At 44.1% G+C, this 66,481-nt stretch overlaps 19 protein-coding genes across 19 annotated transcripts; 10 read left to right on the top strand and 9 right to left on the bottom strand.

Annotated features, from left to right (window-relative positions):
• Positions 1 to 7,673: 7,673 nt before the first annotated feature.
• Positions 7,674 to 9,323, bottom strand: K441DRAFT_551251 (uncharacterized protein; the record flags this gene model as incomplete). The annotated part of the gene is made up of 4 exons (XM_067643091.1): positions 7,674 to 8,055; positions 8,218 to 8,660; positions 8,709 to 8,997; positions 9,064 to 9,323. The coding sequence occupies 4 exons, from the start codon at positions 9,321 to 9,323 to the stop codon at positions 7,674 to 7,676; spliced, it is 1,374 nt and encodes a 457-aa protein (XP_067506203.1).
• A 9,196-nt stretch (positions 9,324 to 18,519) lies between these two features.
• Positions 18,520 to 19,088, top strand: K441DRAFT_713393 (uncharacterized protein; the record flags this gene model as incomplete). Its single annotated transcript, XM_067653939.1, has 2 exons — positions 18,520 to 18,982; positions 19,060 to 19,088. The coding sequence occupies 2 exons, from the start codon at positions 18,523 to 18,525 to the stop codon at positions 19,086 to 19,088; spliced, it is 489 nt and encodes a 162-aa protein (XP_067506204.1).
• Positions 19,089 to 19,359: 271 nt separating this feature from the next.
• Positions 19,360 to 20,348, bottom strand: K441DRAFT_694765 (uncharacterized protein; the record flags this gene model as incomplete). The annotated part of the gene is made up of 2 exons (XM_067652747.1): positions 19,360 to 20,180; positions 20,282 to 20,348. 2 exons carry the CDS (start codon positions 20,346 to 20,348, stop codon positions 19,360 to 19,362), a joined length of 888 nt encoding a protein of 295 aa, XP_067506205.1.
• Positions 20,349 to 20,665: 317 nt separating this feature from the next.
• K441DRAFT_632272 (uncharacterized protein) lies at positions 20,666 to 21,423 on the top strand (the record flags this gene model as incomplete). Its single annotated transcript, XM_067646339.1, has 5 exons — positions 20,666 to 20,737; positions 20,794 to 20,851; positions 20,905 to 20,987; positions 21,038 to 21,061; positions 21,125 to 21,423. The coding sequence occupies 5 exons, from the start codon at positions 20,666 to 20,668 to the stop codon at positions 21,185 to 21,187; spliced, it is 300 nt and encodes a 99-aa protein (XP_067506206.1). The 3' UTR covers positions 21,188 to 21,423.
• Positions 21,424 to 22,396: 973 nt separating this feature from the next.
• K441DRAFT_694766 (uncharacterized protein) lies at positions 22,397 to 24,506 on the top strand. Its single transcript, XM_067652748.1, has 2 exons — positions 22,397 to 22,513; positions 22,606 to 24,506. Exons 1-2 carry the CDS (start codon positions 22,466 to 22,468, stop codon positions 24,208 to 24,210), a joined length of 1,653 nt encoding a protein of 550 aa, XP_067506207.1. The 5' UTR covers positions 22,397 to 22,465; the 3' UTR covers positions 24,211 to 24,506.
• Positions 24,507 to 24,814: 308 nt separating this feature from the next.
• K441DRAFT_550312 (uncharacterized protein) lies at positions 24,815 to 25,283 on the bottom strand (the record flags this gene model as incomplete). Its single annotated transcript, XM_067643050.1, has 2 exons — positions 24,815 to 25,111; positions 25,152 to 25,283. 2 exons carry the CDS (start codon positions 25,281 to 25,283, stop codon positions 24,815 to 24,817), a joined length of 429 nt encoding a protein of 142 aa, XP_067506208.1.
• A 1,464-nt stretch (positions 25,284 to 26,747) lies between these two features.
• K441DRAFT_632277 (nucleotide-binding domain-containing protein) lies at positions 26,748 to 29,517 on the bottom strand. The gene is made up of 2 exons (XM_067646340.1): positions 28,030 to 29,517; positions 26,748 to 27,907 (listed from the first exon to the last, which is right to left on the bottom strand). The coding sequence occupies exons 1-2, from the start codon at positions 29,323 to 29,325 to the stop codon at positions 26,819 to 26,821; spliced, it is 2,385 nt and encodes a 794-aa protein (XP_067506209.1). The 5' UTR covers positions 29,326 to 29,517; the 3' UTR covers positions 26,748 to 26,818.
• Positions 29,518 to 29,678: 161 nt separating this feature from the next.
• On the bottom strand, positions 29,679 to 32,005 carry K441DRAFT_656697 (uncharacterized protein). The gene is made up of 2 exons (XM_067648045.1): positions 31,304 to 32,005; positions 29,679 to 31,230 (listed from the first exon to the last, which is right to left on the bottom strand). The coding sequence occupies exons 1-2, from the start codon at positions 31,796 to 31,798 to the stop codon at positions 30,043 to 30,045; spliced, it is 1,683 nt and encodes a 560-aa protein (XP_067506210.1). The 5' UTR covers positions 31,799 to 32,005; the 3' UTR covers positions 29,679 to 30,042.
• Positions 32,006 to 32,430: 425 nt separating this feature from the next.
• K441DRAFT_685796 (uncharacterized protein) lies at positions 32,431 to 33,240 on the top strand (the record flags this gene model as incomplete). Its single annotated transcript, XM_067651924.1, has 2 exons — positions 32,431 to 32,687; positions 32,769 to 33,240. The coding sequence occupies 2 exons, from the start codon at positions 32,431 to 32,433 to the stop codon at positions 33,238 to 33,240; spliced, it is 729 nt and encodes a 242-aa protein (XP_067506211.1).
• Positions 33,241 to 33,960: 720 nt separating this feature from the next.
• Positions 33,961 to 34,991, top strand: K441DRAFT_38750 (uncharacterized protein). The gene is made up of 3 exons (XM_067641490.1): positions 33,961 to 34,083; positions 34,135 to 34,479; positions 34,529 to 34,991. Exons 2-3 carry the CDS (start codon positions 34,312 to 34,314, stop codon positions 34,952 to 34,954), a joined length of 594 nt encoding a protein of 197 aa, XP_067506212.1. The 5' UTR covers positions 33,961 to 34,083; positions 34,135 to 34,311; the 3' UTR covers positions 34,955 to 34,991.
• A 127-nt stretch (positions 34,992 to 35,118) lies between these two features.
• Positions 35,119 to 37,477, top strand: K441DRAFT_694770 (uncharacterized protein). Its single transcript, XM_067652749.1, has 2 exons — positions 35,119 to 35,797; positions 35,860 to 37,477. The coding sequence occupies exons 1-2, from the start codon at positions 35,268 to 35,270 to the stop codon at positions 37,082 to 37,084; spliced, it is 1,755 nt and encodes a 584-aa protein (XP_067506213.1). The 5' UTR covers positions 35,119 to 35,267; the 3' UTR covers positions 37,085 to 37,477.
• Positions 37,478 to 37,488: 11 nt separating this feature from the next.
• Positions 37,489 to 39,310, bottom strand: K441DRAFT_607045 (uncharacterized protein; the record flags this gene model as incomplete). The annotated part of the gene is made up of 6 exons (XM_067645426.1): positions 37,489 to 38,253; positions 38,349 to 38,725; positions 38,786 to 38,853; positions 38,909 to 38,945; positions 38,997 to 39,039; positions 39,147 to 39,310. The coding sequence occupies 6 exons, from the start codon at positions 39,305 to 39,307 to the stop codon at positions 37,752 to 37,754; spliced, it is 1,188 nt and encodes a 395-aa protein (XP_067506214.1). The 3' UTR covers positions 37,489 to 37,751.
• A 2,108-nt stretch (positions 39,311 to 41,418) lies between these two features.
• On the top strand, positions 41,419 to 43,926 carry K441DRAFT_656704 (FAD/NAD(P)-binding domain-containing protein). The gene is made up of 7 exons (XM_067648046.1): positions 41,419 to 41,794; positions 41,851 to 41,864; positions 41,917 to 42,166; positions 42,215 to 42,283; positions 42,336 to 42,593; positions 42,663 to 43,196; positions 43,265 to 43,926. Exons 1-7 carry the CDS (start codon positions 41,514 to 41,516, stop codon positions 43,560 to 43,562), a joined length of 1,704 nt encoding a protein of 567 aa, XP_067506215.1. The 5' UTR covers positions 41,419 to 41,513; the 3' UTR covers positions 43,563 to 43,926.
• Positions 43,927 to 45,042: 1,116 nt separating this feature from the next.
• Positions 45,043 to 47,074, top strand: K441DRAFT_550712 (cytochrome P450; the record flags this gene model as incomplete). The annotated part of the gene is made up of 5 exons (XM_067643060.1): positions 45,043 to 45,229; positions 45,338 to 45,555; positions 45,675 to 45,861; positions 45,949 to 46,946; positions 47,003 to 47,074. The coding sequence occupies 5 exons, from the start codon at positions 45,043 to 45,045 to the stop codon at positions 47,072 to 47,074; spliced, it is 1,662 nt and encodes a 553-aa protein (XP_067506216.1).
• Positions 47,075 to 47,171: 97 nt separating this feature from the next.
• K441DRAFT_656708 (uncharacterized protein) lies at positions 47,172 to 48,721 on the bottom strand. Its single transcript, XM_067648047.1, has 3 exons — positions 48,612 to 48,721; positions 47,324 to 48,558; positions 47,172 to 47,236 (listed from the first exon to the last, which is right to left on the bottom strand). The coding sequence occupies exon 2, from the start codon at positions 48,529 to 48,531 to the stop codon at positions 47,332 to 47,334; it is 1,200 nt and encodes a 399-aa protein (XP_067506217.1). The 5' UTR covers positions 48,532 to 48,558; positions 48,612 to 48,721; the 3' UTR covers positions 47,172 to 47,236; positions 47,324 to 47,331.
• Positions 48,722 to 49,055: 334 nt separating this feature from the next.
• On the top strand, positions 49,056 to 49,721 carry K441DRAFT_675662 (uncharacterized protein; the record flags this gene model as incomplete). The annotated part of the gene is made up of 1 exon (XM_067650873.1): positions 49,056 to 49,721. The coding sequence occupies one exon, from the start codon at positions 49,056 to 49,058 to the stop codon at positions 49,719 to 49,721; it is 666 nt and encodes a 221-aa protein (XP_067506218.1).
• A 335-nt stretch (positions 49,722 to 50,056) lies between these two features.
• K441DRAFT_685801 (diacylglycerol O-acyltransferase 2A) lies at positions 50,057 to 51,611 on the bottom strand (the record flags this gene model as incomplete). Its single annotated transcript, XM_067651925.1, has 2 exons — positions 50,057 to 51,071; positions 51,124 to 51,611. 2 exons carry the CDS (start codon positions 51,609 to 51,611, stop codon positions 50,057 to 50,059), a joined length of 1,503 nt encoding a protein of 500 aa, XP_067506219.1.
• Positions 51,612 to 51,797: 186 nt separating this feature from the next.
• On the top strand, positions 51,798 to 53,663 carry K441DRAFT_607061 (uncharacterized protein). Its single transcript, XM_067645427.1, has 2 exons — positions 51,798 to 52,710; positions 52,766 to 53,663. The coding sequence occupies exons 1-2, from the start codon at positions 52,137 to 52,139 to the stop codon at positions 53,392 to 53,394; spliced, it is 1,203 nt and encodes a 400-aa protein (XP_067506220.1). The 5' UTR covers positions 51,798 to 52,136; the 3' UTR covers positions 53,395 to 53,663.
• Positions 53,664 to 56,249: 2,586 nt separating this feature from the next.
• On the bottom strand, positions 56,250 to 59,198 carry K441DRAFT_675665 (uncharacterized protein; the record flags this gene model as incomplete). Its single annotated transcript, XM_067650874.1, has 2 exons — positions 56,250 to 59,113; positions 59,177 to 59,198. 2 exons carry the CDS (start codon positions 59,196 to 59,198, stop codon positions 56,250 to 56,252), a joined length of 2,886 nt encoding a protein of 961 aa, XP_067506221.1.
• Positions 59,199 to 66,481: the final 7,283 nt, after the last annotated feature.

Consider the following 66,481-nt stretch of genomic DNA (forward strand, 5'->3'; position numbering starts at 1 on the left):
AGCAGGCAGGCAGGTAGGTAGGCAGGTAGGCAGGTAGGCAGGCAGGTAGGTAGGCTGGCAGGCAGGCAGGTAGGCAGGCAGGCAGGCAGGCAGGTAGGTAGATAGGTAGATAATTTAGAGCCTCTGCGAAAGGCTTCCCCCTTGACGCCTAAAGTAGATAGCTCTACATTTTATATAGTTATAATATAAATATATTTAAAAGTATATTATAGAAATCTATGGGAATATATGATAATTTAGTTATTATATAATATAATTATAATTTATAGTTACAATTTGTACAGTTTTTACAATTCGTACAGTTTATATAATTCGTACGGTTTATATAATTCGTACGGTTTATATAATTCGTACAGTTTATACAATTTATATAGTTTTTATACTTTGTATAGTTTGCGCGCTATTTATTTATAGGGTAGCGTTTTGCTATAATTTATTTATAGGGGTAGCATTTTGCCGCAATTTGCTATTAGGTGCTGCGATTTTGTTGTAAAACGTGCGTTTTGCGCAAATTGCTATCAACTATATCCACCTGCCGCAGCCGTACGGTTTGCGGCAATTTGCCGCAAACCGCAATAACGAGCCCTAAAAAAAATTTCCTAATGTAGCAGTTTTGCTAGTACCTAGCACTTAAATCTGCTAAGGATTTGCCCTAAAGCGGTTAGATATCCCTAAGAAAAGCTCCTACGCCTAATAAGACATTACTGTATTCTGCTATATTCTGCTATATTATTATATTCTGCCAAATTCTGCTATATTATTGCATTCTGCCAAATTCTGCCATATTATCGCATTCTGCTAAATTCTACCATATTATCGCATTCTGCCAAATTCTGCCACATTATCGTTGTTATAGTACGTGTAGACTGTTAAGGTACGATGTACAAGGTGACTGTATATGATTGACAAACGATGTCGTGTGAGGAGCTATGTAGGAGGTGAGGCGGTATATATACGTGTCGCTTAGGGGTCAGGTCCGTGCTTATGCATACGCGTACACGAGCCATAACAACGCGTCAGGTCAGTGCCGTGATAATTATATTCTGCTAAATTCTACTATATTATCGTATTCTGCTATATTCTATAGACCCTAAGTTATAAGCTAACTAATTAGGATTTTCCATGCCCGGTATAGAAAATCACTATTAGCTCGCTTACTACTAGCGCCTTAGCGGCCGTTTTAATATCTTAACCTACTATATAGTAATCCTTACGCTAAGAGCAGTATACTACGCTAGAAGTAAGAGTTAAGGTAATAAAGGTTAGTGGTTTTAGTTTTAATATATAGGCGAAAGGCTTCTAATAACTACCGATATAGCTGCTAAATTTACTAATATAAATACCCTAAATCTTTAGCGAACTGGGCAGCGCCCTAGTAGAAGGAGTAGTTTAAGTAGCTATTTAGGTTAATTTTAGCAGCTACTAAATAGGAGGAAAGGATCTTATAAACCCCTAGAGAGGTAAAAGGTTTACTATTAAGACTAAATAAGGGAGAGTTAAGGGGTTAAGGGTCCCTATTAAATAGCTTTATTATAGTAGTAACTAGGTATAATAGGCTACCTACCGCTATAATAGCAATATTAACGCCCTAGTATTGCTTATTAGCTTTGCTCTATTTAAGGTGGAATATTATCCCACTAGGCGTAAAGGTAATATTATATTAGGTGGCCTTTTTTACTAAAAAGGTTGTTTAGTTCTTAAGCTCCGCTATAGTATATATAATCTCCCCTATTTATAGAAATCTGGCAAATATAAGGGTAAATATAGCATTAGTGTTAATATCTAGTAGTAATAGGCCGTATATTACTACCTAAGCTAAAATATCCCTAGTAATAGGTTACTTATTCTTTTTTACTAAGGGGGAGATAACGGCTGCTTTAGTAAGTAATTGGTGTACTATAGGATCCTTAAATACTATAGTTAAGATACTATAATCTATATAGCGTAAGCAAATTGCGGAGATATAGGCTTATAGGGTTTCGGCCTTAAGCCTATTTATCTATAGCTAGGAGGTACTAAACGCGTAGTAGGTAATCTATTTACCTAGTTTACGCGGCTTAGCTAGGTAAGGGGAGACTCCTTTAAATACGTAGTATAACTCCTAGCTGTTAATTACTAAGGAATAGTTCCTATAGGTTGCTAGCGTAAGGCTATGCTAAAGAAGGAGCGTATAGAGGTTGGATAGCGCGTTAATATTATCTTTAAAGTTTATAGGCGGTTATAAGTAGTCTATTAGGTTTATAGTACCTATAAAAAACTTATTAGCTTTAGTAGTAATAAATTAAAGACCTAGTGTGGGCAGAACTAATAAATAGCCGCGGCCTAAAATTAAGATAGTATATTAGCTAAGCTATTTAAATTATCTAAGATCTACTTTGCGGATATTATAATATTATAAGCTATAGTAGCTAGCATAATCTTACGGAGCGATTTATTTACTACACTATAGATAATAGTCTTTTTAATACCCTGGTAAACCACTTTACTATTAGTGTAAATAAATAGCGCGCTATATTGCTAGTTAGTAGACTATAGATTAAATGCGTAAGCAATAATATGTATCTCTTTTAGATTAATATAATAATAATAATTCATTGCTTAACGTCCGATTCGGATCCCTATTAAGCCTACGCGGACTACTCCTTATATATATATAGGAAGAAAACTCTATATAAGAAAACCCCGTAATCTATCTCCCTACCTTTTAAGGCTTGCCTATAAGGCGCCTGCGAGTTACCTATAGTGCTCCTACTACCTTACTTTTTGACCTCTTTAGGAACTACTGCTGCCGTAATAAGCCTACGGACGCGCTAGTATTATAAACTTTACTCTACTACTATAGAGTTATTAGGGGGCGCCCGTTGCTCGCCNCCCNNCCCTNTATTACTATTTCCCTTATAANCTANAACTAGTTTAGTATATTTTNGCTAATAAGCCACTAGGTAACCGCCTTAAGGCCTTTTTATATTAAGAGTAGTGTATTATAGTTCTCTATACTAGCTACTAAAAGTATTACTTTTTAGTTAGTGCGTAGGGGGTATAACAGTATTACGTGTTTTAGTGTCTATCTTAGCTAGCTATATTTATATCTTAGGCTACCTACTAGAACGCCTACCTAGTAGAGCCAGTCTTTTAGTCCTATTATTCCTATTCTTAAGAGTGTCGCTATTATATTTTCTACCTTTGTTAGGCCTTCTTGGAGCCCTAAAGTATTTACCCCCTATAGCATTAACTATGCTACAGCTTAGGTTCCTCTTATTTTAGTTAGCCTCTATACCTTTAACTCCTATATACCTCTCTAGCGTTAGTCTAACTAGTATTATATTACAGTAGATAGTTTCCTAGCGTTCTTTTATGCTCTGCTTTAGCTCCTTTCTCTTTCTTACTATTATTTTTACTAGCCTCTTACACGTCTCCCTTCCTCCTCTATATAGGCCTAGGCCCTAAAGCAGCACCATTCTTCTTTTGCTTTCTTTACCTGTTTCTCTAATATATCTTCCTTACTTTAGGGTTATTAGTTTATTCTCCTATAGGGCGCCCTAGGGTCCCTCTATAGTTTATTTAGGCGCGTCTTAATATACTTTATAACATTAAAGTTGCGTTTATTTTAGGCCCTTTATATTACAGCGGCTTTAATATATAGTTATAGGGGGGGAATATTGGCTTCCTTCTTAAGCAGTGCTGTGGCCGTTCGCTTATATCCGCCTGTTATACTCTAGAGGCAGGCTGTTTAGACCTTTTAGAGTGGTTTAAGGAGCGACTTAGGGGGGCCTTTCTCGGATTCTCTAATGGCCCAAATACTGGACCTATACGTCATGGTTGGCCGGATAACTGCTGTGTATAGTAGGCGTGACCTCTGGAAGTATGGGCCCCATATGGAATTAACGATCCTGGATAATGCAATGTACTGTGCTTGGCCCTTGCGGGCCGCTTGCGCTACATATGCGCTCCAGCGGAGCTTGCTGTCTACCCATACTCCTAATACCCTTAGGCCCTAAATACATAAACTATATAAGGAGGTTAAAACCTTATATAAGGAAAGAAGGTAAGAAGATGGGAAGAAAAGGTATATATTAATAACTTAGTTACTTAGTTAATATATATACGGAGTAGAATAGGATTTAGGTCCTAGTAGAACTTAGCGGAAATATAGTAGAATACGGCAGATTGCTATTAGATTGCTATAGATTGCGGCAAATTGCGGTCTTATAGTTAGTCTCTAATTACTAAGTCGGTAAAAATAGGTAAACGTATATAAGGTATTACGAGGGTATCTTATAATAGTACCCCCTTCTTTAAACTTAAGCTTTTATAAGATAGGGCTATAGTAGTTCTAGGTAGAGTTTATAAAAGTCTTCTACGGCTTATGTAAGTCCAATAGAGTTAATGGGTTCCTATAAAGGCTTAGTAAAGCCTTTCTATTTCGTAAGGTATATATACTAGCGTTTTTATTTATTGTACTTAATGTCGTCAATTCTTTTAATAAAGTACTCGTTTTTACTATCTACTTTAACTAGTAGGGGAGGGTCTTATATCTACTTAGGCAGGGCATCTAAAATAGGGGTAATAGGGCGGAGGACTAATATATAGAATACAGGGTAGGTTTTAACTGTATTGGGGAGCTTTAACTAATAGGCGTAAGAGAAAATGACCTTCTTAACCTTATAAGGGCCCGCGTTCTTCTAATTAAGTTTCTTAGCAGGTTATTTTATATTTAGATTTCTTATATCTAGCTAAACAAAGTTACTAATCTAGTAGGCTAGTACTAGAGTTCGTTTCTTATTCGCTACGGCTTTATAGATAAATTAAGCTTATATTATTTTATTAGTAAGAAACTATTATAGTTTCTCTATCTTCTTTATTTAGATTATTATAATATAGTAGTTGGCTTAAGGTAAAAGACTACTATAGGTTCGGGGCTTACGTTCCGCGTATTTATCTCTAAAGATAGCGTTTAGTCTTAAGGTCCTAGCGTAGGTATCTTAAAGGTACGGATTTATTCTTAAAGGTCCTTAATTAATTACTAGTATTATACTTCTTATTTAGCTTATTATTAATTTAAAATAGCTTAGTTTTATATAAGGGCGTCTATAAAACACTTCTATATCCCTATTAATTATACTTAGAGTATAGATATAATGTTATCAGCCGTTATAAAACCTTTAGGTTTATTCTACATATTAATAGTAGTATAGGTAGTTAATGTAACGTAGTATTACGGAGTAAGTATAAGCGGCGGTAATATATAATAAGGTAAATATTATTAAGCTATATATATAATCTATATAAGGAGGCTAAACCGTTACGTAAGAAAAGAAGGTAAGAAGACGAGAAAAAGGGTATATATTAATAACTTAGTTGCTTAGTTAACACGTATACGGAGTAGGATAGGATTTAGGTCCTAGCAGAACTTAGTAGGATTTAGTAAAACTTGGCGGAATATAGCAGAATACGGCAGATTTCCGTTAGATTGTCATAAATTGCGGTAAATTGCGGTCTCGTAATCGGTTTTAATTACTAAGTCGGTGGAAATAGGTAGACGTGTATAAGGTATTATAAGGGTATTCTATAACAGAGGGCAGTAATAGACCAGCCTTTATTAGAAAACTAGTAGCAAAGTATACCTACGTAAACGCTTATTTAGTAGAGTTTTTAGTAACTAGTAAAGTAGCTAACTAGTTATAAAATACCTACTTTATAAATAAGAATGTTTTCTAACAGGTAATCGGCACTCTAGTTAATATAAAGCTAAAGGGCTAACGCCTGCTAAAAAGAGGTAATAGAGATTATTGAGAAACTCTAGTTTAGCAATATTACTCTCTACTAAATTAGGCCTTTTATTAGTATTTAATATCAATATAAAGCGGTATTGGAATTAATATTAAAGCCGAATTTAGTATTAAAAGTTTTACTAAATATTAAATCTAAATTACTTATATATAAAGTCTTAGCATAGTAATATAGTTATAGTTAAGCTTTGTATAGCTCTAGGCCTTTGTAGAGCTCTAGAATACAACTGTCCTCTTACCTTTACTCTTACTATATTGGGAAAATATCCGCAGGCTAAGATTTAAACTACTCGTCAAGTGAAATCAAATACTACGAAATGGGTCAATTGGGCGCCAAATGGCTGCAGTCGACGCCGCTAACATCGTTGACGCATTTGACGTTTTTGACGCGCAGCCTGCGCGTAGCCTGCGCAAAGCCTACGCAACCTACGTAATTGGCGCATTTGATAATTAACCTGCGTGCAACTTAACAGATTTTTTAATTTTCTAATTTTCGCTTATTTTCGCTTAGGCTCTAGTAAGCCCCCTAGTAATGCTATAAAAAAAATATTATATAATAAATTTTTTTATAAAAAGTTTACCTAAGGGGAGTTTTATATATTATAATAAGATAGAACTTAAAAGACTTTAATATTTTTATAAGTAAGAAGTAAAATAACAAAATTACTAATTGCGTAGATTGCGCGCTAATTACGTGTTAAAAAAACACGACATAGGCTATAATCCTTAGCTTGGTGTAGTAGCTTCTTAGGCTTTCCTTCTTAATTTACTAAGATATTAAGAGCGTTTTCTACTACGCTTATTGCTATAAAGACCCCCTCCTAGCCGTAATATTACTAAGCAACTAGCTCTTTAAGCACTCTGTATACTTAATATTCGTACTTTTAAGTAAAATACGGTCCTATAAGACTATTCGCCGTATACCTAAAAATACTCGCTTAAAATGGATAGAATAGATAATATATTAATAGCCATTTAAGAAGGTTATGGGTAGTTAGCTTTGTAAGTTAGATTAAGCTATTAGTTAAGAGTTATACCTTATATTAAGAGGAAGTTATACCTAGTGTACTTAATAAAGAGTTACTAAATACGTTACTATTACTAAAGTAGGTAAACTAATCCAAATTAAGCTCTAAAATAGTAGAGGTAAATATATTATTGTTATCTATTATATTAGTAGATAAGGAAGGTATAGCGTCAGTTAAAGATAAGGTGGTTAAAGATTAGATATATATAGGGCGCGTTAAATATAGTATGCGATATTCTATAAAATTGCGTTTAATATTTATATATTTTAACTTTATATAGGCTTACCTAATAAATTTAAAATACGTACGTATCGGTTAGGGCCTAGAGTTATCTACTAAGACATCTATACCTTATTTTTACTACCTTAACTCCAAAAATCGTTAATATTTAATAACTTTCAGTATTAAACATATCGTATTGATATTGCATATTGAGTGTCAATATTTAATATTTAATAATTGTTAATTAATACCGAATATAGATAAAAGCACTGTACTGGATCCCCGGGTATGCAGGAATTAGAGGGAATAAGACAGCCAGCTGGCTCGCCAAGGCCTTGTTCCCCGAAGGATTTGTAGGTATCCATGCGAGCCTACAAGGCCTATACGGCTACGTAAAGGCTTTAGTGGGTAAGGTCTTGTTTTCTATCAAGTGTGGGAAATTTAGAATAAGCCAGGGTTGACTCAACCTCAAAAATACAAAACTACCTTATAATCAAATTGCCCCTGCTAAACTTACTAGCTCTCTCGTAAGCCTAATCAAAACCCAAAATAACCCCTGTGCTCGATTGAGCGTTCAACTTTGGTGTTCAGCCTCGCGCCTCACTACACTAGAAAATAAGAACATAACAGTCTTTTATCCAGCATGGGGCCATGCGTTTGACCACTTTGGGATCTCATATGAACCTAGTGGGACTTTACGAATTGAAGCAAATGACTCGGTTAGTAAGTATATTCTAACAAGTGCAACCGGAATAATCGCTACTGCAAAGCCGTATCTTAGAATAGCTCCTCTGAATCCTTCCAAACGTCGAGTCTTTCTCTCTGGCCATCCAAGAATGTTGTATGCATATAGGGACACGTAGAATGTTCCCCACGTTGCGGCGGTAATAGCGGCGCTAATCTTCCAGAGTAACTGTTCCGTGGGGGTGGGGAACCTGTTGTTCCAGGCTGCAAGATGCACGCTTCCGTAAATAAGGCCGACTAAAGTAATAATTCCAAATTGGAGCCGGATATGTCTGAGTGCTTTGCGGAGACGCCCGTAAGCTTCTTCGATGGTAAGAAAGAAGTGTTTTAGTCTTTGTTCCTCGTTAAGGCCGAAGAGCCTGAAGTATATCAGTTTCATCAGCCCTGGGCGAGAAGTAAGGTAGGCGTTGATTGCTGCCCCCGTCGCGACTGACGGGGTTGTCTCAGTGGTGGGTTTAATATTTAGGACTTCCGCTGAGGGTTCGGGGTTCTCGGTGTCAGAGGTTTTAAGCGGCCTCGGTGGTTCCAAAGCGCTGGTCGGGTCTGGCAGATCCGTGCCCTTGATCAAGGAGAAGACCATATCACGATCGTTATGGCTGGTCGTCAACTTTTCCTTCTCATCCCCGTCAACGACGAAGGGGACGGTTGATGGAGTTTGTATATCGACTGGCTTATGCCACCACGTAATGTACATGGCTACGGCGCAAAACGTGTGCAATACCGTATGGAGCTCCAGGAGGGTAACGGGAAAATGAGAGGCAGTACGGCCGATAACCTGGACAATCATCCAGAGGGCTTGCCAGACGACGATAGCTTTGGTGAGGGTGTTCGCATTGCTCTTGTCCAGCACCTCTTTAGCCGTGATTAGGGATAACAGCTTAGATTTGCTACCCTGCTCCGCTTCCCATTTCGCTACTTCCAGCACTCCGTGAGGGGTCAAGGTGAGACGTTTAATTGTACCGCGTTCAGCAGGAGGAATCTCCTTTAGCACGGTGTCATAAACCTTTTCCGGAACGACAAACCCTCCCATAACTGCGTAATACCCAAGCGCGATTTCCCACTCTTCCACACCTGGGAGCTGGTTCTTGTGTTTCTCGATGATTCTGTTGACCTCTTTGCAGAGGAGGTCAGCAGTCGTCCTTTCGTTCATCGCGATGACCAAAGCCCCTTCTGGTATCACGAGGGTCACGCAAGCCCACCAGATTTTCCGGGCTCTTACGTTTGGCAGAAGTGCCTCGATGAGTTTCTCGACTAAGGGGAACTTCAACCACCCGGGCAACCTTTCCCAGATCCAGTTTGAATTCTCAGGCTCAATGTTGACATGGACCGTCGTCCAGACGCATAGAACAAGTGTAATGACGCAGCTGAAGAGGAGTTCTAAAGTGCCGCGAGTCTGAGGCCCTGCTACCCAGGTGTGCTCGAATTCTCCGCCGGGGACAGCTGGCTTATTCCTATATTCAGCTGGTGCTGGAACGGCGTCTACCTTTTTAGAGATTAGAAAAAGCAGCGCCGGAAGCCATATTCTCTTGGAGCTAAACATATTCCTACAAAATATTAGTAAGTAGTAGTATATCGTTATAGTATATGAACTTCTTTCTGGTTCTTTCAAGTTATAAATATTCTACCTTTACTTACCTTTATTATATTTAGAAGCATACAAACTTGTCGTCGTAAAAGTGTGTAGATACTATAATAAATAGGCTTCTGGGTATAGTTTTAATATTATGGAGTGGTTTAGAAAGACTGTATAACGAAGGGAACTTAAGGGGTATTAATAGTTACGTCTGATTTAACTTATACGGTCTTACCAAGTCGCTTCAGACGCGAGTATTCTGTAATGGGAATTTTTTAACGAGGCGTGAATGTGACTCAAATACAGCACCTCGGTTTATTCGAGAAGTGAAACTGCTAGGTTATTTAAGAAAATCTAAGGTCACGCGGCATATATTATTGGATGGAGACAAGTTAACAGACGAATAGATAAGGAAACCTACGACTAAAACCGCAAAGTTTCATATGTTGGCGCTGATCAGCAGCTGAGGCCATACCCTTCTGCAGGAAGGTAAACTTGCATCTTGTGCCACCAATTGGTTGGGAGTGAAGGAGTGAGTGGGGGAGCCTGTGTTCAGCGTATGAGAGCCAGAGATTATGTTCCCGCGATAGGTCTGCTTATAATGTGGCTTGATAAAAGCTAATAGCTAAGGCCCCCCGAAATGCCACGTATACTAGCATTTACTTTGCAATAGACCTCTTTTATTAGACGCCCATGATTGAAGCCCGAGTCCCGTTTGCATATTGCACTGACGAAGCACCAAATCCAATGCATTATACCTATATAGGCTAGCCCGCCATTTTAGATCTAATTGGCGCTGTATGCAGGGTAACAAACTACCTAACAGAGAGTCTTTTCTAATACCTAAACCAGCAGAAGGCTAAAAACCTCCAGTAGGTCTATTTTGTGTAACGCCCTAATAACTAAGAACCTAAGGATTTTAACTAGTAAGGGTATATCTTTATTTTCGGGTAATTATTAAGAAATTACTTCTGCTATACTAAGTATATAGATACAGTACGTAGTAAAACAATATCTGGGTTTTACGGCCGGAAATTATTCCACTATAAATCATGGACTAACAAGCTAGAATCCTAAGGGACGCACAGGCTCCCATACAGCAGCTACGTAGCGCTAAAGTGATCTCGATGCTTGGGTAAGACCGAGACATTCCCGCATGTTAAACCTCGATTAGGTTGGTGGCGTGTAAATCTTCCGCTCTCCCCACCGCCCCGCAAAGGCGGGGAGCGAAAGAACTCCTTACGCCGCGAAGAGTGCGAAAACTGAAAACTCATGAAATATGTAAGCAGCCAAAAGCAGACAGCGAAGGCTTGAGGCCTTGCTTGGCAGGGTAATCATTGGATCCTGGGCTCCATGAAATCGACCTCTGCACCTCCACGCGGTAGAGCCCGGGAACCGAGCAGCTACTATCGGCGTTCTATTAGGATCGTGCCAATAGACTACTAGAGTAAACGCAGAGACGTGCGCACGGCTGCGTAGCGCCGGCGCTGCGACGTGGTGGTGGTGCGAAGAAGTTTTCTTGCTACCCTAGCGGAGGCCTACGAACACGACTACCACGTCTTTATAGTACACTTAAATTACGGCATCCACCTACGACAGCGACCCCCTTCTTCTTATACGGTATAGCGATATACTATACGGTACCTATATAACTAGGAGACGTCCATAATTAGGGCTTCTCTTTTTTTAGATTATTAGTGCGTTCGCCCTACTTATTCTTCTAATAAGATTTACCTTTAGGGAAATTTCTTTTTAGCTTCTTAGAGTGTTTCTATAAGGGTACTAAATAGGTATTAGATTAGCCCTAAAAATCTCTCTTATTACTTAGGGCCCCTAACTTTAACCCTTTTAAAGTTCTTTAAAAGAACAGTTTCTTTAAAGCTTAGGTCTGCCCCTTATTACTATTAGAGTACCTACACTTCTAGTTACCTTTTAGCTTTTTACTGAAAAAGGTCTAGTTCATTACTATATTCTTAGCGTTTAAAACCACTAGTTTAAAATTAGTATATATAGTAATCCGCAGTAGGGCTCCTACTCGCTTTATTTTATTATAAATTATTAGCTTAATTCTAGCCTAAATAAATCCGATCTTCTTCTTTTTATAAACGCTACCGTTCTTATTTTAAAGGGCTTTAAATATATCTATTAAGCATAAATGTTTATAAAGTTTATAAACTAGCGGAAGTCTTAACGGTCTAGCTATATACTATTCTAGAATTATTCTATATTATTATATTATATAATATACGGATCTTAGGCCCAACCCTTTAGAAAGGCCTATAGCTATAACTATATAGTAATTTCCTCTTTATTAAGTTAATTAAGCGCAATTTAGTTTAGTAATTAGTTTTTAATCTTACTAATAATCTACTATAACGTATTCCACCACCAAGCCGGCAGAACCACCGAGCCGGCAAGTCCATTTCCCTACCAAAAATCGTAAAAATCATAATATAATATCTCAACAACCACTTAATAATAAATTTTAATAATTTAGATTTAGACTTTCATATACACTCTGCAGCTTCTATTAAAGTTGCATAGTATATAGATTAGTAGTTTTTAAGATATTAAAATTTGGGGGCCAAAATATGGCCAAATTACTATATCTTAAAAACTACTAACCTATATACTATGCAACTTTAATAGAAGCTGCAGAGTATATATAAAAGTCTAAATCTAAATTATTAGAATTTATTATTAAGTGGTTGTTAAGATATTATATTGTGATTTTTACGATTTTTAGTGGGGAAATGGACTTGCTAGCTCGGTGGTTCTGCCGGCTTGGTGGTGGAATACGTTATATATTCTTTAGTATTATCTTATATTATTAGCATCTTAAAAAAGTTATTTACCTTATAAACCCAATTATCTAAATATTGGGTACTAGGTTTATAACAGAGTTTTAAACTACTAAAGGCCTTAGCTAGTTAGTCTATATCCTTTTTCTATTTATTATATAAATCTCTTTTTAAGTCTTCTATACCTCCTTAGGTAGGTACTAAATAGCCCCTAGAAAACCCTTAGCCTTAGCTAGGTTATAAAAGAATTTATCTAGCCTAGGTTAAACCTTACTAGATTTAGATTTACCCTTAAAGGGTTCTAATATATTTATTAGTAGCTTCCTCCTGTATAGCTTTTAAGAGCCTTATAATAGCTTCCCAATATCTATCTTAAAGGAGATTAATATAGGGCTCTTAACTTTTTAAACTTAGGCCTAGAGAAGCTCTAGCTATAGAGGTAGTATTAGTATTAGTAACTAGCGCAGATTTCCTAATAAGCCTTAGGTCTTAAGCTAATGTTTAAGTTAAATTACCTAAATAGGTAGGCCTGCTTGGCTTATAAGTAGCCTATATACTACTACTATACTAATTATACGCTAGTGGTCTTCTGGAAGGGTTCCGGTTAGGTCCCTAGTTAAATATATTAGTGTATTTCTTTGGCACTTCTAGCTTAGGGCAAGATCTTAGAGTTACCTCTAGTAATCAGTCTTTTAATTGGCCTAAATAGGGCTAGAGGGGTTCCGGTTACTTTTTAGTAGCATTATAACTATTATAAAGGATATCTGCGATTTTTTAGCGGTAACTATAAGCATATAAGAGCCTTTAAGCTCCTATTATATTTAGGTATTAGGGCTTATTTAGCTATATTGCCTAGAGGTTTATATTACTACAATCTTTCGCTATTAGAGGGACCTTCCTGCCTTAATATAATGGCTTTCTATAAGGTATCTATAGAGTTTCTATTTAGGTTGTCGCGAAGTTTTTTAAGGGACGAATAGTGGATATAAATAAAAGATATAAATTAACAATCTAGTCTTTAAGCCAGCTGCCCTTCCAAATAAAGTAGGAAGGATTTAAATATAAGGGGATTTTGTAGATAGGGGGCACGATTATAGGAATAGATAGATTATAGAGAAGAGACAAATCATTAAGGAGGTAAGGCCTCTAGGATTGTAAAGACTATATACTACAGGTATGTGCCTTTAGTACGTAACTAACGACTATCTAAGGGGGGTCTATAGGTTGTCCTAAGGGCAACCTAAAGTAATTGCAATAATATCACTTATACTAGTAGAGTAGGTTAGTTAATAAATTAACTCTAATTATATTCTAAGATTTACTATAAAGGAAAGAACTATCTAGGTAGGGACTGTAGTCCTTTAAATATATAATACTGCGTCTAAGAAATATGCTAAGTACGTCAGTATATTAGTATATTAGTACGTTACCTAGATTCTTACATTACTATATTTCTATATCCTTATAACCTAATTAGCTATATAACTTGGTTACCCCTTATTCTATAGCTTAATTAGTCTTAGCGCCTCCTATACTATCTTAACTAACCTATTTATATCTCTTCTTAATAGTTATACTACTGCTAATATAAGATCCATAATATTAATAGATCTTTAATAGGTTTCTATTAGGACTATTAGGAGGCTTTAAAAGGTCTCTAAAAGCTCTAGGGTCTTAGCACGTATATAAATTACTAATATTGTTTAATAGTTAAACCTTATTAATACTAAAGATCTAATTTAGACGATATTTAAGTAAGGTAACTCTATAAAGGATTTCTTTAACTTAACACCAAAATAAGTATTATAACTTTTACTTTTATATAGTAGCCTAGAAAGCTCTATATAGCTAAGGGGTATATTAACCTAAATTAGATTTCCTTACCAACCGTTTTATTACTATTTTTAATATCTACTTATTAACTTATTTCCATTTCTGTTTATTACCTATTACTAAGTAGTAATATTAACTAGGTGGTAATAGAGTAACAATTACAAATCGTCGTTAGTATTATTGTTAGCTTTTTGCCACCTACTTTATATATAGTAAGCTTTTAGAGCCAGCTTTAATAGATAGAGTTCTTATTTTTAACTAGTAATAATAGACCGTTTTTAATTTAGATTGGTTTGGTTTTCTTATATTTAAATCTTAAACCGGTTTAAAGCTTTAATTGGTCTAATCTAAATCGGTTCTAGAGCTTTGGCGCGAACTAGTTTAATAAGTAAAACTAGATCTAAAGGTAGTATAAAGTCTTAGTAATAAGTGGGTAAACGCTACCTAAGGAGTTAAGCCTATTAAATATGCTATATACTTACTAATCTCTATATTAAGGATTTTCTATAGTATAGTAACACCCTAATTTAATCCGCTAAAGCCTTGTAGAGAATCCTTATTATATTGCTTCTATTGCGTCACCCTTATTGCCGCCCTTATTGTTTAATACCACTAATCCTATAGAGAGCTCCGTTACTACAACTGGCTAAATAACGCGAAAAGGTAGTAGTATTTATACTAGTAGTAGCCGTACTACGAGCAAGGCTTTTACTGTTCCTTAAAAGCGCGTTAATAAGGCCTCTAGTAGTAGAAAGTAAAAGCGCTAGAAGATAAGGACAAATATAGTTAAACTAAAATCTCTTACCTATTACGAATCTAAATATAAATCTAAGCTAGAGCCTCCGCTATTACGCCTAGCGGCTAAGCTAAAATAAATTAAACTTTATAGCTAGTGGTACTAAAGAACAAATAAAATTGCTAGGTAAAAGCGTAGTAAAAAAAGTCCTCATATATATAAGGTAAGGGAAAAGGCTTCGCGATTATCTATAAAACTATAGGAGTTAAATACTATTATTGTTATTAGTGTTTGGATAAAAAGAAGGATATAATATATAAGCTGCTTAATAAAATAATCCGTTCTCTATACTACCTATTTACTAATTAATAAATTACGCTTAATAGTATAGGAGTATTTAACCTCTCTTAGATAGAAAGCTACGATGCTATCTATCTGTCTATTAGTTAGTCGGTTATAATTAGTTAGTAGAATAGTTAGAATCAATTAGTAGAAAGACAGTTAGTAAGAAAAAAAAGAAAAAAGTGTATTTCTAATAACTAGTAGGTTTGTAATATCTAAGGAGGGAAGCCGAAGGCTCTATAAATATAGGAAAATGCTAAGATACTAGGCGACGTCTAATCTACACCACTATAATAGCAACTTTATTATTTTTAGCTACTAGAAATAGGCTTACCGACTTAATAAGAAAGGCAATTTAATTAAGTCTAAAGGAATAATTAAGCAGTATATTAAGTAGCAAGACTATATCTAAAGCAATATAACGCGATAGAATTTATATTTTAGCTCTATTATATAAGCTATTAATTACAGACTCTATATATAATAATTCTATAATAGCTATATACTAAAACGCGGTAAAGGTATTAAAAACGATTAACTTACTACCTACTACTAGTTTCTACTTAAAAGGCTCTCCTTTATCCTCCAATTGTTCTATAAAGCTACTATATATAGCTAGGACTATAAGTATATACTCTACCGCTGGTTTACTACTATAGACTAGCTTTTTAACTATATCTATAATGCCTAAATTAACTTTTAAGAACTTTATATTAAATATAGCGACTATAAAAAATATACTAATTTTAAGGCAGCGGCCTATGTATTATAAAAGAAGTATAAGGAGTATTATAAGCTTATAAATAATAGCGCCGCATACTATACTACGCAGCTGCTTTTATTAAATAAGAAGTAGTAGTAGTTTTATTAGAGATTTAATTATAATAAAAATAAGATAAACTGACTTAGTAGTAATCCTAAGAATCTAGAGAATTATAGAATTTAGGGCTTAGTAAATAACCTCTAGCTAAAGGAGTATAAGGGTAAGTATAGTACTCCCGCAGTTATTAAGCTTCCACTACTAATATCCTTCGTATATAGTAAGACGTTTAGTAGTCTAAAAAGCTATAAGCAGATTAAATTAGTACCTCTTAGTAGAACTAACGCTTACTAAACTTATATAAAAAGCGACCCTAAGAAAGCTAACAACCCTCTAGCCTATTAGAATAGCCTTTACCTCCTATAGCCTAACATTACCTAATTCGCCCTTAATATACTAGCTATACTATTAATAAGCGCTAAATATAAACGCGTGTTTAGCTCCGCTAAGCACCTTATTACTAACCCCTAAAACCGCCTTAAAGTTAATATCCTTAAAGTAAATAAGTACCTTAAGTCCTGGTTTAGGCATCCTTAAGTAAAGGCCTGTATAAAAGGTATAAATCCTAACGTTAATAAGCAATATAAGGAAGAGGCTGCTGCTAGGGCTACTACTAAAGGAAAGTCTTAAGTAGAAGATAATATAGTAGTAAATACACAAGAAACAGATAAGTAGAAGGATAAGGATGATAAAGATAGCGATAAGGACAGTAATAAGGAAAATAAGGGGGATAAGGAAGCTAAGAATAATACTATTAAATATACGCTTATTAATAACTAAGCTGCTTCTTAACACCACACTTAGACTGGCGATAGTAAGTCCGCGCCTCTTTATTAATTCGTTAACCGTTAAACTAGCTACCGAAGTTGCTTAAGCTACGTAGGTCCCTAAACCGTTTTATAACTCTATTTAACTACTTCTTCCCTTAAACTCTTCTACTACTTTATATACTATATTATACTTAAACATATACTACTTTATCTGGTTTATCTAGTTAAACCGGTTTTAGAACCAGTTTAGAGCTTTAATTTAATTTTTGGATAGCTTTTAAGGCAAATTCTAGAACCGGTCCAAACCGGTTATATTACTATCCTTAGCCGTCCTATCCGACTACATATAAGAACTTAGTAAATTATGCGGCTAAACTAGCTGCGAAGAGTGAAGACTAATTAACATTGTTAATTGTACAATTATTAAGAACATTAAGCTTTAGTATATACACACATTTCGATAATAATATTATTGTGGGTAATTTAAAGCATGCAGAACGCGAAAATATTAGCTGCTGGCCCTAAAGCAAATATAAGTTTTCACTGGCGCGAAAGCTTCTGTTAGTTATGCTGTTGTTTACACTAGAGCGCTTTTTTTTCTAAAGTAGATGCTAATGATTAGAACGGCCATTGGCGGAATCACATATATTAACTCACCTTCATCCCTTATCTCTATAGCATTTGCTTTACTAAATCGACTTACGGCTTACGTCTATCTTCTCTAAAGACTACATCAATAAATCTAAATATTTATGGTACTAAGCTACCTTAAAACCCGTAAGAATCTTCCATTATACTGCAGCAGATTGATGTCCTCAGCGATGTTTCTAACTCAACGTATATTACAATGGCTTCCCATACGCGCCCCGACACTCGCAATGACAGCTTTCGTCAAATTAATCAGCCATTGGCAATGAATCCATAGGACGTGATGATAAGCTCGATGCTAGGCAACCTGAGGAAAATGTTATACCACAATACAATGAGCGTTTAGAGATGCTGTCTTTGAAGCAAGCGACCCAAAACAGACAGCTTAGAGTCCTGACAGCGCAAACATATAACCTGAATCTACAAGGGAACGAAATAGATTCGGTCCCAGGCCTTAACATTGAGCGCTCAGTTTCATACATCAACCATGGACAGAGATTGGGTAGAGACACATACCTACCAATGGAGGCCAGGCTTACCAATCATTCAATTCAATTCAATTGACGCCTCGGTTGGTTGAATTGAAAGCCTTGTAAGCAGAGGGTTCAATTGGTTGAATTGATTGAATCAATATTGCAACGGTTGCAACTAAATTTAACTAGCGTAGTAGTTAGTAACTATCACGAGTCTTAGCATGGTGTTGAGCCACCTCCCTACCGTGTATATCTTGTTCCGTCCTGCGGGCGCTTTAACTGCCCAACTGTCATATTAATTATGCCTTCCTTGTCCCATGATCCTACTGCCATTAAAGCTTTAATTATATTAAGCCTGTGGGGCTAAATATACGTTCAGGGTCTAACGATATTGGTGGAATCGTCATTAATTCGAGTTAATATTGGTAGTAAAACCCTACTTACCAAGACTTTGGCGGCGATATGACGGTATAAATAACGGGTGATACTCGGATAAACTTTTTTAGTAAGGAACACTAAGAAAAATAAGGTTTAGGGCATTACTGCACATAAACTTTAGTATAATTCTATAATATCAAAAGCTTCAATATTTTCAATTAACTCAATGCAATTGGGACCTCTAGATTGAATGCGTTGCCAAGCCCGCGAGCTCTTAGTTGATTGAATTGATTCAGTCTTGGCATTCAATTCAATTCAATATTGAAGCCTCGTTGAATGATTGGCAAGCCTGATGGAGGCATCTCATGACCACTGAGGAAAAGGAGGAGCATGACAACAAATTGATGCAGAAGTACAGGGAGCTGTTGAAAGAGGTCTCTCACCCTCCACATTTGATCTCCGAGACAATGCGGGATATGGAGCGACGGCTAAATCCTGTCAAGAATACGGCGGAGGAGACGCACCTTCGGCGTCGCAGAAACCGGAACCCACTACGCATCGAGGAAGAAGCTTCAGTGCATTATAAACATGCTAGGGATGAGGTATTGGGTGAATTGATAGCGCAGTCCAATAGAATACAAGGATCACCGCCAGAGAAGGTCGAGAAAAGCATAAATGTGCCGAAGAGGAGGAACAAGAAGAACAAAGCTGTAGGCGCGAAGAGCAGCATAGCAGTCAGGCCATTGAAGGTACCAGCCCCTATTGAACCCGTCGGGACATCAAAAGGAACGACATGTCAGCACGGACGATACCCTGGGGACTGCCGTAAGCAGTCATGCGCCAACTACTCTGATCTTGGAGTGTTTATGGAAGGAAGCCTGGTGAAACATGTGAATACTTAGACTGCGAGGATCAGAAGGCGCTGTTTTAATACATGTAATAAATTAGTCCAGGTGATCTACCTACGTGTATTTTATTCATTGACGTTGCATTAGTCTTGACGTAGTGTGGTGTTTTATAGCTTGAATCACAGCTAAGAAGCATATCGACGGCAAGAACAACTCACCCAGCCACTCAAAAATGCCAAAGGGTTTTTGCGATAATCTCTGAAGCAGCTATCGATTTATTAGAGCCTTTACGGTCGGCATCTTGCGCAAATTACTGAATTAGCTCTAGAAATATTGCAGTATTATCCGCGCTGGCTACTGTAACTGCCCCCGATCCTCCAAGAGTTTAGACATAATCATATAATCGACAGGCTTCACCAATCCATTTCTTAGAATTCTCGGCTCAGGGCTTATTTCATCCTGAGAGTATTCTAGCCTTCGGTAGAACCTCTCCGCAGCCGTATTACTCGTAAACACCGTCAACATAGTCTTTGTCACTCCCACTCCTCGTCCAATATATTCGGCGATCTGTATTAGGTGAGCGCCAAGTCCACAACTACGAAGCTCCGACGACAGATGGATCTCGTATATGTAAAGGACAGGGTATTCGTAGTCGTCATCGAGGGTTATCATGAATGAGAGGAATCCAGGAGCAAGGTATGGGCCATCGTCCGATTCTACTGGCGGTTGGGGTGAGAGGTGTTTCCGTACGAGGAGATATCGCATATCGGGATCCTGCATTTCCTTTCGCTTGGCTTTAGGTCTCCAACCCTTCCGCGAGTCCCTGTAAGCCTGGGACGATGTCTCTTCTATTAGTTTAAAACAAGCGTTGAAGTCTGATTCAGACAAGTCACAAGAGGCCTCCAGCTCTATGTCCAAGGTAAATGCTGGTGTAGTATTTGGAGCCGCTTTATTCGATGCAAAGGGAAGGAGAGGAGAACCCGAAGGTAGGAAACGAGATCGAAACTTCGAGGGCGGAAGAGCGTTGGTCCGCTCGATGAGATTGAGCCCGGTAGAGCCAGGTGTCTTTGAATTGGTACTCAACTCAATTGGAGCCTCTGCACGTCGTTTTCGAGGTCGAGATACGACTGATTCATCGGGATCAAAGGTTCTCTTGAGGCAATTCGGGGATCTGGCTGAACGACAGGGTCAGCTATAGCTCATACACTAGCTAATTGTTGGACGGTATGAATGATCTCCAGTGTAATATCAGTTGGTCGTCTATTTGAGGTCTTACATTGCTTTGCCGGTTGTTGATCAGTGTTTTGACTGTTGTCCTGGAATGCGGCTTTCCGGTGTGTCATTCTCACTCCTTTTCTTATTCCCTGCTTAAAAAGTGTTTCAACAGCCATTGTATTAATGCAGGTAACGAGTTCATTAGGTCACATAGAGCTTATGGTTGAAGATGCATTATACCGCGTTTGGTGTGGAGCGCGTCAGGGCGTTTCTCGTAGGCGGTGAACCGCACTGGCAAATCGGCGCTCTGACGAATTTGAAAATCGTCGTCACCGCTGGCATGATATCAGCAGAACTCTTAAACATCTTATTTCAAGCATGCGATTCAAGTACCTAATATAATGCATTTGACGCACTCTTAACTAAGTGCTTGGTGCTGTATCAAATGATTAGAAACTATGCCACAGCCGCTGCAAAGCGGCCATCCCGCCTGAAAAGACCTCTTGGTCTTGATCATGTAGGGATTCCATTTTCACATTCGCGTAGCATTCATGATAAAGCTCATGAATTTAGTTCATACAAGGGAAACGAGCAATAGCTCTCTGGCGGGATATCGTAAGAACAACAGCCGGTACGGTGGGATCCCGTGAACGAGACATTACAACTGGACTAATTCATTGGTAGCTGTCCCAGACCTAAGCACAAGGGACGAGATGCGTCAGTTTGCAAGAAGAGAATTTGAGAAGCACCGAGACGTTACCGACATTGTAAGCCAGCAAGAATGCTTGCCAGTTTTGATACTAATCGACCTCCGTAGAGTCATATCCGTTATTTGATATCGGTCAGTTGAACGAAAGAGACCGGTTAATGGTTTAGAATTCCTCTAATTCCTTGAGGCGTGCAGGCTGGGAAGACCGAATTCGACGCTGTTCGAAGTTCTCTCATCAACGCGAACATCCTCAAATAAGGCGCGTCCCATTCCGCCATATGAATTTTAGATGTAATATTAGCCTACCGTCCTTTGTCAGCCCAATCTTTTACAACACTCATTCACCGTTTGAGAATCCATTCTAGCGCATGCTTTCTCCGGTCGATTAATTAGGTACTTCCGGTATATCAGATGCCTTTTCTTTTTCCTGTAGATGGTAATACGAATTAGCTTTATTTATTTTGTGTGCGGAGCAGACAATATAGCCGCCTATCAGACTCTCAGTGATTGTTTCAGAAGCACCCCCCTTCGCGAAATTGCTACATTTAGGTCCACATTTCTCATTCGGTATGAATGGTATGAATCTCACAGAGTGCCATATTTTCAGTCCAGCAGTTACGAGCCGGGTGACTTCGAGCGTATTTTGAGAATCACCAACGACTACAAGACACGACACGAGTTCGAATCCCCCTCAGCGGTTAAAAATTCAAATTTTACAACACATTTTGTCTGCAATCTACGCGAAAATCCGAGAGGCTAAATCCGTCGGCGAGACTAAAGCGGGCCCAGAGCGGCCTTCAGCGGCAACTAGGTCCAGGAGGGACTAGACCCGGTCAAATAACTAAAACGGTGAAATCTTTTTGGTACCAATTAGCGGTCAACACACCTTTCTTCCACTTTCACATCTTGTTTACCTCATCCGTTCTTTGCCAGGCCCATAAGAGACTTCGTCTTTTGGGCTACCTCTGTATTCGACATATCCGTTTGCACCACGAATCTTAAATTCCTAGCGGACATGTGATGAGAAGCCCTTCAACTGGCTTCCCTCGGTTGTGGAGCGGTTGAACTCTCTCCAAAGATAATGCGCAAACTAGCAAATTTTGCACCCGTCACTTCACCTCGATTATATCTGACGATGATCAATACTTGAACATGGCTTTTATGTATACTATGAATTCTCGGGCGGGCCAAAATTGACTGTTTTTTGGCGTTGTTATCCTGTCTGCCTTGCAAATTTAGGTTGTGTAGTGACGGGACAACTGCGAAAGTTTAGAGCTACCAGCAATGTTAGAAGGAAATTTCAACAGTCACCGTCACCTCTCCTCTACCAGTGCCTCTCTTTTTCCTATCCTTCCATACAAACAACCCTCTACAATCCCACTCATAGCTTTACAGGCGCCGACAACCACTATTTCTCCTTGGGACCCAGCCAAGTAACTCGACCAATAACTGACACAACGTGAGAATGGTGGATTAGTGCATTCCAATTATGCCATAGCTGAAAGCATTCTACTTTACCTCCTCCCAAGTTCCATCATGGCTGGAACTCCGCTAGATGAGGAAGATCAAACGCATATGCCTCCAGTAAGAATTAATTTTTCTTTTCCAATTTGTTCGGCCGTTGAGGCAAGCGTTTCATACGCTGTAGAACTACTTGCTAAGCTCCCGGTTCCTAGATTAGTTCACCGTTTTCCGCTTCCCAGCCTGTGACAAATGCTTCTGCCGTAGAGTGGGGGAACATACGCCCTCGAAGTCTTAGCGCTAGCGACTTGGAATTGAGAGCCCCACAGGAGCAGATTAGGACTTCGCGCTCAGCATCAACCGCAACGCAATCAAAGAGAGTCTCATTTATAGAGAAAGAAGTGTCACACGCCTCGGGCCTTCTAGAAAATCCACCTGGCCAAGACCTGCAGGATCATTCCAATATAAGGAGTCCGGGCAGCGAAGGTGGCGATGTAGAGCACAGCTCTGCTTTGGATCCTCCTTCAAACCAAACCAGACCACAGCCCCAACCTGATTACCCTTATCTCCCTGGGCAAACCCTGGTCGAGATAGGAGGCCCCCCGTCACCGAGTCCACTCCGCAGGTCACAGTCCCATGACACACGTGCATCAAAAATTTTGCTATCGGCATCAAACTCGGGCATAAATCAATTTACATATGCCAATGCTCAAGATGGCTTTCCTTCCGGAACCCCTTACAACAGTGACTGGGATGGCAACAACCTCGAACGCCAATATACATCAGCCAGCTTCCCTGGACACTCTGTCAATAATAACAGAATACCGTATCGTCCAGTACCTCAAAGAAATTATGGCAGTTCCTTATCACACGCATCTCCACTCCCTCGATCTCCCCAGAGGATCCCAAGAAAGCCGCTTACATACGCTAGCTTCGCTGGGCGCAGTCCCTACAACACACCAAGTACCCGCTCAGTCCCATCATCAAAGCCGTCTCAACTCAGTCACCCGAGCTGGAGAGGGAGGTCTTCGAGTCTAGGACCGCGAACTCCCGAAGCAAGGCTGAATCTGACACGGCCCGCCTACGCCGAGAACGCCCCCATCCCAGTAATCCCAGAGTCACCTCCAGAGTCCGACCAATGGCCTCCTTCACGTGCCGGCTACGGTAGGCACGCATCACACCCTTCTAGTTCCCTAGAAGAGCCAGCCATTCTGCGACCTGAACTCACATACACTCATACCACCCCGCGTACGCATCTTACACGTGCACCTCCCCACGACTACTCTCCCCCCGAGAAAACTCACGACGCCCGCGCCGAGCGCACCGAGCCGCGCACGCACAAACTCCCTACCGCATCCCATACGCAGCCCTCAACCCGCAGCTCGACCAACACCACCCAGCGACACACCACCGTCCCACTATGCCAGACGTGCCGCGACAACATCGCCCGCGACGTCATCGAACGCCTAGGAAAAAACGTCCAAGCGCGCCACTGGCTGGCCGTCATCCTGCGCATGACCCTGTGGCTGCCGCTCATCGGCGTCTTCTTCTGGCGCACCGCCATCGCCGCCGGCGTCGACTCGCTCTGGGGCTGCTTCGGCAACCGCGTTGTGTTGTGCATGTGCGGCTGTGGGCTCGCGAGCGTAGCGCGCTGGATCGGGCACCGGTACCTCGCGTGGGGCTTGCGGAAGGATGGTCCGTATGGGTGCTTTGCCATGCTTGTGACAGCGGTGGAGGCGCTGATTTGTGCTGGCGTGGGCGCCGCGGCGTTGGTGTGGTTTGCCGGGCAGATTGTGGTTTGGAGGTTGGATAAGAAGTAAGGGTGATTTTCAATATACGAATCGGTGCGAGATAGTGTGGTGATAGCTAAATGATGTAGGGAATGATGGATTGAATGGTGGAAAAAACGGATGGGAAAATTCCAGAGTGGGAACTGCTTGATGGTGATTAGATGGTAACGATGTCTTTGAGAAGCGCATGGTTTCGATTGTGCTAGCGTGTTTTCGGTCCCTGAAAACTTATGGTTAACAGTACCAACACATATCCTGGGAATATCCTCAGTCCAACTGGTTTACTTTTACACTATATCATAGTATAACATTTACTGCCCCCCCCGCACCAAGATTCCATTAACATGCTTCAAAATTAACAATTCCAGTTCCCATATCCGTAATCATCAACAATAGTAGATTAGCTAAAGAACCAATGCTCTACCACGGTCTGCAGAACATCCCCGTGCACGAACTTACAGCAGTAGGTGTCGTCTTACCTTCGGATGCGGAAATGATGGCATATGTCGAGACGGGCGTAGAGAATGCAGAAGGACATGGCGGAACAGTGAGAGATGTTGGGTGGCATGTATCATAGCAGCTATTGGGAAGCGTTAGTGCTAAAACGACCCCTAAGGTTAATTCATTGGTGGAGCTAAAATACTGGCCCACCATACCTTACTCCGCAGTCATTCATAACATCAACACAGATACTCAAGGGAGTGCATTCAGTATGTGGACCACCTAGCCCAGCCCCTGAAAGCCGCTCAACAATGATCCCAGTTCTGGGGAACAGGTCGGAAACAATTGTAGGTACGAAGGTTGGGGAGGCAGTGGCTATAGAGAGAGAGGTTGCGGAGAAGGGAGTAGATGACGGGCAAAGCGGGCTTGTGAATGTCTTGAGTCGATCTGCCATGTCTCCGCATCCGTCCCAACAGCTAATCTGCCAAGTCTGATTGGATTTTTACACTTCCCATAAGTGAGAGATTAACTCGCCCTCCATATAGCATGTCGCATTTATTTGTTGCAGTGTAGCACTTCGTGCGGGGACAGTCAGTGGGTGCGGGGGCTGAAGCGGTGATATTTGCAAAGGCTGCGAAAATGAGGAATGCGAGGTGTATCATTTTTTGGGACGGACGAGCGGCTGTCTACGTTTTAAATGGGTTCTTATCCAACGTCAATAAGTGGAGAAGTCGCGTAGCAGAGAGACACAGTGGCGCGATTACTGAATCAGTCCGATCTACCAAAGATTAAATGGAGGTTGAGCTGAAATATGTAGACCGCGCTGTTTCACAATCAGTAAGACCGGAGCTAGAGGTTAGCTTCTAAAAGACCTCCTCAGGAGGTTAATGTAGGTAACCCCAAGCCACTTTTCCAGAAATGAATACTAACGGATTTCAACCGATGTGTAGGTATTTCTCAACAACCTGCAGACCCTGCCAAGGCGGCATCTGAATCATGAAACGAAAATGGAAAAAGATTTAGCATAGGTTGGAGCAATTTTTGCTTTTTTAAGATTGAGGAATGTTCAATAAGACGGTGACTGCTTAAAGCATTCCTATAGAAAACGATAGCACAAGCAAGAAACTAGTGGCTCGTATCACGTTACTCGGCGGACGTTTAGGACCTTTTGAAAACTGTTTGAAAATGGTCCTGTTTTAGTGGTACTATAGGTTAAGGGGGAAAGCTTGAGATGTAACTGAATTAGAAAATCCTTCGGGTGACTTCCAACATGCCACGAAGTGAGACATGAGGTGAGGTGGAAGTGCATCAGGAGGACCATTTGCATCCACGCAAATGATTTGACAGTTTTCGGTGTCCCGCCCTCGTTTTCGAGACCTCCAGGTAGAGGGGGGTCTTAGTTTGCGGGGCCCTTTACCGGGGAGCAAGGAGCTAACTCCAGCCATGTAATTATCCTAGGCAGCCGAGTGACAAAAAGTCAGCCCGGTCCTTAGGCTATAAATCCATATTTAATTTCGAATTAGATACGAGCGGAGGTAATTGACATGCCGCATAACTTTCAAATTCTCGCTAGTGACATTGGTTCGATAAATCCTTCTCTCCTCGAGTTGTATTGCTGAGTGAAAGCCCGGCCAGAACTCGGTTTTCGTCACATCTCGTCCCTTTTGCTAGTATTAGAACGGTGATTTGAATCGCTGAGATGCTGCTGTGCCTGTGGTGAAATTTCACACTGCGCTGTGCTCAACTATGTGACATAAAGTGGGTGATGGTACGGAATAAGTCGGTAGTAATAGAATGAAGACCAACAGTTCAGCGAATACGTACTCGCAACGCACTATTACATGCTAACTTACTCGAAGTCGTGTAGGATGGTAAATGGAAGTTATTTAGATCGAGGTTTTCGAGGATCTTGGTAAAATTCCGAAGCCCAAGATCATGATATAAGCTTATCTAGGGAGTAGACCACTCCAGTTGATTGTACCAACTATTACAACATTCGTGCGGACGCCCGAAGATCCGCTAAACTGTATATGAGTGAGAGCAAATCCGCGTTAGTTTGTGAAGCGAATGAAGCCCTCTGGTGAGATAGTGCGCAGAAAGACTGTACGGGAGCCATTTTATCAAAGACAGGTTGCTGCGTATGATGATATATTTCGTTGCTAATCTTTAGGATTGAAGAAATCGTCAGCAATGAAAGTTACCTCTCATACCAGGACTCGCTCGTGTAGTCCTTTTTCGGGCCCTTAGCCTCGTAGATTATGCCAAAAGTTTCCAAGCTCACACCCCTGAACCTAAATTCGCAGAGAGATTCGTACATGTCCTTTTCACAAAGGTGAGCTCCGTTAGCAATCCAACCCTTTCCTTGGGCTTTGGTGTCTGGCGTCGGCAACTGGAACTGCATTTCGTTGAAGAAATAATCGACAGTTTTGCCATCGTCTTTTACGAACCATGCGCTAATCTTGTCGGAAGCCTCGTCGTATCGATAAACATAGCGTCGGTTAGCGTTGAGTGTGAATCCCGTGTTAGTTGTCAAGACACCTTCTTCAATGTAGAGATATTCTGCTGTAAACTCGGGATCTGTGGGATATCGGGGGTGGAAGTTCGCCGTTCCCTCGAAAATTCCAGAAGGGAATCCAGCTAATCGACTATCAAGTTTGCGTCGAAGAACCCAAGTACCTTGCATTGCGCGAAAAGCAGCAGCAGCAACAAAACGGGCTTGAGTAGAGGAAGCTTCCATAGTATCTCGTAGGTCACGCACAACTACCTCGGCTTGAGATTGATCGCACCCAGAATCAGCATATCGTGCTGCGATACAGGGCCCTTTTCTCCCATCGAAACCCGAATCATTCCGCTCCACACCTAACTCTTGCGCGAGGCCTTCTATTAAGCCGACATAATCATTCATCCAGAACTGTGGAACATCATCGCAATGCTGAATTATGGCATCTCTCAAATCTCGCATCACCTCAAGCTCTTCTTTTGATGCCTTGCTGGCAGACGTGTCTGAGGAGATTACACGTTCATCCGGAGAAGCCCACTTCCTAGCAACCAATCGAGCTTGCATCTCCATGACTCCCCAGAAAGGGCCTTCGTAAAATCCGACAAATGCAAGTTCAGGTATCTGGTTGTTGAAAATGCTATGACGTTGGAAAAGAAAAGGCAAGCGATTAGAATTTTTGTCATACTCCAATGCTCCCCGAACCTCTTCTGATAACCAATCAATTGATGTGTGGGGAGTGAAGCCGGTTGCATAGATAACACCAATAACATTATCAATTATACATTCCTGTAGTATTAGTATTAGTACAGTAGAGACATGTGGCAAAAGTTTTTGAAGATTACGCAGGATGGGTATTATGGGTATGGAAATTCGTAGTGCATTCGCAATAGAGTGTGGAGAGCACTCACATTCGGTGCATATACATCCCAAGGTGGTTGTGAAAGAGCTTTCACGGTACCTTCTTTCTTAACAGCCTCTGGATTAAAAATACCGAACTCGTCGGCATTGGCATTAAGCTGTACTGCTCTTCCACGGAGAGGTATAATACCACCGGACCTTATGAACTCGGAATACATGTCAACCAACCCAGTATATGCTGGAAACTTTTGCTGCTGCTGACTGTAGACAACTTCAGGATGTCCGAGATCTCGCTGGTCACCGCCAAGTAGTGAGTGGATAAATTGATGTAATTTGAGAGCCCTATCTGGAGCCATGCGGCCATGCGCGGGGAGTATAGGGCCGTCAGGTCGACGAGAGAGGTTGTACATACAGAGATCAAGAGGTGAGAATGTCGGAGTTAGCCTGTAGCTCTGAGTTTCCGGACTATATGGATCTTGAGGCAGATATCGTGGCAAGCAGTAAAATGGACGAGAAAATACGTGGTAGACATTACAGCTAGCATAGTTTTGTTTCGAGAGGGGCGCGTGTTTCGCATTTGAGATTTGAAATGCAACATTTGCTGCGGCCTCCGAGCCGCTTATGCCGCCTCCAATAACAACAATGTTGCCTTTGACATTGCTTCCTTTAGACAAAAGCTTTTCAAGGTCAACGAATTCCGAACTGTGTTGTATCTTGGGTGGGAAAAAAGGCTGATCACTTCCATCTTCCGGCTTCTCCAGTGCTAATGGTCGCGGAGAAGAGAAAAATCCGGTTCCAACAATTAAATAGTCATAGCAGCGTTGAAACAGAGAGCCTTCTGCCTTCTGAGGTATTGAAGCATTTTCTACGAAATCTTTCTGGGCTGGCATGCACTGGTCCGACAGTGTCTTCCATTCGACTTTCCATTTTTTGACTCCATCTTGCAGTATTCTTTCTGCCTTCATCACTCGGCTGTTGAGGTGGATAATATCCTTAGGTATATATCTCTTCGCGTATGTTTCCAGATATCTTCCAACCTGCCAGGCTTTAGGGAACATTGGAATGTGATTCCTCTTTTTCTCCCCTTTGCTTTCACTGAGATCGCTATCCAAGTCTACAGAATCCCAGGAAAGATCAGAAAAGGCGACGGTGAACCGGCTAAGGTTTGTTGACATCTCAGAGCTAACTTTTCCGCCTGTTTCGCCTTTTCTTAGCACCCACATTCCACCCACACGGTTCTGCTGTTCTAGCACCGTGATGTTGAATTTTCCTGGAGTGGAATGCAATAGAGTCTTCGCAGCCACCAAGCCAGACGGTCCAGCACCAACGATTAGGACCGACTTCATTTTGGAAGAGTGAGAAGGAGTCAACTAAAGTAACGGGGTTGAGAGGAGCGCAAGAACAAGGGTGTTTCAGGTGTTACTCTAGGGACTTAGATAGCAGAGTTTAGGCGCTCACCGGGAAGATAATGGGAGCACGCTGTCAAATGTATATCTAAGAATGCTAAAGTTTACGAACCATGCGTAGTGAGAAGCTGGTAGGCGATAATTGCGTGCCGATGGAGTTCCGGGATTGATGAATCGTCAATGCCTCGCCAAGCCCGAAGCGCCGAGTCAGGATAGAAGTGATTCCTACTACTAAAGCGATTACCCAAAAATGCCATAGCAAAATCTAAGATAGAAGCAGAATTCCTAATATCGTCCCAAATTTTCCATAGAATCACACAGATCACGTGATGATATACTTCTATCTCAATACACTACGCATACAAGAACGATAATCCCTTACAAAATCGGCCTATGTTATTAGCCTTTCTATCATCCGTTTCTCATTTCTTTAGTGAATTTATATATGAAAGAAGCTTTCCCGATATTCAGAACCCAAACCAGCCATGTTTATACATCCAGCCCTAGATCGCCGTGTATGAGAATGTGAACGACTGATCCGGCCAACCTCATATGTATCTTACGATTACCACCCCTGAAGGCCTTTTGTTGATCAGGATCCATTCTCTTAATCCAGGTACTGTTCTTGCACTTCGAATTCGCGCTCCCTATCCTCATTTAAATGCTGACCCTCCTTTTATTCCCATTCATAACCTTTTCTTCCCACTCCTCCACCTCCCCTTCCTCAATACCATCTAGTATACCGTCCTCATACTGCCACTCCTCATCTCCATCTTCCTCCTCCCACAAATTCTGCTCCACGCCGCTCAAAAACTCCCATACACTCCCCAGCGAATTCTCAAGCGGCTCAACATAGCTAAGACTCTCATTTTCCTCCCCTGTCCAATCACTCCACGCCTCCAGCACCTCGAGCCGCGGAAACTGCGTCTCGAGCACCGCACCCCAAGCATGGACGACCGCATCCTCGAAATCAGTCCCGACGTCCGGCCGAGCGAAGCCAAGTTCTTCGAGGCAAGGGAAGAGGACGTTCGGCTTGGCTGTTGTTGGAATGGAAAGAACGGAGAGATCGAATACAACTTTCAAGCGCAGGATGGAGAGGCTGCTGCAGTGTGTGCTGAGGCTCTTGAGCGCGGTCGCAGATAGGGTGGAGGCAGTTGGCGGGTGGAGTTTTAGGGAGAGGTATTCTAGGTCAGGCAGTTTGGCGCAGAAGGAGTCGAAGTCTCTGCTGGAGATGGAGGAGGCGTCGATGGCGGAGGGTTGACTGAAGATGTTGAGGTAGGTCAGCTTTGGGCAGCTGGAGGCGAGCGAGATGAGAGAGGCCCCGCTAAGTGTGAGACGGTTTGCTTCTGATGGGCAGTCCTCTGCTAGGCCTGCGAAACCGAGTCTGAGGTGGCGGAGGCGTGGGCAGTGGGAGAGGTGGCTAAGGATGGTGTTGATCAGAGCAATATCGGTATCGCAGACGGGCTGCTCTGATATCCGACATATATCTAGTTGGAGATGGTCCACGGTCCCAAGGTGCTTAATGAGTGCGTGAGCAACTTCAGGGTATGACATGAGTGCTAATCTTTTTAGATTCTGGAAGAGCGGGACTGTGGCGCCCTGTATGGTTGGCACAAGATCTACGCCCGGCTCCAGATCCATCTCTAAGCCCTCTAAGCCTGGCCGTTGCCCGAAGTAGCAAAACAACGGGTCTTTTCCGATAAAGCGGTTCGACTTGATTTCAATGTTGGTGAGAGAGGGTGTCAATTCGAGATGCACTTGCAGAAAACTAGAGTGCAGAAGGTCTTCAGGCACACCCACTTCGCCTGGCCCGAAGCGGATGCTTTTTAGATTCTCACAGAGGCCCTTCAGATATTTATGAGCTGTATTTCAATTGACAGTCACGTGCGCATATACAAAGCTAAGATACAGAACTTACAAAAATAGTAGGCAATAAAAATTGCTTAAAATACCCTTGTCCTTCGCTAATGTAGCCTGCGACCTCAAGATACTGAAGTTTCGAGTGTAGCATCGATCTTATTTGATCCCCGTGCCTTGCAAAGTCCACCTCCATTTCCAAAGACCTGAGCAGAGGCCATTTAAGATCTGTCAAGCACTCTAGGGATATTGTGCTCTCAGTTGGCGGACTAATAATAAATATCTTGCAGACTTTATTAGCATAATACTGGCGCCTTTCTGGTTCCATGGAGGCGAGGGCCGGAATGTGCGGATAGTTTCCCCAGAGCACGCAGGTTCCTTCATCTGCCCAGAGTCTATTGACAAGAACAGAGGGAACTAGAGTAGGCCGGAATTCGACAAATTCTACGATATCTTCGGGACTATATTGTCTTTTGATTCGGTATTTCATTTCAGAAAGTTGGTGTAAGATGTTGGATACAATACCAGGCGTTTCTAGCGCTCGTTGTGTGGCCATTTCGACGATAAGGAAAAAAGGAACGAATCAGAATGTAATGAAAGACGGATACCGAAGAAACAGGGATGGCTTGAAGAATGAACTTAGAGAAAATATGTGTGAGGACATCTTGCGCAGCAGGAGTAGCGCGAGATGCGAAATACGGACAACAGGGAACAGATCCTCCGAGCCTCCCAGGTAGGGATCATCCATCCACCAACGCCAGACAATAGACCTCCTTCAACTCCTGGATTCTGCTTCGCATGAAGCACTATTGCTATCCGATGACTGTCATGTCTGCTGGAGAGCTGATGATGGTGAAAATAGCGTTCAGCCACGAATAACTCCTTGGCTTAGTCACGTTTGGCTTGAAGTCTTGGCTGACGCCAGCCATGCGAGTAAGGGCAAGGCCGAGCTACTTCAAGCATCGTCACGCCAATCAGTTCATTAGAGTTCAGCCTTGCCAGTCCACTCGCGTACAAAACGCGGTCAAGGTGCTGGCTTACGCGGAGTTAAGACGCTGAGTAAGCCACATCAAGAGAATGTTAAATGGAGCTAACGTTCCATCGCAACATGCCACTTCCCAAGAACTTGTGAATCATTCCAAACTATTCTGTATTCCAATATCTCTGACCACTAGCGACACCTTTAAAATGCATTTAATACTCACCGGCGCTACAGGTCTTGTTGGCTCTGCCGTTCTTCAGAATATGCTTGCGATGAAGGAAGTAACTCGAATATCTATTCTGAGCAGGCGGCCCGTGCCAATGGCGGAAGGGCACGAAGGAAAAGCAAAGGTTATCATACACAAGGACTTCAACACCTATGAGACAGGTCTCCTGGAGGAGCTCAAGGGAGCTCAAGGATGCGTATGGGCGCTCGGAATATCCGCTACCCAAGTCAGCAAACCGTATGTGATCCCTCAAGCTCTCATATGCAATTAATTCAATACCTTGTGAATGCCCTATGCTAATCAGAATGATGTCCATAGTGATTACATTAAAATCACCTACGACTACCCTCTCGCAGCCGCCAAGGCCTTCAGCACTCTCTCCCCCGACTCACCCTTCACATTTGTTTACGTCTCGGGCGAAGGCACAACCACAACGCCAGGAATGTTCACACCCTTCTTCGGCAAGATCAAAGGTCAAGCCGAAGCCGCGCTCCTCGCACTCCACAAGTCGAACCCAAATTTCCGGCCATACTCCTTGCGACCTGCTGGCATTGACTTTGTCGCACATCCCGAGATCCATCCGTTCATGCCGAAGCAGCCAATGGCCTACTCAATGCTCCTACCAGTGATGAGGAAAACGTGGAGTAATATGGTTAGTCCTACGAGAGATTTAGGGAAAGTGTTGACAGAGTTAGCTCTGAGCCAGGGTGATAAACTGGAAGGCAAGGGGATTGAGGGAGAGGGAAGGACAATTGCGAATATTGGATTTAGGCGTATTGCCGGGATTTGAAAGGGTAATGATTCTCAGGCTATACATCTGGATGTTGCAGGATTGGAGTTATGACATGGGAATTAATTAAGCCACATTGCGAGAGCTCTAGTATGCCCTACGCTTAGTCCCCGAGGCTGGAATCTACCTGAAATTTTGCACCCAGCCGTGCCGGCCTTGTGCCTTCCAGCACCGCAGTCTCGTACCCCTCATCGCGGTAACTCAGCCTTGAAAATGACACCGCATATTCGCTGGTCTCAAAAACGGCGAAGGCCTTTTACTTCCTATTCAACCTATACGATATTAGAAGGAGACCCTTGCCATTACCGGCCTTGTGGGAAACATTGTCCAGTTTGTCGACTTCAGCGGCAAGCTAATCTCCAAGTCGGCCCAGCTTTACCGGTCCAGCCATGGCGCACTCGTAAAGAATATCGACGTTGAGACAGTGACAAATCATCTAATTCTATTAAACAACAAGCTCAAAAGTGCTGCCTGCGCTCTGAGTCAACATATTCGCAGAGTCGGAATTTTTTATATCCGCGTAAAGGGATAGTAACAGCACCATGGAGGAATCCTCGTATCCTAAGCATCCACCATGTCATCCCCAACCTCCACCGCATCCGACCAACCCTCCACCGTACCTCCCCGACTCCGTTCAATATTCTGGAATGCCTATATCTACGACGCCAACGATACAGCCACTGTGCTCAGCGGTATATCCGTCGACAAAGGTATCACGAATGCCAACTTCTACTCGATGGTGGAGATTCCCAGATACCTTCTTTTTACGCGGTGAAGGCGATACCCAAATAGAAAAGGATAACCATCCACCTCAACCTGGGAAGTACTATATTGTTGCTACCGGTCGGTTTCTATACATACCCTTTTATGGTTGGGCGGCTAAGTGATGAGCAGATTCCTTTATGATTAATAATGAGCCATAGCTTCTCCGTACAATTTCTCTTAAAACTAGAACTTGTTCCCAACCCTTCTGTGATGCTGTCCGTTCGCGAGATCATCGGTGCGTTATATCAGGGATAGAGGTAACTTCTTATCGTGGCGAATTTTCATATACGGGGTTTGAGGCTGCGCATGTCTTTCCGTTGGCCTATGAAGGTCACTGGATTGACAATAACTGCAGTCGCTGGATTACGATTCCGCCAGAGAAAGGAGGAACCATTAATTCCGTGCAGAATGGGTTGCTCCTTAGGACTGATACACCAATTGTTTGATATCTATGACTTCTCAATTAACCCTGATGTATGCATGCCTATATTTCCTATAAAGATATAGTAGCTAATAATCTTAGGATAATTATAAGATTATGTTTTTTATGCCTAATTATTGCGGTTTTGCCGGCAAGCATCTTGATCAGAGGTTTCTTAACAACCCTCAACGACCTCTTGATCAGCTTCTGCGTTGGCACTTTAGGCAGGCTGTCTTAGCCAACATGAGAGGTGCTGGCGAGCCTATATTTGAGCATGGCTTCCCGCCCGGCTCCGATGTCGTTGGTGACATACTTTATGGTCCGAAGGCTGCCGAAAGGATGGAGTTTGAGTTGTTTAGTCGCCTGGGTGCTCAAGTTGAACTATTTCCAGCAGCGGGCCAGGATGGTGGCAGAACTATTGGTGGCTCAGCATTACAGATTTACGCTTCTAATAGCAGATTCCCCTCGTTGACGGAAGGATCAATTTGCTGTAAAGCTAGTAGAAACTCGACCAGTCTTTATCCTTAACTCGCTTAGCGTGCACGGAGTAAGTGGTCCGTGCAGAACACCAAAATCCAAACAACGCGTACAGTCGATTGCGTTAATCTAATTGGCTGATTCTTATCGATAACGCGTGGACGAATTTCAGCGGGTTAAGAGATACGATAGCATCATACAGTTTTAGGAAAGAAGAGGATCTCCCTACCGCTTCCATGACGTACGAGGCTAAAAGCTTTGGCCAAGCAATGTTTAATTCTCCGAAGCGTGACATGATCATAGCGCGACGCGTTCATCCGCCTCAACATCTTCCCTTTCTCTCTTCTCTCTTCTCCTCCTTCCAATGTCTCAAGAACAGGGTCACGACCTACCAGAGCCACCGAGCTCCCCTCCCTTCCTTCCTCAATATCCTCTCTCTTTCAGAAAGAAAAGATCTCGCTCCATATACAGCGAGACGCCCCACACGTCCAGCGATCCACCTGTTTTCTCTAGTGATGACCCTCCGGAAGCCGAGGGACTAGAGAACTATGCCACCCATAGGAAGAAGAGAAAGTATAGAGGCACTTGGTGGAGTCACGAGCCGGTTGCGGAAACACGGAGTGCCAAGACCAAAGGAGAGCTGTCAAGAAATATAGACAGCGGGGTGTGGCTGGCAAGTGATGACACAGAAGATTCTCTTCCAGATTCAACTACTCTTTTCAATCACGGTGTGCAGCATGAGAATCCTTACTTGGTCACAGAAGAGTATGCAGATGAGGAAGCAGCCAATTCCATAGGCTCAAATGCATCTTCATTTATCTCACAAGATGATATGATCGCGCAGCAAGTTATCGAGGGCCGTCTGGAACTTGGCGATGAGAGGATCGATTTATCGTGAGCGTCTCCTACCACCCATCAAGGTTTCTTTTATAAAACTCAGCCTAACGACTTTGCAGCGGCTTATCACTCTCTTCAATTTCCGACGCAACGCTCAAATCTTTACACTCATTGATCCGCAATCCTCGCGTTAACAACGAAGCTCCTAGCCCTGAACGCTACGAGTCACTTGCGCCATTTCTGCAACTCTTTTTATCCCGCAACGCTCTACGTACTCTACCTCCCGAGCTGTGGAACTTGCAGCATCTTTCCGTACTTAGCCTTCGGAATAATAAGCTTACTGAGCTACCACCTTGCATTACAAAACTGCACAATCTCGTTGAGCTCAACCTTGCTGGAAATCGGTTACGATGGCTCCCTTGGGAACTATTGCGCTTAGTTGGCCCTAAGGGCAATTTACGTCGATTGAACGTGCGCCCAAATCCTCTATTCCAAGGTGTTCAATTCCCTGGAGACAAAGGTGTACTACTTGGTACACCCTTTCCTATTAAGGGAATAGCCCTTGTAGTCGACTACCTCAAGCAGACGCTCAACCTTACTAAACAAAGATCTTCAAAGTTTCAGCAAACCCTCTCAGGTGATGATCTAGCCAAAGAACTAGAAGAACTAGAAAAACAATGTGCTTGGATAGAAAAATTATGCAACCTGTTTCAAAGTCGAGGGGGGAAATATTTGAAAGAAGTCACCTATTCACCTTCAAGTGTACCCAGGGAATTACACGGTCCCCGGGATAGACTCGACACATTTATCACAACTTACAACTACCAACCTGCCTTTATCGCATCAACTCCCGTCACATTCTTCCGCTTCGATGGCACTCTGGCGCCACACTCCCAAATCCCACCCACCGCCTTGCCGTTAGATGTGAGGCACCTCCCGGCATCCCTATCAGGACCAGCAGCGTCTCCGCCCAATACGTCTTCCATGTACGCACCATCACTCCTCGATCTCGCCATCCGTGTTAGCACCCAGCATCTCTCTCACGCCCAGATCCTGAGTCTGCTCCCACCCGATACTCCTTCCCACATCCTGCAGGTTCTTGATGCTGCCGAAAACATCCGGAAGACCAACGGCAGCGCACAACAGGATTGCTCTATTTGTGGCAGGCCATTCATCATAGCGCGGACAGAGTGGGTTGAATATTGGCACTGCACCCCTGATACACTTTTCTGCACAACTGACGACCTTTTTTGGCCCTTTTTAAGGAGAGGCTGCAGCTGGGGATGCGTGTTTGATCCAGCAGTGGATGAGCTTAATGGTCATCACGAATTAGCTGATGAGTGATATCTTATATCATTTCAGGATGCACTTGACCAGAAACATTGCGGTAGACACAGGGCTTCGGATAAAATATCGAAATATCAAGGCGAACTGGGTGGCAGTAGTTACCTAAGCCTCTTCTCACCACCGCATTCGAGTAGCAGGGAGAAGGTTGCTAATTTGAGGGTGGCTTTTTGTATTCCGCTTCTATTTTCTCATGCTTCTTGAATTTATTTGGCAAGTCCTAGGAGGTATTTGGTGTTGGATAGAGGGTTGGGTGGTGGTTATTTGAATGTGTTTGAGCAACTTTGGAGTAATATTCCATGCAAAATAGGGGCGCAAGCCTCGCGTTTTTAATATATTTGGACTACTGCCATTCTGGGCAACTCTACCGACATCATCAATATATCTGAACCGAAAATGAAGTTCCACTTTGTGAGTACGTTGCATGTTGGCCAGCACCATCATGCCAGAGAAATATTTGTGTATACATTACAGGCCTAGAGTCCGACTCACCGTTCTTGACGACTACCCTTTTTTAAGAACTATGCCGCCATCTGGCGGCTCAGTCTCATACAACATTCAAGGCTAGGCAACACTAGCCACATAACTAGCCTATAGACTTTCTATCCCATCTACCAATATCCAATCTAATATTCCCCGGTCTTCTTTTTCTACTCCCTCAGCCCCCTCACCGCTCACTTTCCATCCTCATATGCGATTCACTCCACTTCACATCCTCCTTCACCCGAATCGTCCCCATCTCCTCATCACTCCCTTTCGTCCTGAAACTGCCCGGCCCGCCCCCACCCACAATATTATTCGTCAACCCGACCTCATCATCCCGCAACGGACTCTCCATCTCAGTCCACTCGCCAATCCCCTTCGCGCAGTTCCTGCTAAGCCTGGACCCGGCCCCCACACCACCCGCGCTCAGCTGGTTGGAACCGGGCCCGGAGGAAGGGCTAGAGCTGGAGGGGTAGGCCTGCTTGGGGCCAGAGGAGCCCTTGGTGCGCACAACGGCCCACCAGCGGCGGAAGAAAGGCGCGAAGGTCGGCAGGCAGGCGCACACGATGCCGATGAAGGGCTCGACGCACGACCAGACGAAGACGGGCGACATGGTCCAGGTCGGGTCCGACGACTTGACGTTGCGCTCTAGGGTTACGATGCGGACGATGCTGGCGATGCAGACGCTGGAGAGTGGTAGGTTAGCTTGGCTGGAGTGCTTGTTTGGGGGGGAGGGGCGAGGGTGGGGGGTTGGGGATGGAGGAGGGAAAGGTGGACTCACAAGCTTCCTAGTAGCAGAATGCTCACGACGGCTAGCTTCTGGCTCGTCGGCATCTGCAGTCCCCATACGATCGGCACTGGGACGCATAGGATGATCACGTCTATTAGCATGGCGGCGATGCCGTTTCCGAAGAAGAACTTCGGGATGTCGATGCAGGTGCCCACGGCCGTCAGGTCCGTGTAGCGGCGCCAGAAGTAGTCGAGCGGACGGCAGCCGACGTTAATAGTGACGATGATAGTGATCCAGTAGCCAATGGTGAGGAAGAGGCACAGGTACAGCGAGTACTTGATGCCGAAGATGCGGCGGTAGAACAACAGGATGGAGACTTTGGTGCAAGTCACCGCTGTGGCGTATATCATTACATAGGCGTACAAAAGCTGCACGTGGCTGGTTAGAGAGCGTGCTTGGGGTCCGAGCCCAGAAAGGTGGAGACGAACTTTCCAGATTAATATGAAATCTTTGGCCGTAATGGCCCATAGATGTTTTCCACCGCCATAGTTAATACCTAGAAAGAATTACGTTGGATATACTCCTCGAAGAGATAAGAAGCTGGTACTCACTTAATAAAGAACATATGCCAGTTCCATATGCGAAAAGCTGTGCGATTATTAGTATAAATTTATCTTTGAGGATGAAGATATATCCTACTAATGCTGCAACTATAAGATAGTCGTCCGACGCCAGCGAGATGCTATTCGGTGTACTTCGAGCCACAAATCGCATTATAACAGCAACAGTACCAATCACCATGATTCGGTGTACTTCGAGCCACAAATCGCATTATAACAGCAACAGTACCAATCACCATGATTCGGTGTACTTCGAGCCACAAATCGCATTATAACAGCAACAGTACCAATCACCATGAGAGTGATGACTGCGCCGAAGATTTGGCCATTCTGGTTTTCGGTGAGGTTGACACCAGGCGGGGCTGGTCCAAAGTCACCACTGGCTGACATGGTGGCTCTTGAGGGAGTGGCAAGAAAAATAGGTAGAACAAAAGGATACTTAAGACGTAAATGCCAGAACCTATAATCCGGTCTGTAGCAACCAGCTAAATTTTCAATTGATTAAGAAGTCAAGAAGTTAAGAACATGAGTGCATTTAAAAAAAGTCACGAGCAGAAGAGAACATTAAATGCGCCCGAGACAGTGGAGACGCGCCATCGGCCCGTGAAAATCTCAATACACATAAAGACAAACATATTTTCACGGGAGTCTCGAAGCCCTGGCAAACATGTTTAATGGTTGTGTTTTTTGCTCCGTCAGCTTTCACGGGTATTGTGTGACGAGGTTCTCTGCCTCACCTGAGTGAAAGGGGGCGTTGGTGGATCTCAGCCCTAGATCCTGGCTTAGTCATATTTCTTTTCTGCACTCTCAGCACAAGAAGGAAGACATGGCCACTAAGCATTAATCCTGGAGCCAAGGGACGGAGGAAAAAGGTTGGCGCTATACGAGATTCGTGATACACAGAATGGGAAGTCGCCGAAACATTGTGAAGCCTCGTCAACGGGAAACAGGGTGCAGAAATGAGTAACCGCTGAGGTTAGAGGTCGAGAGAGGTTTCAGGAGTCCATAAACCGAAAGAAGCTGACAGGGTGATTGGGTTGAAAATGGCCGGGTGCGAAAGCCCCTGGCTAAAAAAAAAGTGAATAGATTTTATATAGACTTTTGCGAGCTAGGCTAGATGTGGCTGCGGTGGGATGATCAGGATGCTAATGTTACACAAGGGTCCCCCAAGCCACCAGCTACTGCAGCTCCTGTCACTCTCCAAAAGGAAATAGTCTGGGTCGATTAACGCCATGCCGAGCGGCTTACTTTCCCCCAAGAAGCGGTATTGGACAGTGCTTTTATCAATATTCAATGCTTATCGATAAGGATTCAGTATTTTTCAATAGTAATATATTATTGAATTAAATATAAATTAAAAAGCGATTAAATATCTATATTATTATGGTGTTGTTGAAAATACTAAATCCTTGTCGATAAGTATTGAATATTGATAAAAGCACTGTTGGAAGTCGCGGGTGGAAAGTAACCGGGTGAGGCTACTGGGCGTGCTCGGTTCCTGAGTGTTGGTGTGAAAACCGGGCAGGACGTTTTAGAGTCCCCGAAGCCAGAGTGTGGTCCGGGTGTGGCCGAGAGCCGACTGCCCGTGCGCTGCTAGGTGCGGATGTGCAAGTAAGAAACCTCACTTGAAGCATCACAAACATCCTATCTCAGCTTAGTCCTAGCTTTTGCTGCATGCAAAGCCCTTACAAAGCCATAATTTTCAACTTTGTTGATGGCCTCCAAAGCCACAGCTATAAAGCTTTTTGTGAAAAAAACAACCAACTTTATTGTTTCGAACGCATCTGAGTGGTCCAATGGAGATCCACTTTCTCTGTGCGTCCGTCGGGATATGCCCGTGCAGAACTGCTTTTGGGCCTCAGCTCGAACTCCGTCTTTCAACTTCCTGGGACAAGGCCCGACAACGGCCTTGCATCTCTAGAGTCATTGTATGACTGACTGTCCTATTCATGACACTACTTTAGGCCGGCTGCATGGAATCTAAATCCTCCAGACACGGATGTGAATGTCTTACCCTGTCTGCGTGCATTGCCGCTGCATTGATAACTAGCTGGCTGATCAGGACCAGAGATAGTTAGCTGTTCGGTGACGAGTGGGAGGATGTGCCCTTGACTCAGGACTATCAACAAGCGAGGCATACGAAATCACGCCGTCTTTTGTGTCTCGCCATTGTGGGCTTGGATCAGTGCCTTCTCTTGACTTTAAGGTTAAGCTCTAGCCAGGAAATGACCCGTTTTCATACATTCGTCGCATGAGGAAACGGCAGTGGCATCAAAGTCTCAGAGAGCTGCGACTATCCATGTCCGCCTTGTGGACAAAAACGGCCTTTAGACCTTATGACTTCATACTATTTCTATTACTTTTCTATTACCTATTACCCAATTGATCAAGTGGCAATGAGGTAACAGTTTCAAATCGACGTCAGTGTCGACGTCAGCCTTTGTAACCCACTTAGTGTATATAATGAGGCTCCAGAGCCCCTTGCAATAAGGCAGAGTCATCATTCTCATCTTCAGGTCTTCCGATCGACACAAACTTATACCTTGAATATTTTTCAACCAAGTTTTCCAAAGCAAATTCCCGAACATCTAGCAATATGCCGTCCTCAGAGGAAATAAACGGGTCACATATCACCCATGCAGGTGCTGTTGCCAAAGGTGACAGACCTAGAAATTGGGTTCCGATCAAGGAGGAGCCAGTCTTCTCCCGCAGGAAGCTGAAAATCGTTTGTGCTGGAGCAGGATTCTCTGGCTTGACCCTTTCACACAAAATCAAGCTCGAACTTAAGCTCTCAGACGTCATAGACTTAGTCATCTATGAGAAAAACGCAGACGTTGGTGGAACGTGGTACGAGAACAGATACCCAGGAGTTGCATGGTGAGAATTTTATTTGATGGAAACTCTGAAAAGACCTTCGCTGATAGGTGTGATAGTGACATTCCAGCTCGTAATATTTTGTCCTGAACACTATAAAGAACTATAACTGAAGATTCATGTAGACTCGTACACGTTTCTCTTCGAACCAAATCCGGAGTGGTCGCAGTTTTATGCCCCAGGATCAGAGATTGAGGCGTACATTAAGAAAACGGTACGGAAATACAATCTAGATGAACCAGTACAGTTCAATTCCAAGGTCACAGAGGCGACTTGGGATGAAGAGAGCGGGAAATGGAAGATCAAGGTTGATCGGAGTGGCGCTGTGAAGGAAGACGAAGCAGATATATTCGTCAATGGAACAGGGTTTTTGAAGTGAGTTGGGCTAATAACCCGAGCGTACGGATATACTAACTCAGTCAGCAAATGGAAATGGCCAAAGATCGAGGGCTTATTCGATTTCAAGGGCAAGCTGGTACATTCAGCGAATTGGTAAATGCAATTCCGTACACCTTAACCAAATACGTGACTGATAACATGGTAGGGATGATTCCTACGATTATACCGGTAAGAAGGTCGCTGTCATTGGGAACGGATCGTCGGGTATCCAGTGTGTTCCGGCCATGCAGCCGAAAGTCGAAAAACTGGTCAACTTCGTTCGGAACCCAACCTGGATTTCAGTGAACATCTGTGCCGATAAAGCTCTGGATGGTCGCAACTTCTCATACACGGAAGAGGACAAGAAGCGGTTCAGAGAGGATCCCAAGGCCCACTTAGTACTGCGCAAAGAGCTTGAGGCTAGGTGAGCATTGAACAAGTACTTCTACCGATCTACGGAGTCCACAAGGCTAATTACAATGGTTCCATAAAGTCTCAATGGATTTTTCTACGGCATGTATCGTGACCACCCGGCGCAATTGGGCCTTACGGCTTTGTGCAAGACCCAAATGATCGACCGAATGCAGGCCTCACCTGAACTCGCCGACAAGATGATCCCCAAGTGGCGACCTGGTTGTCGGCGTCTGACTCCGGGAGACGGATACCTTGAAGCATTCCGAGAGCCAAACACTTCAATGTGCTGGGACGCCATCGAGAGCATCACAGCAACCGGGATAAAGACAGCAAATGGAGAGGAGGCCTTCGACATGATCGTCTGTGCAACGGGCTTCGATGCGTCTTTCATACCGCCATGGAAGTTTCAGGGACGAGACGGCGCAAGTTTAGACGAAAGATGGAAGGTGGACCCGGAAGCCTTCTTTGCGGTTCAAGTTGACGGGATGCCGAACTATTTCATGTTCAACGGACCAAATTGCCCAATCTCGCATGGTTCGGTGCTGACACAAATATCGTGGACCTGCGATTACATTCTGAAGTGGGCGAAGAAAATCGCAACCGAAGACATTAAGTAAGTCCCAGCCAATGGGCGGGCAAGATCCTGTACGTGGATAGTGCTAACGGAGGTTTCCACTACAGGTCAGTTGACGTTAAGAAAGAAGCCGTTGATGACTATAATACTTGGTCGCAGGAATTCCTCAAGCGTACTGTCTGGGCAGACGAATGCCGCAGTTGGTATAAGAATGGCAAGAACTCTGGCCACGTGACGGCCGTCTATCCCGGTAGCATCCTACACTTCAAAGATTGTCTTGAGAACATGGGTGGTGAGCACTTCGACATCCGATATAACTCGAAGAATCGATTCCGGTTCCTGGGTAATGGTGAAAGTGTATGGGATAGGCACGGCATGGGGGATCTTGCGTACTATATGAACTAAAGCTGGGGACATGATGCAGGAGAGTCGGGTTACTAGTTAAGCACTGTTGCGTTCCATCGCAAGCGACAGGAGGTGGTTTGCTTATCCAGCGCATGTTTCGATACACCTATTCATACCTGATCAATGAAGCTCATAAATGTCCCATCATGGTTCAGAAGTACAGTGATGTGTACGAACCCCTTTGGCGAGATTTCAAATTCGGTACGCGCATCTAATCTCGCTTGAATGGCAGAATATAGTAGGTAGTTATAGTCACGTGGCTAGAGGAACGTATAAAACCCTACTTCAAGTGGCGCTGCTATTCATCTCCTTTCCTTTCTCTAGCTTTGGATGTTCGTTGATAGACAATCCAATCGTACAGGCTTGTATGCATCCTTCTTACTGTGCTCGTGCCTCGATTGACTGAGTCGCTAACATAGCGTGCCTGTAGCATTGAGATTGTAGATAAAATATCTACGTACCGGCTGATTAGAATCAAAATCCCCGGGGATATGCATGTGATCATAGCTCGAGTCTCCAAATGACATTAATATTTCGGCTGAGAAACTCCTGACAAAATAAATCTCCTAGCGAGCGGTGACGTTCTTGAGGATTGCCAGGTGGATCTGTAACACAGGCTTTAATAATGATACGAGTGACCGGAGATGGTGTAGTCCATAGACGGTAGGGGTAGAGGTGTAATGTATAGGTAAGCAGGTAGGCTAGGATTGTTGCGACGGAGAATTGAGGAGACAATAGATAGGTGGTTACGTCAGTAAGCTTAAACTAAGGAATTAATACCGCTACGCGGATGGGCGACGCACTGGTTCGTTCGGTCGATCGTTCGGTTGATCACCAACTATACAAGGGTCAGATGCCCCCCTGCTAGTAGGGAAAGAAAAATAAGCGAGCCCCAAGTAACATAGCAGGGCTAGGTTATTTTGTGTACCATACTAGCAGGGGGGCGTCTGACCCGTTCATGTTACCCCCTTGTATATAGTAATGGTAGCGGACTTGAGGCCATTCGCGATTGGCCTCTCTATAGTATTGTGATCCTTGTTAAATATCGTAAGGTTTCCACCCGTACGATATTGCTAAATTTTCTCGACCTCTCTATAGAGGCAGCGTTATATTCGCGTTTTAGCGGCCGCAGCGGAGGCGTAGTTAAAGGGGAGAAGAGGGCAACTAAAAAGGTCCTTACGTGTAGCCGTTCGCTATAATTACTATATATAGTTAGTAGTAATTAGATGCGCGTACCGAATTTGAGATCTCGAGGGTGGAAGCTGGTCTGCAGGTGCCGTGCGTGTGTGCAGACAGCTGGCTAATTAGCAGACCCAACATGATTAGACTGTGGCTGAAATAACCAAAGAGCAATTCCTCTCCGTACATTACCTCACGCTATATTTGCGCCAATGCCAACACATAGGAAAGCAGGCGAGCAGCTTCTGTCGAGTCTGGTTGCCATCAACAAATTAGGATCAGAAAAGAAGATAGCAGCACGATGGCCGATACGGCTCGTGTACTCCTTGCTCTCATGCCACTGCTTCTGTGGTATCTCTACACAGAAGCGAAGCGCCAGCGATTCAAGAAATACGCACACATACCTCATCTCACCCCTTCGCTTGTTCTGGGCCATATGAAAACCATCAGCGATTTCTACAAGACTGGAGATAAACGGCGTCATATTGGTGAGTACGCTTACTGCCCCCCCCTTCCTCCCCCCTACACTCCGCATACCATCGAAATCCTTCCAACTACAAAGATACGCGAAAATCTGACATACCACCGATCGGCAGACTATGTGTTCTGTCAGATCGCCAAAGCCGCTGGCAATCCTCCTATTCTTTTAATGGATATCCGCCCTGTGTCGTACGCTCTCTGTGTTGTGCTTTCGCATGATGTTGCGGAGCAAATATCGCGGTCATCCAAGCAGTTCCCGTATAGCACGCCAAAATCCCCCACATTCCAGGAGCTCGTCCCTATCGTTGGGTCACACTCAATCATTCTCTCACAGGTAGCTATCATTTCATTGATAGGTTACATTTTGATGAAATTTCATTAATTATTTTTATTTTTATTTTTGAAAACCATATATCTATTCAGCCGCAAGTCATTTCATAACATATGCAGTAGGGAGAAGTCTGGAAACCTCTCCGCAAGAGATACAACGCTGGGTTTGCTCCCCAACACCTCATAACCCTTATATCGCCCATACTGGAGAAGACAGCCTTATTCCTGGGCCACCTCGATGCATACGCCCAGTCCGGCGCCGAGTTCGCACTCGACATCCTCTGCACGAACCTCACATTCGACATAATCGGTTCGTAACCCCTTTCCCCTTCTTACCAACTACCGCCCGTCAAATCCCACCCTGACGAGCTTGCTGACCTCCCACCGAACACCGCAGGTGCAGTGATAATGGACGTCGACCTCGGCGCGCAACGCCCACCCTCCCAACGCAGCGATATCGTCACATACTACCACTCCCTGCTGCAAACCTTCACCGACAATGGGCGCATCTGGATGTGGCTCAACCCCTCCCTAATGCTGCGGCGCTATCGCCTCTCCCGCCTCGCCAACACCGCCATCAAAGCCGCGGTGGCCCAAAAATTCACCGAAGCGCAATCCCAGCACCAAACCAGCGCCGCCCGCAGCGTCCTCGCGCTCAGCCTACGCGACACGCCCGCCCTGACCCCCACCGTGCTGCAGCAGACGGCCGACCAAGTAAAGTCGTTCCTGTTCGCGGGCCACGACACGACGAGCATCCTGCTGCAACGGCTCTTCTACGCGCTGTCCATCTCACCGCGCGCGCTCGCCGCCCTGCGCGCCGAGCACGACGCCATCTTCGGCCCCGGCACCGACCCCGCCCACGTCGCCGCCGTCTTCCGCGACCGCGCCGAGGACGTCCTGAACCGTATGGCCTACACCTCCGCCGTCATCAAGGAGACGCTGCGCCTGTGGCCGCCGGCCAGCACCGCGCGCCGCGCCCCGCCGGGGGCCGGGTGCGTCGTGCGGTTGCCGGATGGCCGCGAGGTGTGTCTGGATGGGATGGTGCTGTATCTGTGCCACCACGGGATCCAGCGCGACGCGGCGGTGTACGGAGATTCCGCGAACGATTTCGTGCCGGAGCGGTGGCTGGGGGATGCGGATACGTCTGCGGAGGCGGAGGGGAAGGCGGGCGGGGAGGGGAGGGTGCCGGCGAGTGCGTGGAGGCCGTTTGAGCGCGGGCCGAGGAACTGTATTGGGCAGGAGCTCGCGAATTTGGAGGCTAGGGTTATTTTGGCGAGTGTGGCGAGAAGGTATGATTTTGTGAAGGTGGGGGCTGGGGAGGTGAGGCTGGATGATAGGGGCGAGCCGGTGTTGAATGAGAAGGGCCAGTATGAGGTGAAGTCGGAGCTGTTTAATGTGAGTCATATTCGAATGCTCTTTACAGTAAGAGAGGATGAGCTAACGAATAGTAGATGAGACAGGTGACTTCGAAGCCGTATGATTCGTGTCGTATGCGTGTCAAGCTTCATGAGACTAAACCGTAGGACGTCTGAAACGTTGCATAACTCAAGAGGAAGCAAAGAGAAGCAGGCCTCCTTGACCTTTCAGTGGCTTTGAAGGGATTGGATGATTTGGATAGACCATGGTTTGATGCATGACACTATCGCGGGAGTGTAAAAAGAAAAGGGTTTCATTGGAAAGGGTGGCTGCGTTTACATGAAACATGTGAAGTTAGGTCTTGAGCTATTCTATACTTTAAACACCCTAACTTTATTGGTTTCTGTCACACGTACCTTTACAATCAACATTGATCCAGCAATTCATCTCTCGACTCGCCCTGTCTCTTTCGAAACCACCTTCTTCCCCTACCATACCTCTCTTCCTCTGCCCTCTCATGTCGGCATTTCTGCGTCCTTTCTCCATCGCCGAAAATGTTCTTGAAAAATCCATCATAGCTTACCCATGCGCCATTGAAAATCGCTGCAGACAACTGCACTAGCCATTTCGGACTTCGGCCCTTCTCATCTTGATACTGTGCCTGCAACGCAAGTATAAGAGCTATAAAAGGCAACCATATACCGAGAAATATGAACTTGCCCAGCTGTTGTTTCCACGATGTTATAGTATACGGCCGAATATTTGCCAGGTAGCTCTGGTATTCTGTCGGAAGACCGAGCTCCAAAGCGCCATCAGTTATAAGCTTGAGATAACGCGCGGAGGGTTGGGCGTATGAGGGGTCTGGGCGCTGGAATGTCGCTTCGGTAGACGGGTGGGGTGGAGAAAGGGGAGCGAAGAGTGTATGCGCGAGAAATGGTGACGTCGTGGGCGATTCTGGGACGGTGGGAGACGTTGGCAGCGGGTAGCAGGTCACCAGTATGTCTTTGTAGGACGCTCCACCGCCTTCAGTCGCAATGATGTGTGCGTAGTCTGTTGGCGTAACTTCGTAGACAACACCAACGAGGCCCTTCTTCCAGCGGTCTTTGTGGTAGTCGTTCGGTTGGGGATCGGTGAGGCGGCCTTGTTCCTTTTCGGAAGTGGGAGGATGGGTAGGGTCGCGTAGTGCAGTATTAGCGAAGCATGGTTCTGAGTAAGGGATACCGGGGAGATCGAACGTAAGGCGCAGCTCTGGCACCAGGACGTTGATCTGGGATATGGGCTTTATCCCACGCTCCCCTCGAAATGTCTCCTTGCACAAGTTGGAGCCATATGCTAAGTATAGCACTGTCTTGGCTTTCTCTTTTGCCACTAAAGAGTCTCGAGGAGTGATGCTCGTGATATCGTAGGGCTGTTCGGTCAAGGGGTGCTCTAACTGCTCCTGAGACGGTGGGCCGAGGTTCTCAATAGATTGCGGCTGTTGAGCAGCATTGCGCCGCCAATGGAAGGAATGAAGGACCTTCCGGACATGCAAAGCTAAAGCAGCTGCCCGTCCATTATTGGCTTCGTCTAAGGATTCCCTGCGGAAGTTGACAGAGATGGGCGTCGGGGGAGATGGCGAGCTCATGGCGTGCTTGAGATGGGACCTGTGCTTCTGGCGTGTTATTGGTTAGCCCTATAGCATGGCCCAAGGGGGATGTTTCTTACTTCTTTGGGACAATTGAGTTTATTCTGAAGGCTGCAAAGTAGAAAGCTTCATAAAAATACAGCTGTGGTCCTTAATACATGACGCTGCGTCCTCTTTTCGTCCGTTCCACTATCAAAGCCGTTGATTTCTCATCCGTCGGAGGTTCAGTTTTCCGACCCATACGAAACTTTCAGCATGGATGAACTTCTGATACCAGGATCGATACCACCGCCCGGAAGACATTCACAGCCATTTATGTATTTATAGGTAAACGTATACGCACTAGATGTCTTTTTAAGGAACTTCTTAGAAACCAAGAATTCGTCCTAAAACATGAGAAGCCACTCGGGGCAACCCCGGGCTGTACCACAACACAACTCAGTCATAGGAGCCATAAATCTCGGAAACTGCTAAGCAGCACATCTTCGCACCATTCGAGGAAGCCAAGCTGAAATATTAAAGAAATGGCACTCCATTTCGACGACTTAAACAACAGAGAAGTCAGTCGCCCAAACCCCTCTCTCCGGTACTCAACTAACATCCCCAATCCCCAGTGTCTCACATACCTAGCATGCGTATGTTTCTACGCCCTCTCAACCCGCTACTTCATCCACATCTTTACGCGGCCAACCGCCCTCGAGCAGCTCAAATGGGCCGGCGCATGCATCGCCGGCAGCCTCCTGACGTGCTACTTCTGCTCCTGGGACCCGCGCGTCGGCATCCCGCGCGACCTCTTCCTCTACGGCATGGCCGACCTCTTCAAGCTGGTCCATCAGGGCGGGCCGCTGGACCTCGAGCCGCCCCCTCTGACCCTACCGCTCATCGAGGCGCTCGTCATCACCACCACCGTGCTGGGCCAGCTGGAGCGCGAGCCGCTGACCGTCATGACCCTGATTGGCGGCGGCGCCGAGCTGATTACCGTGCTGTTGATCTACTACTGGCAGAATCCGCCGCATGCTGAGGCGGCGTCGGCTGTGAGGGAGAAGGAGCTGCAGGAGCAGCGGTTGGTCAAGTTGATGTTATCGATAGCGTTGGTGATTGTTAGTACCATGGCGGGCATAGCTGGGCTGCGGCTTGTTTCCTTGCTTAGCGGCGCTACGTTGTGTGGAGTTTTACGGTTGTACACTTAGGCCTAGCTAGCATAATTGAAAATTGCCACAGTAAATATTAGATAGGGATCTGACGCTTTGGATTAATGACTAATTAGACTGAGGATATTTTGGCTGTGGCAAAGAGGATTCAAATATTAAATTGCTGATGAAATCATAATACAACGCTTGATTAGAGTCTTATAGGCCGTTTCTCACTCGAGGCTGCCAGCCATCGGTAGTATGTATGTCGTCCAGTTACGCACTTCTCGATGCTGAACCATCCGCAGCGCCAATTCCATACCGAAAGGATAAGTTCACAAATAATAATACGATGACTCACACCCTTATTTCCTCACGAAAGAAACCATCCACGCCTACTCGATAATTTCCAATTCCCCTTTTCTGTCCTTGGCAAAGGTATCCTTCCACTCGTCCCATATCCGCGTTAGTTCCTTGACGTATTCGGCATGCACATTATCCACATAATCCTTACCCGGATGCGTCTTCTGGATTAGCTTGATCGGCCGTCCCACCACCACATTCAAAGATTTCCGATATGGCATCATACCCACATCATAATTGAAGACTCCCCGAGCATGGAACAACGGTACAGTAAACCCCATGAGCTTCTTCACGAGTAGCTGCAACCGGTGCACGCGGGGGTGCTCTGTGGCATTCACCTGCTCATACAGCTCGTTCTCGCCGAAGGCGAGCACGGGGACCAGATCGGCGCCGGTGCGGATGGCGAGCTTGACGAAGCCCTTGCGGCGCCCGAGGACGAGTCGCATGGCGCCAGGGCGGGCGTCGAGGGATTCACGAGCGCCGCCAATGACAATGGTGATTGCGCGGCCCATGCCTTCGCCATTGGGTCCGCCTTTCGAGAGGATGTTCTCGCATGACTCGCGCGAGACGGAGGCGAGGCCCATGCGGAGCGCGTATTCGCGGTAGAGGGGAATGCGGAAGTTGGAATCGAGGGTGAGGAGTGTGTTTGTTATGCCCGGAAATAGTTGGGAGAAACCTAGCGCTTCAGTTGCGAATGCGGCAAATGCGCCGTGCGAAATGATACCATGCGGGTGGTAACCGAATATGTATTTGCGGGTGGGTGGGAGAACGTGAGAGCGATGGAGCCGTGCAGGGAAGTACGAAGCGAATAGTGACCATATAGAAGATCGGCGGAAGCGTTCACTGCGGTGGGAAAGCTGGCCAGATGTCCCAGCGTGGGAGAAGAGGACGTAAATAAGATACGGTAAGAGTATGGGCCAAAAGATCGGAATGCTACAAAGGAAGAAGAATGTCGTGAGAGTCAAGGCAATACTGAGTGTATGCATGAGGACTACGAGGGTCTGGAGACGTCTTTGGAGGGGTACGTTGAGGGGTGCGAAGCGGATACTACGTGACGTTAGGATGGCTCTCCTGATATGAACTGGCTGTTACAACTTACCTACTCCTCTGCCAGCCAGCACCGGCCATTCTACCAGGAACAAGTTGATCTTTCTTCTTTGTCTCCTTCTTGTCCTGCCTGAGCTCCTTCTCATAATTATCGGATGGCTTCATGCTCGTCAGAAGCACTCCATCCCCATCCTTGTACTGCTCGTACATCTGACTGTTACTTCGTTCATCCTTTTTCGCCTTCTTAGATCCATTGGACTTTGAGGACGAGTTCCTCTTATGTCCTTTCCGGATAGGACTCCTGGGTGTGTTATCCTGCCCTGAGCCTTCGTACTGCTCCTTGTCGGGCTCCTGTGGTATAGATGGTCTAATGCTGCCGTTCGTCAGGACAGATTCAGCATTGATTTCCTTCATTCCATCAAGGCCATTCGTGTGAGAGTGAGGCGATGCCCCTTCTTCGGCAGCTTCAGCATAGGATTTGGGCGCGAGATGTTGAGCTTCGCGCTCTTCCGGTTGGGTGGGTTCTGGGTTCAAAGACATGACGAAAACAGCTCTCTGGGTATTTATATATGGTCCAAAAGGGCTACTACCGCATCGCAATCATGGTTGTGGAAAGTTGCAATATAGAGGAAATTCGATGACTGGGGTCATTTTGTGGCTGCCGCGTGGTGGAGGTCGATGCCAGTCGACTGAATCATGACGTCGCCGGACACTGCAAACGTCCATGCTTTTGGAAGCGGAAGCCACCACAGCCACCCTGTGCGCTGGCTACACGAAGTCGTTATTGTATTGCTCTCTCCATATGCTCTCCAAGGAGCACTCCACGACTCTCTAGGAGGCCGAATTGCTATAAGACCCTTGCATCATCACGTGGCAGCGAGAAGGCTGGGGTTAAAATGGCTGCCTTGACGGAATCATCTTCACTTTTCTCTCAAAACATCGGCAAGAGTGAGGAAAAGCCTAGGAAACGTATCTGTCCATCTCATCTGGTAGGGAAGGAAAGCGCTTGCATCCGTCATATGCGCTTTTGGCCTTCCGGAAGCCTTGAATCCCTTTCCGTGGAGTATGTCTATGAACATCACGGCTGCCCATTCCTCTCGTGTCAAAAAGACCAGGAAGCTGAGCCAAAATCCATTCCTTCGACGTTCATCCTCCTCTCCTTTCTCCTCCAATCCTCGCCGGAAACCTTCTCAGCCCTCTAAAGAGAAGCGTGTTGCTACTGAGGATGATGCGGATAGGATGTTCAACGAGCGCCTCGATGACAATGGAGTCATAGCATCGCTGGCCACAGATCTAAACTTTCGAGATGTTCCACAATTCGTTCAGTATATACAAACTCGCATGTTCTGCGATATACCGGAGAGAGCCCCGGGAATGAATTCCACTAGGATAGCAGAAATCCTGAACTATCGGGCGGCTCTCCCGCCTATAGTAACGTTGGCGCATGTTCATGCTTTAAGTAGTTCACCAACTAAGACTGAGAGGGAGATCGCGGAACTCGCGCAAGCTGGTATTATTCGAAAGGTAGCCGTGCCTAATCGAGGAGTAGGTGCGGCAGCAGTTGGAGATGGGCTCGTGCTGGTATCAGAGTGGGAAGGGCTGGTCCATTCTCATTCTGATCTCGGCGAAGAGGTGAAAAGTGTGTATAAACATATTTATAATCTGTCTGAACATTATATCTGACCTTTAACTAGTCAAATACCTTTCACTCTTCAAAGACAACCCAACATCTACTACCGTCTCTGGCATAAACTTTACCCCAGCAGAAGTCTCAGCCCTTACGACTGCTGGCTTCCTCACATCCGCCACCGCAACAACTTCTCAAACGGATCTTTTTGCCCGGCCAGGCGCTGCCAGCTTAGGTACACTGGCCTCGCTTTCTACTGCCGGTTCAAAGAATGCTTCAGGCTCTCTTGCGGCAGTGGGTGGATCAGAGGCTCTGACGAACATTAGCGGAGGTTCCGGTCCGCGCTCACGGTCAACAATTCGTTACAATTTCTCCCTTCCCAACACCGGCCCGCATCTCCGTCTTCTCCTTGCTGCCCGCACTCACATCCTTAACCTCCTTAAGAAATCAAAATACCGCGAGGCGCCCATGAACACACTGAACGAGCGCTGGGATGGTGGTATAGCAGCCGATGACGAGCAGTCGCAGGCCAGGAAAGCGAGAGGAGAATTTGTAGGGGTTCTCCCAGGCCGTACGAAGAAATGGAAACAGTTCTACGGGCTACGGTTCGAATGGGTTTTAGAGGAGTGTGTCGGAGCAGGGCTGGTAGAGTTGTTCGAGACAGGAAGCGTGGGAAAAGGCGTCAGGACAATTTAAACGAGGACATCGCAGGCATGAAAAGCGGTGACGATCGTAAGAGTATGGTACAAAAAGACTGCATAGTGGGGCAAAAACCACATCAAAATTTCTAAGTCACACTGCGGCACATAGTTGCACACACATAGTTGCACACATCACATAGCCATATCCACTCATTTTTGAAGCCATTATCTATGCTAGATAAGGCTCTTTGTATACAATCCTTAATATTTCAACGCTCTATTACTTAGTATTTTATCTGGTAGCCATATACAAGCCGTATAGCCTCTAGCTTCTGCGGCGTCTTCTTAATCTCCTTTATAATCCATGCACATAGATCTAAACTATCCTATAACTCTTATACCACCCTTATAAGATCCTCCTTTGTTGTAGGAAAGTCTTCCATCTCGTTAATATATGCCTTTATCTACCTCTATACCTTCTTAATAGCGTTAAGGTCTGGGGAGAACGCCGGCCATTTAATACCGAAAATACCAAGAACTATATGTACGGCCTTTGTGTAGCCTTTATAAATAGGCGCTCCGTCTTTAATAAGAATAACCTCCTTTCTAAATTTAGCTAATACGTGGTTAAGGTAAGGTAAAATCTAATCTGCATATGTCCGCAACATATCAAGCTGCCCTTGGCCTCAATGGCAGAACGCCGCATACAAGCAGACTCCCGTATACCGTCCCCCCCATTCTCACCTTTTTAACGCTCCTGTCACGTAGGGCGCCAAAATAGCCCTTTCCCATTTTAACATACCAGCGTGTTTAAGATGGCTTTGCCCTTTGCTCATCGCGCACAAACTGCAATCATCTTCTCTTCTCTTTTGCTCGGCCAGGCGCGTTCTGCTTAACATCCACCTCGCTCATCTCCAAACATTCATCTACGACAGCATCTTGCAATCTCTCATATTTTCGGTGCCTTCATTGGCAGTAACGCGGCATGCGGCGGCGTTCGTCAGTTGAATGTTCCTCTAAGGAGAGCGAATATGCTAATTCGGAAACGAACGATGATGCTCGTTCGAGTACAGATTTTGAGAGAGGTCGACACAATAGTGACGATAATGGAAGTGGAGGCGTTGATAATCAGGTGTGGCGCCTCACTAATGAGGACCATCCGTCTGAGCACTATCTCCAACAGCTCAACACGTTTGACGAAACGGACTATACCAAACAAGACTACAAACCTAGCAGAACCTGTCTACTTGATCGCATTGAAGAACAGTGGGACTAGTAAGTGACTCGCGCCATTTCACTTCTTCTACCGCGTTACGCTCGAAAGGCACTAACACCGCTTAGATTCTAGACATAGGTAAAACCTTCAACAGGCCTATAAGTCCATGTCTATTCCCAGTCCTTACAACTTTTTTTGGACTGGCTACTTAATCAGCGCTGGGGGAAAAGAGGAAGGAGGTGCTGGGGGACCAAGGAAGGAACCAAGCTCCCTTGGACCGTACTGGAAGGTTTACCACCTTGTATACCAAAGAGCGACCGGTGGTAAGCTTAACGCTTAGTTGAACTGGATATGAAAAAGGTAACTGCGTTTCAACTCCAATAGTCTAGACATTGGACAGATCTAATTTAAGCGTTAGGTACTTAGAAAGCTAGCCAAGAAGCATGGCTTAAAATGGAAGGGGCTAGAGAAGCCCTGTATGTATGCGGAGTACCCTACAAAAATGCTACGGACGAACCTGATGACGACCGGAAAGGGGTACTGCCATGGGCGTCGTAGGGTACAACTCCAGCTGTGCCTACAACTGGGCGGTTTTACTGCGAATCGGCCCAAAGCCCTCCTTGATCTCTGCTATTGGCTTATCAAGGTCACGCTACTCCGGGACCCAGTGGGTGGGCCTCATTGTATGTTACTGGAATTCACATTTGAACTTACGAAGGGGTACCTTGGTATGAAAGATATGTGGGTTCTTAAAGCTCTACCCTTTCCTTGTATTTGCTACGATTTGTAACGTAACAAAATGAGTAGTAATGCTTACTTGCTAATTAGGAAATACCTTCTTATCCCTGAAATTATCTACGACCCGTCTCTCAGCTTCAGCCCTCATGTCTTCCTCCTCGGTCTCTTTTTCGCTGATCGGGCGTTCGCGGCATACAACCTCACGTCTCCGGGGAGCTGAGCAAGCTCTACATTGAGCCAGGTCGCAATAAGCTGCTGTTGCGACTAAATCGGAAACTGGACGATATTCCTGTGTTCCGCCAGAGCCGGCCAATCAACCACGGTGTTAATGGGGTCTAAAAACGGTCCTCGAGGTTCCGTTCGTTGCCATCCCTGTTGCTGCAATAGAGACGAGGTGTCCTCCCTACTAGCGCAGGTAAACTTTAGGATCTTGAGGCGGACGGTGGAAACACCGTATAAAGCCCTGCACCTAAATCGTTGTCAGATAGGATCTCCCATAAGCGGAAACACCGTATATTAATTAAGGGCCGATTCCAAGAGCGATTCGACTCGGATGAGCTGGAGCATGCGATCAAAGAGATCGTTATATGGCAAGGTCTGGCTGAGGATATGCCTCATTAGAAACGGACGGGAGAAAGATCCTCTTTCATTGTTCGAACCGAGAGACGCGCCGAAGGCGACGTACAGTCACAATGGCTTGAGAGTATTGTTCCTCATTACTGAAAACATCAGCTAGAGGACCGTCGTCCATGTTTCCGCGGAATCCGTCCATTTGGATGCCGGATTGGATGCCCGTATCCCATTCCCTTTGAGAACCATGATGGAAACGACTTATTTCGGCGGCTTCGGCATTTGTACTTCTTTCATTGCTGCTGATTTGATGTCTCTCCGGTACGCGAGCGAGCTCTGCAACTTCGTCCTCAGCATCATCTTCGTCATTAGAGTAGTCATGCCTACTACCTAGTCACATTTGTACTTCTTTCATTGCTGCTGATTTGATGTCTCTCCGGTACGCGAGCGAGCTCTGCAACTTCGTCCTCAGCATCATCTTCGTCATTAGAGTAGTCATGGAGTCCATAGGACAAGGGATCAGCAAGGATACGGGGCGGCAGTTGATGAAATATCCCATTTGGGGCAATGTAATCGTGTGTATCACGGGTATTTGGGAACCTAAAGTGCCCAACATCAATGCCTGCATTTTGTCCTGCCTGCTCCAAGTCTTCTTCCGGCTGCACGTTAGGCGGAACTCTGCTGTTTTGGCGAGGAAGCGTCATTCCTCCATTACTTGAAGTTTTGGCTCGAACGAAGACCATGAATCGTGATCTGCTGTTTCCTCGATCCCGGGTCTCGACGCCGGTGTCAAGACGTCGGTACCACAAGCTTACAGAAAGTTTATTTGGGCAAAGTAGGATCATGCTAAAGTTTTCTTTATTAACCCTTTCTAAGATTAGGTTGGTAGGGCTAAGTTTTATTCGGTGGAGTTCGGCAACAGTGGGTATCCGATTAGAGTGGGTGCGGGGCGGAGATATCGATATGGTTGTAGAACCTCTCGTCTCTTCCGCCTGGATTGCGATTTGAGTCTCCAGTACTGTGTACGCTGGTGATGTTTGTGTGGTGCTGCACGAAGTAGTGGTGTGATCAGGAGTTTGACACTCAAGGCAGGTATCGGTTACAAGGGAGTACACAGCCATCTGCGGCGAGTCTGCAAGAAGCCTTGTCCAGTGATTTTTGTTCGGATCCAACGATATTGAGCGCTCCTCGGTGCTGCTTAAGAAAGCGGTGGTGAAGCCTAAATCTGTCATTCCTGTGTCATTAAGGAGCTCTAGGATACTGCAGAGAAGTTCAGCAACTTGAGACCTTTCTTCATTATGGTCCCCCCAGAACTTAAAAATTGCTTCCATATTAGGATTCAAAAGGGCCATAATGAGAGAGCTCCCCCAAGGCGTTGACTCCCAGCCAGGAAATTGGCGTTCAAGCAATGGCTTCATCGACTTTCGTAGAAGAAAATCCTTCAGTGGAACCCTCCGTGCATTCCCAGTGCAGTGACTAATTTCCACTCCCAGATACTGTTGGAAAATCCATGGATTCGCTCTCGTCGGGTTATGCATCCACTTATCTAGGAGATGCTGTTTGAGGGTAGTGGCCGGTATCTTCTTTTGGGTTCCGGTGACAGATATGCCAACAATCCTGGAGAGGGAAACCCCCAAGCTCCGGTTGTCTGTAATCCATGATGAAGGTCTCGGGCCAAGAACACGCATCATATCACCGTAAGTCGCCTCAAAATCGTTTAGGGTATAATTGCAGTCGGTGTTGACTCGGAGGAATCTTCTAGATTCTTCACCGATGAGAAGTAAGTCGTCTTTTAACAGCGGAGGACCGTCTGAGGGAGAGAAAAGTCTTGAGAAACGCTTCCGGTAGTAAGATGGCCAGCTTTCCCAGTGACATCTGACGGCGTTTTTATATGTGCTCCCCATACCGCTAGTGCTATTCATTCCGCGAATTACTCCTTTCGAGACATTGTATTGGCGAATTCTATTATCACCCTTCTCGTCTACAGTGGGAATGGCCCATATTGGACCCCATATATCGGCAAAATGCTCCATTCGAGTTAGGATGGATAGGCTGTCCAAATGTCCTAAGCGCTTGAGCGCAGTTGTCGCAGTCTCGCCACAGCCATGGATGAACTCGAATACCCAGACTCTCTTGTGATCGAGGAAGCCATTGAGACATGCTAAACACCGAATCGTGCATTGGAAACTGAAGGACTTTGAATGCGTAGAATTAACGGTGATACCACGAGTTGGTGTGCGAACATGCAGATACTCCTCGTCGAACCGTGAACCATGTGAACCTACGTAGCATACCAGGGCCAGATCCAGGAAAAGAACAGTCATTCGGCAAATTTCTAATATTGGTAACCCTGTCTGTTTCGTGAAACTGTCCGGGGGGAACACTGTGTCATCGAACGGCTCAAGTAACCGATTTAAGGAAGTCGAAATTGATCGTTCGAGGCAAGACTGCACAGAGGAACTTGTAGCGGTGGCCTTACTCGAGATTTCGCTAATAACATAATCAATGCCAGAAGCGAGACCAGCAAGATTATCTCGAGAAATTGGAACAATCTCAGCAAGATTGTGTTTAGGACGCGCTGAAAGAAAGCTGAAATATGTTGTCGCAAAACCGCAATTGACCAGGTGATCAAACCTTTGGATGACGCTCTTCAAAACCATCAAACTGTTTCTCAGACTGTCCAATACTTGCTTTATTTCCATCTCATCAGTTTCAGGGAAACTCTCGGATTCCCTGAATAGATTGGCGCTCGAGACGCTTTGGGTTCCCCAATTTAGGTCGAGGGTGGCGTCTACATCGAAGCCCAGAGGGGAAGGAGGGGTTTCTCGAGTTCTCCTCTTTATAAAGACGCCGTTGTTCAGAGCATTATAGGAGCCTTTACAGCGGAAGTACTCGGACTGGAGAACAACATATCGTTCCAACGAGTCTAGGCGACTATAGTATGCCTGTGGATCAACAATATGAAGATCATCGTCGAAGTTGTATTTAGCAGCCGTTTCTTTCCATTGTTCCACTGATGTTGTCGCCCGAGCTTCGGCTGATCTTCTCCTAGGCCTCTCGATGAGGCCGAGAGTGCTGTTGGCTCGTATACTAGTAAAGTACGACAGAGGTAAGTCGTCTCTAAGCGCCTTTCCTCCATGAATGAGGATCTGTCTATCTGGGTCAATCCCTTTCATTTCGAATATCTTTCTCTTGAGATCGTCCACAAGATCAAGCATCTCAATTTCCACCTCGAACAAGTCACCGCTGGCTAATTTCATATGTTAGACGACAAGGAGGCAACGAATGTCAAAATATAATCAGTGCCACCTACGTGTGCTGATATTAATCTTCATATTTGAGAATTATCGCGCCAGAAACAGCAGTGCAGAAAAGGTTACAAAAAGTATAGGTTTGCTAGTGTGCAAATACAAGACACAATTAAGTTCGGCTGAAGGACTTTTCCGGGGTTGCTCTTGCGTTTACCGGGGCGTGGGCTGATGCCCAGCCTCAGGGTCATTACACGTATTCACCTTCAAGCAGGCTAGTGTGATAAGCGATAAGCGATTATTGAAGGTACATGAAAAACCATGCCTGTGGCTGCATCGGATGGTGCGCAAATGCCTTCTCCGCGCCGCAGGATATATTAGGCACACCAATCATGTTCTGGAGCCCTCCCCGGAACGCTCATCTGACCCGAAACTGCGGCAAGGCAGCGACCAGCCTGAGAGTGAGCCGTGGATGAGGAGACAAGACTGTGCCGCATAACCATCGAAGCCATAAGCACGGGCCGCGATGAAGCACTCTAGTGCGTGTCCGCATTTGACCTTGGACGGAGAAATTTCGACGCCTGTTGCTAGTTATGGCATGGCAATTCTTCGACGTATTACGCTCAAGGTTTCCTTCTCCATGCGCTGGAACGTGCGAGTGACGGTTCAGTCCTTTGCACCTTCCCAAGTTTGGCGCTTGTGCCCTTCTTGTACTGCCCACAATGGCGCAGATGCAACCCCTAGCGATGACGACTAGGTCCCTATTCGCAATACAGAGGTTCTCATCGCAACTACGTTCTCCATTCGTTCAACCCGAAACAATGATGACCATGTGATATTGTCATGGAGAGATTCGTCCCGCTCCAGTAAATCGTCTTTAAAGCGTTTAAGTGGGCTCCTTAGGGATGCAGGAAGATTACTCACCATTATGCACGCCGCTAGTATTCTCCACGGAGCACTACGTCCTCGATCCTTGGCAGCTGCGCCAAGACCGTCATCCTTGATAATTTGGTGACCCGCCACCGGATTTGATATCCTATACTAGGGCTTGCTCTGGCTGTGTTGTCCTTAGAAACTAAAGGAAATTCTGTCACTAATTGTAAATCAGCACCGCAACGCTACTAGCACGTCTACCTGGACTGCTTCTATCGAACAACCTATCTACGGCCGAGATTACCTACTCATGCCTACTACCTAGTCAGCTGCTTCCTAGCCGGGTTGATGACTCTGTGGTATCTGCGGCAGAGGAGAAACGACACCAAGACCACCTTCCCCATCTGCACACATATTAGTGGACTTCTATTAGCTTGTACCGTTCAGGAACAGGTAATACCTTGGCTCAGCGGACCTGGAGGGCCAGCAGCTCTTACCCGAGCCAGTGGTCCCCGATTCGGAGAACACGACACATTAGAGTCTAGCAGATCGGTTGAGAAGTCATCGATATCGGCCCATTCTCCATCATATTCGGAGGGATCCATCTTCGCGGAGGTTGTATTTCGTCATATTGGGCTTAGCCTTGGCCTTGGGCTTAGATTTCGTCTCGGGCTTGAGTGATGGAGGAATGTGAGAAATGTATTTCATAGGAGGAAGCGAAGGGGCCAGTGGGAGAGTGCTGGAAGATGAGGCTACATTGATAGGGGGTCTTTTAACCTCTCCAGTCGGGAGAATGGAGCTGGATTCAAAAGTTAAAATACGTGGCTACNCCCCCCCCCCCTCCCACAAAACAAAACAAAAGGCCAAGGTCTGTCACTTACCCAAGGCAGGATCGTGAGGAGTCCGCATAACTGCCGCATCCTAGTACAGAGGCTCAGTCGTAGGAGGGCAGTGAGGATGGCGTCGAATAGTCCATCGCCCTTGGCGTCTCTAAGACGATTCTTACCGGGAGTCCGCCGTTGCATGTCATATTCACATGTGCCGTGGAGGCTTCATCGAAACAAAAGCATGCACGACTTTCCAGCGACTAGTCAGCAAATGTTGCAAGCAATCCTCCGTTACCTCAGTGGACTCATACTAAGAAATCGATTGCGCTGGCGCGCTAAACTCCTTCGGGTATTTGATCGATTTCTTGGTCTGAGGGACTTTGGCGAGATTTGTATGGAAGCATAAGCTTTTTTTATAAGGAAAACTTATAAACCCCAACAAAATTAATTAATCTCCCCGCAACGTATTTTAAGGTAAAAATTATATCAAATTACTCAGGAGATCTAGCTATAGATTATAAGATTTTAGGCTTTTTATACCTTACGTGGGCCCGTATATAAGGGTACGTAAAAGTGCTTATACTTTTAACAAAACTCGCCAAAAGCTCTCAGACGTGATTTTGCAAGGAAGACGGCGTAGCTGTTAGAGTACCTCACCACTGCGCGCACGGTCCCACTCAATGCACGGTTTTCCTCACCAAAATTTGCTCAAATATACCTTTTTATACTAATATAGCTTACAGCCTGTACCGTGTTCGGTGTCCCCCCCCCCATTGCGCGCGCAACACCACACACCTAATTTCGCTTCGTCTGCAGCTAAATTAGTATGTAGAGCTAGCAGAAAGCGGTGTAGTACGTGGCTAGGGCTTGAGCTTACCTCAGCAAGCTCAGACGCGATTCTATTGGTGCGGATTTTCAATTGGTCCGCAAGCTTACTAACTACGTTTGTGCGAAACCACCATGTTTTTATCTCAGTAAGCGACTCAGACGGCAAGGGCAAACTGAAGGCGCACTCACTAATACTAAAGTATCACTAGTCTCCGCCTAAATAAACGCCACTTTCTTTTAACTAATTAGCTATCTACTGACCTTAAGTTTGCCCTGCCGTTTAAGGACCTTTAGTGCGGAACTCTATAGTGCTTAACTTTAATTTTTATAATTTTGTATAAGAGACACTCTCTTCTATATATTTAACTCCCTAACAATACCTATTTAACCTAATAAGCTAATGAGTCGAGTTAGACTAGTCTCCTCTATAATTAATTACTTTTTTATAATAGGAACACTACTTCCTTACAAGTTACGTACTTCCAGTATTTAGGTGGATATTAACGCGTCCTCATCTCCACTCTCCAATATTAACTCCCTTTCCCCCTTAATACTGTCCTCTATATCTCCGTCGCCTTAAAGGCAAGTAACTATACCCCTTACTAGTTACTAAAGGTAAATTAGAAAACGGTAGAGCCGTTTTTTTAGCGCTAAAAGCTATAGGCAACGTAAATGCTATAGCAGTAAAATAACTTTAATATTAAGCAATTCCTTAAGGTATAGGTTATAGAGGGTATAAGATTAGGTGGCCTCTATATTAGTTAGCAAATCTTATTATTACGTTTTACTTTTATTGGTCATATAGGGTGACTCACCAATAACGACTACTCGAGTAGGGTTACAGTGATGTTGGTTGATAAAGCTTATTGATTAGAATGAGGGAGGGCGAGGAACCTAAGGCTCCTCGCCACGCTAGTGCCGCGGCGACACGTGATAGCAACTTGCCATCACGTGACGGCAGTTTACCGTACGTGACGGTAACTTGCCTTATTCCCAACACTAGCAACTCTTCTTTTATAGTTGCTATCTATATATAAATACTACTTAACTATTATAACAAATATAAATCCTCTTTACTTACTATTGCTATTATAATATAAGTCTCGCTGTTCTAAAATTTGCCTCTTAGCACGTAGTACTCTCTTGCTTAAGAGTTATAGGTAGGTATCTTATTTGGAGGGCCGCTAAGGCGCTAGTAGTAAGTAAGCTAATAGCGATTTTCTATCCCGGGGATAGAAAATCCTAATTAGCTAGGTTAAGTTAGGGTCTATAGAATGTTATACTCCCCCCTCCTAAAAAGTCTTAGTAAGAGAATCTGACTAATTAGATAACTTTAACCGCCGGTTAAAGTTCCTAGATATCTTAAGACCTTATATAACTAAGAAATTTCTAGGGATTCCCTTTTAACCTAACCTTTAACTTATATATATAGAGTATTTATGTTAACAAACGTCTCTAGTGCCTTATTTGGGTTCGCCTTCGTTATCATATCTATTAGGTTATCTTAGCCATTAATCTATTAAATCTTAAAGAGTTCTTAACGCTTATAAGATTACTAAAGTGCTATAATATTAATTATAAGGCGCTTCTTCTTTATAGTACCGAGCTTAACTAAACACTTATAGAGGGAATATAAGTTAGTGTATACGATTATAGGGATAACGGGAACTTCGAGTTAATCTATAATCATCTTTAGGGTAGTTTTAATTGCAATTGCTATATTAACTCCGCTAACTATTCTATATATCTCTAACGCTAGAACGCTTTAAGTAATATATTTACTCTTAGTTAAGCTCTAATAAATAAGATTACCGTAGATCGTGAAGTTATTCTCTCTAGTAGATTTATTCGTGATAATAATCTTATATCCTAGCTAGGAGCTAAAATCTTTATTATTTATAAACGATCTATTAACAAATATAAAGAGCTTAGTAGTAGGAAGATTAATAGGTATATAGAGTAGTCCCTAATCGAGATAGTTTATTTACTAGGAAAGACGCTTATTTAGGGTAAGAACGTTATCCTTAGTTGGTTCCTAGTATTAAGTAGCAATAAAGAGATCGAATAAAGCCTTAGGTTAATAGATAGAAGCAATATAAGCTCCACAAGCGCGTTACTCTACGTATCCTTACTTTAGAGAATTAACGTTAATAACGTTAATCTTCTTACCTTAACCCTTCTAGCGCAAAGCAATAGAATCCTTATTTAGGGAGAGGATGTATCTATTAAAGAGTAATAGTATTATTAAATTAAGCTTTTCCTTTGGCTTTGCTATAAGATTTGCCTTTATTAGCTCGTCTTCTTTAAGAGCTAAGAACTAGTCGTCTCCTAAGATAATTATATTATTAGTTTATATGCCGACGATTCTAAACGGAGTTCCTATAGTTATAATAAGGAAGTAGGGATCAAATATAGAAGTAGTTATCAAAAGCTTCTCTTTATAGTGCTTGCTATAGGTAGCCCACTAGTAAGTTCCTACCTCTGCGATTCTATATAATGGCTTAAGCATAACTATAATTATATCTTTAGGGTACTGGTGGCAAATTTGCTCTGGAAGGTATGCTAATATTAAACGCTAAAGGTACGTCTCTAATTAGGTATAGGCTTAAGTAATATCTTATAAATAAACCGCTATTCTATTCTTTATTAAGGAAAGAGCTAATATAACAATAACTCGCTAACTAGCTCGTTAAATTATAGGAGACTACATAAGAATTACCTCCTTACTATTGTCGTTGTAGCCTTAGATAATAAGCCTTAATTTCTTAAATAAGGCGTTAGTAGCTTTGCCCTTAATCTCGTTAACTATTCTTAACTTAAAGATACAAACTCCATCGAACTTGGTAGGGTTATACTTCTTAAACTTAAAGACTTTTCTTATAATAAGACTATCGATCTCCTGCTTATTAGATGCTTAAAAAGGAGCTCTAGGAGTTATAATACGACCTTCCTTTTAGAGCTGTTTTGCGAGCTTAAAGTTAGCCTTCTCCTTAGCTGTTATAAAGGCCATTAATAACTTAACTCTATTCTTAATGGCGGCAACAAATTATTCTTTAAAATTAATAAGATGTTAGTAATTTTATAATCCCTTCGGGCGACCTCTACCGCGTTATAGTTACGGCATATCTACTATAATTATATTAGGATTGTAGTCGTCTTCTAGAGTACGTTAATTATAGTTCTCCTCTAGGGCATCTTTTAGGGTATCCTATAAAGGCTTAAAACTATTATCCTTATAGTAAGGCTTAATAACGGTTAAACGGAATTAAGTAGGTCCGTGAGGCATTTAAATAGTATAAGTTTAACTATTAATTATAATAAGTTAATGTAGGCCTAACTATCCTCCCTTTTTACGCTATATACGTACCTTAAACTAGAGTAGTAAATCGAGCGTAGTTAAGGTATTTGGGCTATTTCTTATTCCTAGTGCGTTATTAACCTAGCGTGTAGCGTAGAGACGTTATACCTCCTTCGTTGCCTTATAAATAGCCTTAGCTCATTATATAATAGAGGGAGATAGTAGAGAATTATTAGTTATTTAAGGGTAGGCGCTAAAGACGAGTAATGTGGGTATAAGTCTATCCGGGCTAGCAGAATTATTAACGGCTTTAATAGCCATTTGCAAGGTAAGTTCTTCACTAGCATCCTCTAGTTCTAAAGAGATAATCTTATATACGCGGCGTAATAGCGTGTAATATCGTTTTACTTTTCTAATACTATTATATACCTTAATAGGGACTTCCTTAACCTTAATTGCCATTACCTTTATCTATTATTAAAACTCTATAGATAAGAAGTTCTTTCCTACATTATAGACGATTTAATTAGGGGGTCCTAGGTAGATATTAATCTAGTATAATTATAGGGTATTCTATACGTTTCTAGCTAATATATCCTTTAAAAAACGTGCGGCTTAGAAAAAGGTTAAGGAGTTAACAACTTAGAGTATTAGCTTACCGCTAAGGTATATAACATTAATAATAATATAGAAGTTAAAATCGTAGTTATCTTTAAGGCTAAACTTAAATCGGCTAGGAGACTTCTAGTTTATTTGGCAGTAATAGTAGTACTTTATAAGATGCTTAATTGCCTTAACCTTAACTTTATAGCCTGCTTACTAAAGGACCCTAAACAGTTAGTAAACAAATAGGTAGCTAAAGCGACGATGTAGTTAACGTAACTCTAACTTAGTTAAGTGGCTCTAAGTAATACTCTTTTTTAGTTAATAAAGGAGTAACTAGGGGTAACCCCACTTGCGCACAACGGGCACCTAATTATCTCCCTAAACAAGTATATTCTTAAGGTTATTAAGCTTAACGCCTAATTTGTCTATATCTCTAATGCAAAATAGAAATAGGGTATTTATAAGAATAACGTAGAAAGTAATGCACCCTAAGGGGATTCGAACCCTAATTATGCTAAGAGAGATTATAGTACCCTTACTAAAACGAATCGTGTGTTAGCCTACCATTAAATAGTTAATCTAAACAGAGCTATTAAGCTACTAAAGGGCTTAAACTTAAGGTTCTCCTACTATAGATACTCCTGCGGCTCTAGTATCTGGCATAATACTATAGAAGACGTTCGCCAAGTATTTGTTATTAAAGGAGAACGTAGAACTCTTCTGTGGCTTATTAAAGATATCTAACTTTATAATAGAGTAGAGCGTAGATTAGTTATTAAGAATGGTAACGGTTTATATACTATCTACCTCACTATACTTAGTAAAGTATTAGTTAGGTAAGTAGTCCTTAATTTCTATATCTATAAGGAGCTGTTTGGCCTTATTAACCTTACCCTTAAGATCTTCTACGCCTTTATATTAAACTAGGAAGCTTTAGA

Source organism: Cenococcum geophilum, assembly GCF_001692895.1.
Source record: "Cenococcum geophilum 1.58 unplaced genomic scaffold K441scaffold_12, whole genome shotgun sequence".
In the NCBI taxonomy this organism is placed as follows: Eukaryota; Fungi; Ascomycota; class Dothideomycetes; order Gloniales; family Gloniaceae; genus Cenococcum; species Cenococcum geophilum.

Bases quoted from the DNA above. Each gene is read 5' to 3' on its own strand.
- K441DRAFT_694770 (XM_067652749.1), top strand. From the start codon at position 35,268: ATGTCTCAAGAACAGGGTCACGACCTACCAGAGCCACCGAGCTCCCCT. The intron at 35,798-35,859 runs GTGAGCGTCTCC...ACGACTTTGCAG, and splicing joins GATGAGAGGATCGATTTATC to CGGCTTATCACTCTCTTCAA.
- K441DRAFT_632277 (XM_067646340.1), bottom strand. From the start codon at position 29,325: ATGAAGTCGGTCCTAATCGTTGGTGCTGGACCGTCTGGCTTGGTGGCT. The intron at 27,908-28,029 runs GTGAGTGCTCTC...CTAATACTACAG, and splicing joins GGGATGTATATGCACCGAAT to GAATGTATAATTGATAATGT.
- K441DRAFT_656708 (XM_067648047.1), bottom strand. From the start codon at position 48,531: ATGAGCTCGCCATCTCCCCCGACGCCCATCTCTGTCAACTTCCGCAGG.
- K441DRAFT_694766 (XM_067652748.1), top strand. From the start codon at position 22,466: ATGGCTGGAACTCCGCTAGATGAGGAAGATCAAACGCATATGCCTCCA. The intron at 22,514-22,605 runs GTAAGAATTAAT...CCCGGTTCCTAG, and splicing joins ATCAAACGCATATGCCTCCA to ATTAGTTCACCGTTTTCCGC.
- K441DRAFT_607061 (XM_067645427.1), top strand. From the start codon at position 52,137: ATGTCTATGAACATCACGGCTGCCCATTCCTCTCGTGTCAAAAAGACC. The intron at 52,711-52,765 runs GTGTGTATAAAC...ACCTTTAACTAG, and splicing joins TCTCGGCGAAGAGGTGAAAA to TCAAATACCTTTCACTCTTC.
- K441DRAFT_656704 (XM_067648046.1), top strand. From the start codon at position 41,514: ATGCCGTCCTCAGAGGAAATAAACGGGTCACATATCACCCATGCAGGT. The intron at 42,284-42,335 runs GTAAATGCAATT...ATAACATGGTAG, and splicing joins CTGGTACATTCAGCGAATTG to GGATGATTCCTACGATTATA. The intron at 42,594-42,662 runs GTGAGCATTGAA...GGTTCCATAAAG, and splicing joins CGCAAAGAGCTTGAGGCTAG to TCTCAATGGATTTTTCTACG.
- K441DRAFT_38750 (XM_067641490.1), top strand. From the start codon at position 34,312: ATGTCTTTCCGTTGGCCTATGAAGGTCACTGGATTGACAATAACTGCA. The intron at 34,480-34,528 runs GTATGCATGCCT...TAATAATCTTAG, and splicing joins ACTTCTCAATTAACCCTGAT to GATAATTATAAGATTATGTT.
- K441DRAFT_656697 (XM_067648045.1), bottom strand. From the start codon at position 31,798: ATGGCCACACAACGAGCGCTAGAAACGCCTGGTATTGTATCCAACATC. The intron at 31,231-31,303 runs GTAAGTTCTGTA...AAATATCTGAAG, and splicing joins TTTTATTGCCTACTATTTTT to GGCCTCTGTGAGAATCTAAA.